This window comes from Pistacia vera, unplaced genomic scaffold (assembly GCF_008641045.1).
Source record: "Pistacia vera cultivar Batoury unplaced genomic scaffold, PisVer_v2 Contig1099, whole genome shotgun sequence".
Lineage (NCBI taxonomy): Eukaryota > Viridiplantae > Streptophyta > Magnoliopsida > Sapindales > Anacardiaceae > Pistacia > Pistacia vera.
The window spans coordinates 88,498-160,586 of NW_022195136.1; the positions used below are offsets into that span (position 1 = coordinate 88,498).

Consider the following 72,089-nt stretch of genomic DNA (forward strand, 5'->3'; position numbering starts at 1 on the left):
AAGAGAATGAACTGTCAATTGCAAAAAAACAGCTAAAAATTCTTTCTTTGTCATAGCATAATTCAGTTGTGGTCCTGTCAATGTTACTAGCATAGTAAATAACTGCAAAATTCTACCTTTTCGTTGCCCTGATACAGCTCCTATTGCATAATCACTAGCATCACACATTAATTCAAAAGGTAATTCCCACGGGCACAACAATTATAGGATTAGATATCAATTAGCTTTATGGCACTCAAATGATTCTAAACACTCTAGTAAAATTAAAAGGTGTATCCTTAGCTAATAGATCACAAAGACGTTTAGAGATTTTAGAAAAATCCTAGATAAATCTCCTATAGAAGTCGGCGTGTCCAAGGAAGCTTTAGATGGCTTTCACAGAATTTAAGGGTGGTAACTTCTCGATGACCTCCACCTTTGCTTGATCCACCTTGATCCCAATTTAGTACTAGATTGGTCTCCACACATCTCTGCAAAACTAAAGAAAGGTTAGATAAACAAGAATCGAAGGAATTACCTACCACAGAGAAGTCGTCCATAAAAATTCGATGAGTTCTCCACCATATCTGAGAAGATGGACATCATGCAACGTTGAAAAGTGGTTGGTGTGTTGCTAGTCCAAACAGCATCCTTCGGTATGCAAATGTTCCATATGGGCATGTGAATGTGGTATTTTCTTGGTCTTCCGATGCTATTGCAATCTGTTGTATCCTGAGTATCCATCTAGGAAACAATGGAATGTATGGCCTGCTAATTGCTCTAGCATTTGATCGATGACGGAAGTAGAAAGTGATCTTTGCGTGTCGCAGAGTTAAGCTTCCAATAATCATGACACTTGCCACCCTGTAACCGTTCTTGTTGGAATGAGTTCATTGTTGTCGTTTTGCACCACGGTCATTCTTCCCTTCTTTAGTACAAATTGGATCAAACTACCCATGCGCTATCCGAAATTGGGTAAATAATTCCTGCATGTAGTAACTTTAAAACTCTTTCTTCCACCATTCTTGCATTGCAGGTTGAGTATCTTTGTGGTTGCACCGTCAGCTTGTAACTTTCTCCATTAAAATTTGTGCATGCAAATTAAGGGGCTTATACCTTTGATGTCTGCAATTGTCCATCCGATAGTTGTCTTGTATGTCTGTAGCACCCTCAATAGCCTTTCTTCCTCTACGTCACTCAAAGAAGCATTAATAATAACAGGATAAAACTTTGATCTTCTAAAAATGCATACCTTAAGTGAGATGGAAGTTGTCTGAGTCGAGTTGCAGAGGCTCCTTTGTTGATGAGTTGGAGTGACTCTCTATCGCATTAATCTCAAAAACTTCTTAGTGGGTGGGGATTTCATTGATGGTAGAAAGTTTAAGAAACAAACACCCTTTCAACTCTTCATCCACTTCATCTTCATTTGTCCTTGTGTGAACTAGACAATTCTCTAAGGGAGAGGGGGCAATTTTCTTCCATGGTTTTTGCAATGACTTATCAAGGACACTAATTTCAAAACAAGTATCACCCTTGGATGGGTACTTCATGGTATCAAACATTAAACTCTACTTGTATCCTCTATCTTAAGATTAGCTTCCTGGTGAACATCTATAAAGTTTTACCCATAGCTAGAAAGGGTCTTCTAGAATTAGAGGTACTTCCGATCTTCCATGTCAAGAACAATAAATCCACCGGAAAAATCAACTTATCTACCTTTATCAGGACATCTCTACTACTCCCTTGAGGTATTTTATAGACCTATCGGCAAATTGAAGATGGATTGTTGTTAGTTTTACTTCCCCTAGGCTTACTTCTTATAAATTGAAAATGACATGAGGAACACTAGCCCTAGGTCACATAAAACTTTATCAAAATGAACATTACCTATGTTGCAAGGAATGTGAAACTCCCGGACTCTTAGCTTTGGTGGTAATTTCTTCAATAGCAATGTGCTGCACTCTTCGTAAGCATCATGTCTCATGTTCTTCAAATCTCCTCTTTTGGTGATAATCTCCTTCAGAAACTTGCATACTTCGACATTTGCTTCAACATGTTTACAAAAGGAATGTTATGTGTAACGTTCTAAAAATGTCCATAAACTTACCGAATTGCTTATTCAATCTCTGTTTTTGCACGTGAGGATACAGGAGTGTCAAGTATTGTTTGTCAAAGCTTGGGCATTTTTGACATTTCTACCTTGTGTCGCGGCACACTTGTTCTGTCCTCTTTTTCTTCTTCAAGTTTTTCCTTTGTTTTCTTCCTTCCTACTCCTTCAACTCCGTACCATTCTCAGTATGACAGCATTAACTCTCTCCTTCGGATTTTCTCAATATCACTTGGCAAGTTCTTGAACTCTTTCCGCAAAATATTGTGGATTGCCCCATTTGGTTTCAAGATTTGATGGAAGCGGATTGATTTTGTAACAACACTTCATACTTTTGGAGTTGGGACTTATTCTTGTCAAATCTTTTTCCTGACTCCTTCATGAACTTAGTAAGCACATTCTCCCTATTAGATCTCTTCTCTTGAGGTTGAAAACCCGGTAGTGGCTTATGCTCATTATTATTTATTCCAGGAAAAATTCAGATGATTGCGCCATGCTGGAGTGTATGTACTAGAATACGGATTCCCTGCCCTTATTGAAAGTTGTTGATCATAGTTAGCTTGTTCCGTTTGAGCAAATGGATTTCCTTCTTGACAATCCTTCGATAAATGATTTCCTGCACAAAGTTCACAAGTTAGGGAAGATGATTCAATAGCATTTACCTTTAGGACAACTCCCAATGCTTTGAATGACGAAGAGTTGAGCAACCAATGGGTGTAACCATCAACTTCATGCACTCCCACTACTTTCCTCGTTGAATTTCTCTCTAAAGACCTATGTAGTTATTGCTTGCCATCACTTCAATCAGTATAAGCCTCCTCCGGTGTTTTGTTATTCAAAGCTCTCCCACTTGCAGCATCAATCATCACTTGTATATTGGTAGCAACCCATTGTAAAATGTCTACACCTACGCACATATTGGCAGCCCATGACGAGGACACCTCCGTAAGAGATCTTAAATCTCTCATAAGCTTCATAGAGTGACTCCATATCTTGCTGGAAAAATTTGTGATATCACTCCTCATCTAGTAGACTGACAGATGGGAAGTATTTCGTAAGGAAGCTTAAACTAAATCATTCCATGTAGTAATAATTCCTGATGCAAAGAAATCAACCAAGTCTTAGCTTTATCCGATGAGAGAATGGGAAAAGTCTAAGCCTAATCACATCATTGGATACTCCATTATGTTTGAATGTGTCGCAAAGCTCCAGAAAGTTAGCGTATGCAAGTTGGGATCATCATTAGGTAACCCCACAAATTGAACTGCATGCTGTATCAGTGAATAATTGCTGGCTTTATTTCAAATGTATTCGCTTGAACTGGTGGCCTTCTGATGCTGGAATAGCACCCTCAATAGTGGGACTAGAGTAGTCCTTCAATGCTCGTTGAACCACTACCCCTCCTGCAATTCCATTACCCCCTGGGACTTCCTCATTTTCTGGATTTCTCATGTCTTGATTTATACTTCCCGTTGCTACTTGTTTTTTCTTTGCTTGCCTCTTTTCCTTTCTCAACTGTTTAGATGTTCTCTCTATCTCGGAATTAAAGGATTAGATCACCACGACCTTTTGAACGTAAGCTCTCCAAGATCTAAAACAAAAAACACTCACGACAAATAAGAGAAATAAAAAAAAACTTCAAAACAAAGATTAAACAAATCAAACTAGCAACTAAATAGTTCGTAATGATATTGAAAAAAAAAATTCCCTGGCAACGGCGCCCAAAAACTTGTTGTGGATTTCGCAAGTGTACGAAATCGTGCAAGTAATAAAGTATATAAATACGGAATCGAACCAAGGGAATTACTATTATCAATTACCAATTAAACTATCCTATTACTATTTGATCAATCCAAATTGTATCAAGGAAAATCTAAACTAAATTAACAATTTAGATTAAAAAGAGAACTGAAAGGAGAATATTAAACAAACCTTTGGGTTAAAACAAGATGACTAGACCTAGGGATAGATTTCATACCAACTCTTTTCATATGTATTGATCACTTATGCTAATTTATTAAGTTTCTACGGTCAAACTCCTAAATTTCCAATAACTCTCTCGAACAATTATCAAATTAACCCATAATACTAACCAGATTATCTCTAATCAGATTAAGCAAAGATCATTAGGCTCTATGGAGTTTACCATAACCTCACAAATCACGATAACCTATCTCTAGTGTTCGCTCAACTATGGTTTTACTACCAAGACCAACTAAGCATCATCTCTCGATCTCAACTAGTCCATTAGTTCATTCAATTCTTGGGCCCTTAAGAATCAAAAGCATTAGGTATAATAGTAAACTTAGGAAGAATTTTAATAAAAATTAACAATCAAAGATCAATATAATCAAGAGATTGGGCTACATCTGAGCTTTAGAGAATAAATTTAGTCATAATTAACATGAAAGAAACAATCATCTTTATTAAAACAATCATCAGAGTTATAAGAAAAGAACAAGGAAAACTTCTCTATATTATGAATCAAAGCTCTAGAACTTTTGTTACTTCTCTTCTCTGCAGATTTTCTTCCTCTTCTTCTCACCAAAGAATCTCTAGAATAATGCTAAAAGATTCTATTTATATCACAAGGGTTAGGGTTTTATTTTTCTTAATTCTATTTGGTTTAGGACTTTTAGCCCTATTCTCCTACTAAAAACAGATAACCAGATTTTAACTTCGTGATGTGCCTCGGCACTATGCTGCAGCACAATAGCTACTGGAAAAAGTGTGTCGTGGCACTGTGTGCGGTATAGTAGCTACTGGCCAGAGTGTGCTGCGGCACAATAATCTCTTCTTTCCCGCATCATTCACTGTTCTTGAGATGGTGATTTTGAGCTAGATAACGATGAAATTTGGAGAAGTGGTAAACATATGAAATGTAGTCCTTTGAATAAGATTTCCAAAAGTCAAAGATCTTAATCCAAGTTCTATAGCTCAAGATATTCTCAAAAAGCAGGAGATGCTCAAGCTGGAACGTAATCTAGAATCTTCTCTTTACTTCAACTTCATAACTTCTTCAATTCAACTCGATTCTTGATCCATTTTTTTCCACTCATCACTCATTCTTGCCAACATGATCTTCATCGAGCATAACATTTAAGAACCGTAGCCTAAAAACACTCAAAACACCCGTGATCCCTGTAAAAGCAATTATGAAATATTAAGCACTGACAAATGAAGAAAAAAAAAAAAAAAAAATGTTTTCATAAAGTAAAAAAAAGCGTTGCAAATATCTATAAACTAAGTAAAATAATACATGTTTGAGCTAAAATTGTGATGATCTTTTATTGCCCCTTTAATGACAATGGGTATAAAGATGCAATTTACAATAGTGGATAATGAAATTACATATAGAATGTAAGCATAAAGTGCATAATCCTTGAATTCCACTCCCTTATATAGAGGTGTATGATCATGGGTGGTTACTTGCAGAGGTCATGCCGCATGTTCACATGAGACCCCTTTTTCTCCCGACTTTCCTCTTATTTGAGAGTGGGCTGCAAGTCATATCCCATAATATTGGAGTTTATATAATATGCTCCAAACCTTAAGGACGATAGTGTAAATAATCCATTTACAAAATATATATACCATATGGTGGGACTAACTTACCCACTAAAAAGGGACTAAAGTGTTACTTTATGATTTTAGTGGATGTGAAAGAGATTAAACCTTGGGACCTAAATTAACGTGTGATTATCCCAAAAATTATGCACACATACCAGACGCTAGCATAAGATACCGACCGACGGATCAAATTGTTGACTCTTCATCAACTTCGTATCCTATCATATCTCATTAAAAAATAAAAACATTGTTTTAGAAGATTTTGGATATCAATAACAAGCACTGTATCTCTTTGTAGAGATGGTTGCATGCATATATTTGATTGAACAAACAAGACTACTATATTCATTTTATCCGAATTTAAGTTCACATCTCAACAACTATGCACAATCATTTTTTTATAATTAATATTAATTAAATATCATAATAAGATACGCCTTGTTTATTTATCTTTTTATATTCACATTCGAGTAAACGATATTTTTTTCACCCAAATAATGGTTTAATGATTTTTTTTTTACCTATAGACTTTAAAAATACTACTTTATTACCAAAATTTATATTCCGATGTGAACAAAGAGCAAACTTGTTCTAAACTGTCGGGACTTTTGAAGAAAGGAGGTCGATGAGTCTTTTGGTAGTGAAAGGTTGGATTTTGGTGGTTGGGATTGATCGGATTTTGACTTAGGAGGTGTGGCTATGTAAACCTTAATTGCTTGATTATTGGCGATTGGCAGGGTCGGTGGAAATAGGGGTTGAAGGGTTTTGGTAAGTAATAATCGGAGAAGAGAATGGTGGTAGTGTGGGATTGTAACGATGCTGGAATCGGAAACAAAGTATAAATTTGAATAATAAAGTAGTATTTTAAAAGTCGGTGGGTGAAAATGTATTATCACACCATTATTTGGTGGGAAAATTTTACTCTTCACATTCCAAGAAAAATAATATCCAAATACTAAATGATTATTGAAATAAATATACACAAAATTAATTGTCCCTCTTTACACATGGTTTTAAAAAATCTCAACCCCTAATTTTCAAGAATTGATAATATGTAATACTCACTCTCTAGCTAGTATACTCAGAAAATAACAGTAAAACTTACAAAATATATATAAGAAAATATACATGTAGATGAGTATAAAATAATGGGCCCATAACTAATTTTTCTTTAAATACAAATCTTTATAAAATATAATAAAGTTACAAAACATCAGCTCGACAGTGCATGTAGATGAGTATAAAATAATGGGCCCATAACTAATTTTTCTTTAAATACAAATCTTTATAAAATATAATAAAGTTACAAAACATCAGCTCGACAATGTTGCCCAACCCTTCCGCTACGTGACGTTCCAAGCGACTGCATCTCACGTATTATCTGCAAAAACATTGAAAACAACGGGGTGAGCACTAATTGCTCAGTAAGTAAACCCGCTATGCTAATCTTCTCTCTCCGTTGCTTAAATTCTGAATTTCTTTCCTTATATCACACATTTCTATTCTTCTCTGTTCTTTCTCTATTATTTCTTTGTTCTTCTTTCTTTCTATTCTTTTTTTTTTCTTTTCTTTTCTTTTCTTTTTTTCTATTCTTTTTTTCTTTCTTTCTTGCCGATCGGACTTGGTTGAGACATGAATTTGAAACCCTGGCCGTGTGAGTGTATTCTCTAATTCTGGGTACAGTCCTCATCCACATGTACGTCTAACGGACTGTACAATTATTCTTTCTGAATTTTGAGGCCGCTCACTAAAGGCGGCGTGCATGCAGGGCTATGTCACTCATGGGTTCCCCATCGCAACAACTTTTTTTTTTTTTTTAATCTTTTTACACTTCTTTGGATAAAATTTCACATTTGAACTTCTTTAATATTTCTCATTTCTTTCTATTTGTTCTTTAAATTTAATGTTCATTATTGCTCTTTAATGCTCTTATGAGTACGCATGCATGTACATGGGCTCATGCTTGTTATTCTTTCTAAATTCACATGTTTAGATGCAATAATGCAATATGGAATGTGAACATGTCATTCTCTACCGTCTACCAACTCATCTCAAGATATCAAATAATCATAATCATAATCATGTATGCACTTCTTTTTGACATTTCATCAAACAATTTATATGCACACATCAACTCTAATTTGGCTACATTTCTACCTTTCTTCTAAGCCACCAAAATTTGGAATAAAACACATCAAGATTAACGTCAAACCTGTTCAGGATTCACACTCCATAAATTCTACTCCAATTCTTCCATAATTCATCCAAACTCTTATCAAACATCAAGAACACAAACACTACTTCTCATGGATACATTCTAACCATCATTCAATATCCATTCCATTAACAATTCTTCATATATAAGCATATACATACATAAAAGAAATTCTCTACAATTCATCCAAACTCTCTTTCTCTTTGTTCTTTAATGTTCTCATATGTGTGTATGTGCATGGAAATATGCTCATTCTTTGCTATTCTTTCTAAAGGGAAATGCTCAAATGCATTATTGCATATAAAGATATCATTATGGAACTAGTATTCTCTACCGACAGCATTCCCATACTTGAAATCAATCATACATTATTAGACTAAAAATAACTAATAAATTGGAGGTACTTTGAGGTAGCTATTCTGCGCTGGTCATATTCAAGAAGGCATATCTCGAGCTATACACATCGGATTGTTATGATCTTGATCTCATTTTAAAGCTTAGAGAAAGGGCGACAACTTTTATGTTTACGCCTCTGTTAATGTATGCCCTAGGAACCAATCATGTCATCGGTTCCAAGGCATTATGCTTTGTATATATATGTGAATGTATATAGTTTGTATATACATTTTATCTTATCAATAGAAGAAAGTATTCTTATTTCACATGTGGTTTATTGCTTCATTTATATATATGTATTACATGTGAAATGTCCAGATGATACAAATCTTTAGAAGATCAAAATCATCAAAGTATTCCCTACATAGGTAATATTAATTGGGCAATAACATTACATAGTAGGCATGCTGAATGCCTCCGTAGAATATCATGTGATGGTATTGGTGTGGGTGATTATAAAAGTTATATCACTAGGACATTAGCATAGATACGCGGTTAGTGAACTGTTTATCGAATATGACTATTTATGATGAATCACATGGATATTTAAAATGTAGTCAATGATTTATTATAAGATCATACTAGTAGACCTGAGATATCACGGTTGGATTCTCCATAAACGCATATGGTTCATATGGTGTATAAACATGAGGCTAATCATGCCATGTGTTAACAAGCCTATTTGGCCATGTGTTGTTTATGTGTGAGGACAAGTGATAGTCAAGATGGGATCCATTAACTTGGTATAGATTGATATCAAATTCCTAGACAAATGTCAAGATACATTGGAAAAGGGAAATCTCCGGCCGGGGTATATAAAATATTACATAAAAGGTTGTTTCATGGTGACACGTTCCATATGTATTGAATTAAAATTAAGATAAGGATTTTGACATACCGTGAATCCATTCTTAATTGGGATTAGACAACGGAAGGATTTGATTATACAACGTGTATGATTGTAAAAGGTTTGTTGGAGTATATCTTCATTGTGACTTAGGGGTTATGGAGCATTGCTAGATGCCTACCATAATCAGTGGGAGTTTTGTTCATAAAGAGTTATGACAAAACATGTCCGAAATAAACTATGATATTAGGCCCACGGCTAGGCCACAGTGAACTAGAGGTCACACTAAAAACTAAAGAAGAATGAAGAAATAGCCAAAGAGAGTTGATTATCCAAGGTTGGCTAGCACTACCAAGGTAATAAAGTTATTTATATTAATCATTTTCTTTATATTAAATTGGATTTTACAAGGGGTTTTAATTGCAAACAATTAAGAGGGAAATTGTTATTGTAAACAATTTAAGAGTTAAATTGTTAATTGTGATTAAATGTTATCGATGTATCATTAAAGAAGTTAATAACTTCATAACAATTTGGAATTGTTTAGGAAGTCCAAAACAATTATTGAATTGTTACAAGGATTCCTATATAAAGAAAATGATATATTAATTTTGGGTAGAGATCAAATCTCTAAGAACTCTAAATCTTTCTCTTGGTCAAATTTCTTCTTCCCTTGGTGTGGATACTCTTTTGCTAATTTCTCTTGAAATTAAGAGGCTCCAGGGTGCTAAGGGCTTAAGGTAACATGTTCTACCTTACTTATTTCAATTTGATTGAAAATATTTTTTAAACTATGACTATACTTGTAAGTATGATATGTTTGATTCTCCATGCATTATCTTTCAGCTCAACCAGTTCGATGGTTAAGATGCTCAAAAATCACTTATAAGTCACAGATTTGACAGGGCAGCCATGGTAACATGTTTTCTCTTAGGATTTTCATCAAACAATCATAGTACATGCTACTACCATGTTGGTTACACTTCCACAACTCTCTAATTCAACCAAACTGTGAGCAAAAAACTGCTCAATAAGGTTCAAATTAGGTTACTTACCTTGAATTTGAGCAACTCCAACACTATACTCTCTCTTTGGTAGAATTCCCTTATTATGAAAACCTAAGCATATACAACCATAAGAATTCAAAACTTTAAAATTTAATCTCACTTCTTGGTGCAAGAATCTTACCTTTGGATGCTTAGGATTGAAAATCTATCAAAAGTTAGCCAAAATCCTATGAATTTCCTTGGAAATTTAATAAAGAAATTTGAGAGAATTTAGGTAGAGAATGGCTTGAACGGAGGGTAGAGTGGCTAGGGTTTCTCTACTTCAACTCTTAATATCATAAAATAATATACATTAGATTTCCATTTTACCCTTGCACTTTCTATGAAATTTCATCTATGTCCCTTACTCAATTACCAAAATGCCCTTATTTTTATTAACTTCTCCATGTGATTATATCTCTTTTCACTCCCCACTTTTACAACTAATTATGAGTGAAAAGACTATTTTACCCCTAATGAAATTTTAGAGAATTTTCTTCCCACTTGTTCAAGATAACTTTAACAAAATTCAACTAAGGGTATTAGGGCATAAATAAAGCTACGTACCTTGATGTGAGCGTTACATAATATAACCCCATTCTTACTCTACAACCATTTGAAGTTTTCCAAAATGTTGATATAGAAATCTACACCAACCAAAGAATTCTGATTGACCATGTCGGAACCGGAATGGATGTGCACATGATTAAGGATAACTAGTAGTGGATGAATAATAAATGTAATAAAGTAAATGGCATAAAGATTTTTAAAGTGGTTCGACAAGTTAGAACTTGAGCCTACGTTCACTGTTATCTTATTGTTTTTGCGAGCTTACAAATAACAGTAAAATTTCTAAGAAAATTTGCTTAGAACAATTGCCCAGCCCTCTTTGAAAAGAAGTTATTATGTGTTTATATAGCACCCGTTCATATGATAGAATTGAGATAAGATTCAAATATGTAGAATTAAGAATTTGCATGATCTTCGGCTATCTTAGTTAGAATCTAAATTAATCTGAATATCTTCCTTCCAAATTGAACCAATCTAAATATATTCTCTCCTAATAGGGAATTTCCCTCTCCAAATTTTCCGCACAACACAAAAGTATATTAAAAAAAAAATCATTATAAAAATATCTTTGCAGGAACATTAATGGGACTTCACATTCAGCCTCACAAACTCATATTGCGATTTTATGAGGCTGAAATCAACTGAGTTAAATGGTTAGCTTTTTATTCACAATTGAGAAATTTGGGGCTCATCTTTACTTGATATTTTGATGTTATAATTTACTTATTTTTTATTGGTATGAAATGACATTAGTGCCCTTCCTATATAACCCTTAATTTTTATACAATAACACTACGGACACCGAAATATTTGCACCGAATTTTTGTACCGGCCGACGTGGAACGCGTTTCTCAATTTCTTTATAATTTTTTTCTAGTGAACGGCCGTCCATCAAATTTGGACGGCCGTTCACTCACATGGACGCCCGTCCATGTTATATGGACGGGCGTCCATATACAAGGGACGGTCGTCCATATAACATGGACGACCGTCCCTATTAAAATAAAAAAAAAAAATTTGTAAAAGTTTAGGGACGGTCGTCCATCCATTGTGGACGGCCGTCCATTAATTTTGGACGGTCGTCCATGTTATATGGACAGACGTCCATATGCTAGGGACGGGCGTCCATATAATATGGACGCCCGTCCATAAAAAGTTGTGTTGTTTTAGAAAAATAAAAACAATGGACGCCCGTCCAAATTTTTTGGACGGGCATCCATCTTTTTGGACGGGCGTCCATATAAAAGCTTTTATCCACTGAAACCATGATGAGCTTGTGGACTGCGTCACGCTTTTATCCACTGAAACCATGATGAGCTTTTATTTCTAGAATTTTAGGGAGATTTGTAATTTTATCATTATCCTAGGGGAATTAATTTTATTAACCCTTTATATTTCAGTCCACAAGCTCATCATGGTTTCAGTGGATAAAAGCTCCTTACCACCCTAGCTCATCAACAAATCATCAGCTTAAAACGAAAGCTAAGTACCTGTTTCGCCTTTTTTTCTTCTTTGCGCTTCCTCTCCTCTTCTCTCTGCTTATTCTTCAGCTCCTTCTTGCGAGCATTGAACACGCACACAACCCCACATGAAAAAATCAATAAGCTAAAATTTGACTTAAAAAAAAAAAAGACGAAACTCAAATGAGACAATAAGACTTTAAAAAAAAAAAATCCCAGATAAAAAAGAGAGAAAAAAAAAAAGACAAAGCCCAAGTGTAAGAGGCACTGTCTCACTTTAACATGCAAAAGTAACATGAAAAGCAGGTACTTTTTCATCACGGCGATTGGCAGAGTTATTGTTGAAAAATGAATCTTTTTGGTAGAAAATGAAGATCGGCAGCAAGATTGGCTGCAGGATTGGCAGCAAGATTGGCTGCAAGTTTGGCATGAAGAGTCTTGAAGACACGAAGAAATTCCAGAGAAGAAGATGCGGCAGCATTGAAGAAATTCTAGAGAAGAAGATGCCGCGGCATTGAAGAAATTACGTCGCCGCATGACCTGCATGACAACCGTTGAAAAACTGTTCAATAGCAAGGATGTTTCTGAGTTATGTGCTGTTGGACGGGCGTCCATATTATATTGACGCCCGTCCATAAATGAGTTATGTGCTTTTGGACGGATGTCCATATTATATGGACGCCCGTCCAAAAAGATGGATGCCCGTCCAAAAAATTTGGACGGGCGTCCATTGTTTTTTTTCTAAAACAACACAACTTTTTATGGACGGGTCCATATATATGGATGTCCGTCCCTAGCATATGGACGCCCGTCCATATAACATGGACTGTCGTCCAAAATTATGGACGGCCGTCCACAATGGATGGACGGCCGTCCCTAAGCTTTTACAAATTTTTATTTTTATTTAATAGGCGGGTCGTCCATGTTATATGGAAGACCGTCCCTTGTATATGGACGCCCGTCCATATAACATGGACGGGCGTCCATGTGAGTGAACGGCCTCCAAATTTGATGACGGCCGTTCACTAGAAAAAAATATAAAGAAATGGAAAAACGCGTTCACGTTGGCCAGTACAAAAATTCGGTGCAAATATTTCGGTCCCGTAGTGTTATTGATTTTTAATGTGTGTCCTAATGGCATAATTTAAATTTAAAGACGTTAAAAAAAAAATTAATATATCAATCACATGTTAAGACAACCCAGTTAATTTTGAAATTGAGAGTGACTTTGTTAGTTTATGTAACTGGGAACAAACGTTTCTAAGTCATAGATGAGAGGGGTGAAGGTAATTTTTCGAGAAAATAAAAATTGATTGTGATGTGATGTAATTGGATTGCACGGTCACGTGTCACACAGCCGTACTTTCTTCTTATATAATAAAAAAAAATTAATCTGATCAATAATGGATGAAGATACAGTATCGACTGTGAGAATAGTAGTAACCAAATAAACCCTGAAACCAAGCAACTCTGATAATGGCAACCCCGATCCCAAGTCGTCAGCTTTTCATCAACGGTGAATGGAGAGAACCTGTCTTGAAGAAGCGCATCCCTATCATCACACCGCTACCGAAGAAACCATCGGTTAGATCCCTTTTTTTATTTTTATACATTTCAGTCCTATTTTTGTGCGTCGCTAGCTATTCTTTCTCTGATTCGCAAAGCTTTAACTTAACTTAACTCAGCGTTGTGTGAGTTTCTACTGTTTTATCATTCTTGACATCAATTTCTTTCAGTTGTGTTTCTTCATTTTAATTTCTAGACTTTGATGTATTATCGATTTGGTAGTTTGTGTATCTAAGATGATGATAAATAGTAATTATTGTTACTTGTTTAATTTTTTTTAATGTATCATTAAAGTTGAATTGATGCAACACTACGTTGAAATTTGCAGTTTTGAGTAATATGTGATGTGGTGTGGCAGGTGATATTCCGGCAGCTACTGCGGAAGATGTTGAGCTTGCAGTTGATGCTGCCCGAAAAGCACTTGCCAGAAACAAAGGCAAAGATTGGGCCTCCGCATCTGGGGCTGTTCGTGCCAAGTATTTGCGTGCTATTGCTGCCAAAGTATTAGATTTCCCTCTTATCAGTATTTCTCTGTTTCCTAATAACCCGATCAATCACCCCATCCAAGTTCAGAGTAGATTATATTCAAATATTCACAAACCAGCTAACACTGAATTGGATTATGTTTTAGCAAAACTCATTGTTTTGGAAACAAGAAAAGCCCTATATTATTTTGTTTTGAGTTTTTTATAGTTGACATTTTATGCAGGTACAGAGAGAAGTCCGAACTTGCAAAACTTGAATCAATTGATTGCGGGAAGCCACTGGAAGAAGCAGCATGGGACTTTGTATGGCTGTGGCACTATCGAAATATTAAGTTCAGTGTTTTGTTATTCATACTGTTGACAGTCTATGTTTTCCAGGATGATGTCGCTGGATGTTTTGAGTACTACGCAGACCTTGCTGAGGCTTTAGATGCAAAGCAAAAGGCTCCTGTTTCTCTTCTGGAGAATTTTAAGAGTTATGTTCTTCGGGAACCCATTGAGTTGTTGGGTTGATTACCCATGGTACTTCACTAGATTTTGACGATTTTTGTTGATTACTTTTTAAAAAGCCTGGCTTTCGTAACTAAGAATTGCCTTTTTTTGTGTTGAAGGAATTCCCAATGTTAATGGCTGTATGGAAAGTGGCTCCTGCCCTGGCTGCAGGATGTGCTGCAATATTAAAACCATCTGAATTGGCATGCTTTATGTCCTCACACTATGAGCATCAGTTTATATGTGATTAATCACATTGCATGCCTGTAATTATTTTTTAATTTCAGGACCTGTTTGGAGCTGGCCGATATATGTAAAGAGGTGGTCTTCCTGCCGGTGTTCTTAATATTCTAACTGGACTGGGCCCTGAAGCTGGTGCACCTTTGCATCTCATCCCCATGTGGACAAGTACCTTTTATCTTTTTTCATTTCTTTATTGCTTTAATGAATTTGATCTTAAATATATCCCAAAATTTGGCAATTTGGAGACATTGATGTTTTTATTTACTAAGTAATGCTCCTAAAATATTATATCATACAGATTGCATTTACTGGAAGCTCTGTGACTGGGAGCAAGATAATGACAGCTGCAGCTCAGATGCTTAGGACGCAAGTGCAAAAAAACACTTTTTTTTGCTGACATTTGCATTCTTCTTTTGCTGACATATATGTTGTTTTTTTTCCAGCCTGTTACTTTGGAGCTTGGGGAAAAAGCCCATTGTTGTATTTGAGGATGTTGATCTTGATAAGGTCAGCACTTTCTGGACATTCTAGGAATTTATTTCCGTGCTTCTCAGATTTTTCATTTTCTTTGATAGAAACAAATTGCTCGGATTCTCGTCATCTGATACTAATTAATTTCGAAAAATTAGTATATATTATTGAAGTTATTGATATTGCTATCAATTTACTCTTTGTCTATATTCAAACAGCTGCTGAATGGACCCTCTTTGGTTGCTTTTGCAAATGGTCAGATGTGTAGTGCACATCCCGCCTTATTGTACATGTAAGTGCCTATATGAATTTAAATGTCCTTTATACATTTATTGATTCCATTAAAATAGTCTCTGACAAATGTCAAAGGGCAGTTGGGCACATCAATTGGGTTAGTTTTTAACTTAAAGGCACTAATAACAACCCACTGATAATAGTAGTATAACGGACCACAAGCCGAGGAAAATGACAGCAGGACACTCTGCAAACAGAAAAGTCAATTTAGATGGAAAGGAAAAATTAGCATAGATTTTCAAGCTTGGTCAGCCACTTAATGATCTAAACAACAAACTCACTTAACTATATTAAACTAAATTAATATCACTGAATCAACTAATGAGAACTTTAAACAATGTGCCATCTTGCTAGTTATGAAACCTACTCTTAATCCAACTAACAAGATGACAAGATAACATACCTATTTAGTATTTCCTGCTTCTATGTAATTGGACAGAATCTAAGCTTGCTTGACATAACATTAGCATAACAGGTTGCTAACACAGCTTCATCTTTGTTTCTACTTCTTGATAGAGTAAACAAAAGTAGCTAATACCATAAATACCATTCTCCGAGCCTTCTGACAGATAAGAGGAATATGCCTGATGTGCCCAGTAGCACAATCAATTAAAAGCTTGTACTTGATGACTAACCAAAAGTAAAATGTTTCTATTACCATGAGTTAATTAATATATTGCATTCTGAATTTCCAGCTTGTTTTTCTTTGAATTTTTAATCACTTATAGAAGTATATATTGGACAATATATCTCAGGAAAGCATTGCAGCAGAATTTCTGGACAAGCTTGTGAAATGGGCCAAAAACATTAAGGTATCAGATCCATTCGAAGAAGGTTGCAGGCTTGGACCCATTGTTAGTGGAGGACAGGTAAGAATACTCAATTTTTAGGATGAATGGTTGAACGAAAGATATCTTCTTTTTTGTTTCATTTTCTATTTCTATTTAAGTTGATTGTTGATTTTTTTTGCGAAACTAAATTCCCCTGGACGTAATCTGTATCAGATTCAGCACCACAGTTTCTGTAACAATATGAATCCATTTCTTTGCTTGAAATATGATGCACGATTGGCTGTTGCATACTGATATAACTTAATGGATATGTTCATATTTACTTTTAGCATTTCTCTTAATTGAAAATGATCTTTCTAATATTTACTTAATCTGCTGTAGTATGAGAAAATATTGAAATTCATTTCAAACGCCAAGACTGAAGGTGCAACCATTTTGTACGGTGGGGCTCGTCCTCAGGTATGATCCTCTACTTTCATTGTCGGCAGTGCGTTCTTTCTCAATCAGTCATGATAGCCATTCATTTCTCAAATGATTGGCAGCATTTGAAGAAGGGATTTTTCATTGAGCCAACCATCATAACTGATATAACTACATCTATGGAAATTTGGAGAGAAGAGGTTTTTGGACCTGTTCTCTGTGTTAAAACATTTAGTACTGAAGATGAAGCCATTGAATTGGCAAATGACACCCAGTGAGTTGATTTTTTTTCTTTTTCTACTAAGAATATATATTTTGGATTTCTTTTCTTTTTCCTTTCTTCATTTCCCAAGTTATGTTCTGAATATCTATGTTCGACAGTTATGGCTTAGGTGCTGCTGTGATTTCCAATGATTTGGAAAGGTGTGATCGTGTAAGCAAGGTGAGACTTCTGAAGTAATATGCAAGCATACAGCTTAAGATAATCATGTTAAAATTAGTTTATATAGATGTAACACCCCGGCCCACTGTCAAGATATTGTCCTCGGATTTCTCTCTTACCCACCTCAAATAGTGGGTCCCAGAGCATGTTCCCTTGATTTGAACCCATGACTTCATCATTGGAAATGAAACAAGAGTACAAATTGAGTACTGTTACTCTTGATTTGTTTCCAAGGATGAAGTCCTAGGTTTGAATTAAGGGGGATGCGCTGTGAGCCCTACCATATGAGGTGGATAAAAGACAAAAATCTAACAATATCTTGACAGTGGGCCAAGCTGTTGAAACAGTCTATCTGATTTGATGAGTAAATGGTTTTTCTTTGATTGCTTTCTGCAGTCTTTCCAGGCGGGTGTTGTATGGATCAACTGCTCACAGCCATGCTTTTGTCAAGCTCCATGGGGAGGGAAAAAACGTAGTGGTTTTGGGCGTGAATTAGGAGAATGGTATGTTCTCTTTATTCGGATAGAAATGGTACAAGTACTGTGAATATTTTGAGTAGGACCTAAGTAGTTATGGGAAGTTCTCTCTTTTCATTTTATTTATTTATCTCTATCCTATAAATATATTCTCATGTGTATGTCAAATTATTGTTTGTATACTGCTGATACTATTAACTTAGTTTTCTGGTTGGCTTTTTGCAGGGGACTTGATAATTACTTGAGTGTGAAGCAGGTGACTCAGTATGTCTCTGATGAACCATGGGGATGGTACCAATCTCCTTCAAAGCTGTGAGTGTCCCTGAAACAGAAATTGGAAATCACATGTGTACCAAATGAGAGAGAACAAGGTTAGAGTGATGTAGTTTACTAAGGTCTATGTAAAAGACCTTGTAATAATATAGAAAGGTGAAATGGCAGAACTCGTTTGTGAGAATATTTGTTTGCCATTTGTGTTTTTCTTGCAAAGTCTTCAGGCTACCAAGGGTTGTGGCTCCAATTTTCCCCCAACCTTTGTGGAGTGTGACTATAATTGCATGGCATTAACCTATTTGGTGCCTGCGCATGCCATTGAGCGAATGGTTTTGTAATGGTAGTCTACGCTTAGACTACCTAACAACTAACAAGGCCCCATTGGCATGCTTTGTTGATTAATAAGGAGAAAACTTTAGTAGTACTATTCTCTCATGGTATCCTTTTCAGAGCCCCATAGTCATTTGTGTCTGAGCTGCATCCTTGTCAGACGTCATTATTTCTTGATTCAATCCATGCTTTGTTTAGACTTTGGACAAGCTCAATGCTTCGTTTAATGACATTCACATTGTTACTGGGCACATGAGGGAATTATAGGCGTCCCAATTTAACTGCCATTAACTTGATTTTGTTTCAGTAAAATCTTGGTTAATCTTTAGCTTTAAGCTAGCTAATAATGTCTGGCTGGAAATGTAAGCACGATGCAAAATGAAATTCCTGTACATCATCAACACCTGACCAGCAACAATGGCTACCTCTTTTCACTTCTCTAACCAAGATACGATTTATTTTCACATGGATAGGTCTACATCTTCCATCTTTCTCGAACTTCGATAATGTACTTGGAACCTTTTTATTCTTAATTTGGAAGCAAGTTCATACATGATGGTAGTCTATGACTGCCAACTCGAAATCTGAGTCGGTCAATGCTTCATCAACAAAACAGTGCTTCAAAAATGTGGGCTAAATTCATTTTCTTCTGGTGGTAAGTAATCCAATAAATTTATGAATATGATTGGAATTTGGGGGTGATGAAGGTGAATAAATACATAACACATCTGCACCACACAAGAGTTGATTCCCATGGATATTCTCTTTTCATTAAGATACTGATTGTGAATGGAATTTTTAATAGCAAGTGCAAATGCTCTTTACACATATTCAAATCAAATTAAAGCCTCAGAGGCACCACGAGCGTACGGAAAATATTCAATTTTATCCTTCAAACTTATTCCTCCTGTCATTCAGCATCCACATCCTTTTACTGTTCCTAAACAAAAAGCTAAATTTGGGAACTTTCGTATGTTTTTCATTTTGGTTTTTTATAATAATATCTTTCTCAATAATTTATTATATAATATAAACCTATTTTTATAAACATTACTTGAGCAAGAATGGGAATTTTCAGTGCGTCAAATAGGAAAGGGTCTCCTGTCCTATATGATGCAATGCAAATGATTGCGTTTGATTACATAAAAGGGTCCTGAGCACGTAGAAGATGATTTGATGCATATATAAAACTCAAGGTGGTAGGCCATGTTCAATATATATATAATTTATAGAAGGCAACAAGTCAAAACCATTGGCGCTAACGAGGTAAATTTCTCAACTAGATCGGAAAGAGCCCCCACTTGATAAGCGAGAAAAAACATGTCGAAAGGAAACTTCGTTGGTTGTCTTTGCTTCTTATGTTGTCTTCGCCACACCTTCATCTAACCCTTTTAACTCTTTAACCACACTTTATTTGGATCTTTACTTGCATTTTACTCATACGTTTCACTCAGAAGTCAGAACAATACTAACCATAGCCCATAGGTCCATAACCCCATTCTATTTCTTTCTCTTTTATATATATATATATATATTTATCTATTTCTCTCCACTCACAACACACACAGAAATTATATTTATTTATATATGGTAAAAATACCGATATTTTTGGAATTTTGGGCCTTACTGTGAGCTTATTTGTTTTTTAGTGAGGTCAATGGTCCCTTTCTGAGCTACACAGAGTCACTTATATTTGCTCATTTGGGTTCTTGAATGAATTGACATTGTGTGTTTCATTATCTAACCTGAGTTTTTGATTTGAAGATCTGAGTTTGTGTTGAATTTTGGAGATGGGAACCTCAGAGGATAGAGTCGTTGCTGTGATCATGGTGGGCGGTCCCACGAAAGGTAATTGAATTGTGATGTTTGATTTCATTTCATTTACAGTTTTAATATTTGTGGGATCATTTTCAATTTTGGATGTGTTAACCAATCTTCACTATATTGGGAACATTTGTTATCTGGTTTGAATTTAGATATGATTGATAATGAAGCTTGATTGGTGTTGAAGTAATTGGATATGAAACGAAAATTTTCATTGAATTTTGTTGAAAACTTTTAAAATTACAGGTACCCGATTCCGGCCCCTGTCACTGAATATTCCTAAGCCTCTTTTTCCTTTAGCTGGAGAGCCAATGGTCCATCATCCGATTTCTGCTTGTAAAAGAGTATATTCTTGGATCCTCACTTAAAAGTAAATCCCTGTTTATTATTTGAAGAGTGCTTGAGATTGCTTTTTCTGTTACAGATTCCAAACCTTGCACAGATCTATCTTGTTGGATTCTATGAGGAGCGGTGAATTTGCATTGTATGTTTCCTCAATCTCAATGAGCTTAAGGTCCCTGTGGTAAACTTCTTGCTGTTCTTCTGGTCTATTTCTATTTCCAGTTTTTCAAGTGTTTGGTTAAATTTCAGTGAATTCTTGGTTTAATGTTGTTGTTAGATATTTGAGGGAAGACAAGCCTCATGGTTCAGCTGGTGCGCTTTATAACTTTAGAGATCTGATCATGGAAGATAGCCCGGTTATTACATAACCTAATTATTTTGGTGTAGCATACTGTTTGTTGCTAAACATTTCAATCTTTAAAAATTCCTTGTACCTTTTCTCTAATATATAGAACATTGTTGCATGCTTAAGTGTAATATATTTAGTAGATTATAGTTGTTTTTCTTTTTATTAGAATGTGATTAGCAATTATTTTGTCAACCGTCTCATTCTTCCTGTGAACTGCGATGTTTGCTGCGTTTTCCACTGCCAGAAATGCTGGTAACTATCTTCTTTTCTCCTAGAGTGGATTTTCTTCTCCTTCCTTTATGAATAGTTGAATCTATACCAATTAGTGGTTTCCTGAATGTCATGTATGAATGATCCAAGTAAAGCAACAACTTCAATCAAATTATAAGTTGCTATTTTAAGTTTTATGGTGTTCTCAGTTTTCACAGAGCTGTAATTGCTGTTTTTTTGTTTCCTTAATATTTTCAGATGCTCACAAAAGATATGGTGGCATGGGAACTATACAGTCATCAGGGTTAGTGAAGACACGCACAAGATATTGTAAGATGAATTTTATTTCAAAATTTTCTCATCTCTATATTGGTTGTCACTCTTATTTTATGTGCAGGTTTCTGCTGAGTCAGCCAGCCAGTTCGGTGAATTAGTTGCTGATCCAGTTACCAATGAATTGTTGCATTACACAGAGGAAACCTGAACTTTTGTATGTACAATATCAGAGAACTTTTACTTCTTAACATGTCAATAAACTTTCTATTGCATAACTGTTCATGAAATTTTGAAATAGTTTATTGCTTGTCGTTCTATTTTTGTCGTTACTTATTTTTTGTTTGTAAGTTCTTAACAGTTGTGTTTTAATGTAGGTAAGTGACCGCATAAATTGTGGTGTGTATGTATTTACATCAGATATCTTTACTGCCATCCAGGGTGTTTCATCACAACTGAAACACAGAGGTCGGTGATACTAAACTGTCAGTTTGACGCCAGACTGATTAAGTTAAAAAGTTCATGTAGTTTAATACATACTTTTAACCGATGTGACTGCACAACACATGGCCTTAGTAGAAATCAAAATTAAGTTTAATCAAGTTTTTGACACATTTATTTGAATTATTGCTATCTGAGAATTTCGAGACATTGACATTTGTATTCGTATGTTACAAATTATCTTTTGTCTCATTTTTCTATTTCTGGCGTTGATCTACAAAACCAATTTCTTTTTTCGTCATTTGCAGAAAATCTGAGACGTGTATCCAGCTTTGAAGCACTTCAGTCAGCTACGAGGTATATCTGTTTTCTGGTTCTCAAAATTTTCACTGTTTAGTTTTCTGATTCTTCAGGTGTTACCTACAGCATTAACAGATGACTTGGTATATATTAACTATTAATAAACACATAATATGTTTTACACCCTCCATGAGCAGGGCTGGGTGTCATTGGAAATTGAAATCTTGATAATACAGTAAGCACTAGGCATTCCTTGGTGAAGAGATTTACCCAATGTTTTTATTTAGAAGCTAATTCTAAACTTGGGAAGATAATGTCACTTTTGTAAGTTTCTTATTTGAAAGATTATATAATTCATGTCAACTTGCCCTAACATGAGGTCCTTTAACAGGAGCTTTCCAACAGATTTTGTTAGATTGGACCAAGATATCCTGTCACCTCTTGCAGGAAAGAAGCAGTTATATACATACGAGACCATGGATTTCTGGGAACAAATTAAAACTCCTGGGTAAGCTAAGCAATTGAGCATGTTAGTTCGTTACAAAACACCTACAACACCCCCCTCGCTCCTCTTCTCTGCCAACCAGCAAAGAACAGTGACAAACCAGAAACCAAAATTATCAAGAAACCGGCAAAATGAAAATCAGAACTGAAAGCTCTTCAAGTAGGACCTGATTTTCTTTTTCTTGATAATACCTGCAGAATGTCACTGAAATGTTCTGGCTTGTATCTTTCCCAATTCCGGCGCACTTCTCCCCATGTTTTGGCTAGTGGAGATGGTACCAAAAATGCCACCATTATCGGTGATGTGTATGTTCATCCATCAGCAAAAGTACATCAAACAGCTAAGGTATTCTTTTCATTACTTCCAGTAAAGCATTGTTGGATGGTCTGGAAGAAAGTTGCATGACTTAGAATTCTTAAAGAAGTCAAATTCCAAGTGTCTTAATGTTACATGGCAATGATATCTTGGCTATGAAACTGTGCTGTATTTCTGCTTCACCCATCCCCGCTTTTCTTCTGTGGGATCCATTTTTTGCTCTTTTTTCTTGTCTTGTTTCCAAATTATTATTAATTAACTGCGCTGAAGTGAGCATATGGACTAGAGAACCAATGTTCCCATAGTTCGCATTGTTTTCCTTCATAATTTTTCTACTTCCAAGTTTGGAATATATTTGACTTTTGTGCAATGATGGAAACAGATTGGTCCCAATGTCTCAATATCTGCTAATGCTCGTATAGGAGCAGGAGTTAGGCTCATAAGTTGTATCATCCTAGACGGAGTTGAAATCATGGTATGTAAACAAATAAAAAATTGTATAGAATTTAAAGAAAGTCAAAACTTCTAACTTGGGACATGTATATCCGTTTATCAGGAAAATGCAGTCGTCACGAATGCAATTGTCGGGTGGAAATCTTCAATCGGGCGATGGTCCCGTGTCCAGGTAAGTTTTTAAGTATCAGTTACTTCAGTGAATTTACTTTTAGCTTCATTCAGAAATGCTTCTGGACTGTCTATTGTCGGTGCATTACTGATGACATAAACGATCTTTTCTTTTATTTATGTCACAAACTGTACTGGTTAATATTTGCTTATGGTACAAATCCTTGCAGTCTTTGTGTTTTTATTCTTTCTTTATATTCTGCATCTGACAAAGTAACTTACAGGCTCAAGGAGATTACAATGCTAAACTCGGGATTACAATCCTTGGTATCTTCTTAATGCCTTCTCCCTCCTCGCTCTTTTCTTTCTTTTTTAACACTATTGGGATAAATTTACATTATAATAAACATTGGCCCACAACTCAATCTATCAAACTTTCTCTTACAACCTTGATATAACAGTTTACAATTAATCAGTTTGCAATTGAACAAACGAGATTTATAACGAGCAGACAAAACCTAATTGCGAACTTCTACGTCGGTTGTGAGAAGTTTGTAAGATTGAGTTATAAGTATAGTATTGCTCTTTACATTAACCCTACATAATCTGCATTGTAAAAAATTATGATCCAGGTGAAGCTGTGTCTGTTGAAGATGAAGTGGTGGTGACCAACAGCATTGTCCTTCCAAACAAGACACTCAATGTCAGTGTTCTAGAGGAAATCATTCTTTAATAGAGATGAAACACATCTCGCATCTATGTATGCGCACCATTGGGCTCTTTCTCCTTATGGTTGTAATAATTGCTCTTACTGGTTTTCAAGTAGGGAAACCACTATTTATTTCAATTAGTTTATTACCCATTTGTAAATTGACGCTTTCTAGATGAGAATAAAATTTTAACGATTTGGCTATTCTACCACTGTTAAAACTGGAAGACTTCCAAATGAAAATGAATAGGGAAGTAAAACATGAATATAAGGACCTGTGTAATTCGTAAGGAAAGAATCATGTTGAAAGGGGAATTGCATAATGAAGAGTATCACTGTTCTCAAAATGACAAGTACATCCTGTTGCTCCTCAGGATGATTAACAACAATCTTCTCTGTAAAGGATATTTCATGAATATGACCAGCTTAATATTACATACCCAACAAGCACCACCACAGGGATCTGGGCGTACACCATTACTGGAGCGTCACCAACCACATCTGATGCACTACAATCAGTTCTGATATCTTCAATGATGCTGATACCCAAATCTACAAAAATCTACAACTGAGGACTCAGTGGCTGAAGATTTAATATGTTGAACAATTCTCCCTCCAGTAGGTCAAAATTTAGATTGATTAAGCATTTTACCTTTTTTTTTTTTTTTTTGGCAGAACTAGTGAAAGATGAAATTAACTTTTGTACAATAAGGTTATCAACTTAACTAAGTTATATACACCATAATGGACAGAAACAACTCGCAAAAGGTTTGACATGTAGGGTAGAATAATCCTCTTAATCTTTGCACCTAACATATCGATTTTCAAATTGAAGATAATTATAGCACCCAGTATATGACATCAGAATAAAAGGAAGCAAACAAACCTCAAAACTGATCACAGCCATACCATTAATGCTTCCAATATTTGATTGCCCCCATATAGAGAATGGTACTCTGTTTTCCGTCAAAGACTGATAGAGGTATGAATCCTCCAATATGGGGTCTAAAGACCGTCAATACCTCAATACAGCACACATGATAACAGTCTTAGTCTTTGGACTGCTAGAAAAGGAAGCAGAAGAAACCCCAAGTCCAGTGCCCATTGAATTCCTCATTCAATCATATGATGCATGATGCATCCATAGGGAAAAGGAGCAAGCCGTCCTCTGAATGTCAAAGAGTCAGAAATAGTCCAGGGTCATCAACAAATCTGAATGCAAACGGTCTTCACAATTTGAATTGACGAGGAAAACGGCCACATCTGCTCTGCAGTCTCAAAATCTCTTTAGCTAAACCTTGATTACCTGTTAGTAGAAGCCCATTCAAAATCCGGTTCAAAGTGAACTTCCTAGGCATGAATCCTCTATCAACCATCTCAATCAACAACTTCCCAGCAACCAACAAATCATCAGATTTCTTCCTCACAAACATTGCACTTATCAAAATATTGTATGTATCTAAATTTGGCAAGCAATCTCCAGTACCCATCTTCTCAAACAAATCTAAACCCTTCTCAACATCTCCCGCATCACAAAAGTACCTAATCATAATATTGTACGTCTGTACATTTGGCTCACACTCATCATCCTTCATTCTTCCCATAAATTCCATAGCTCTTTCCATTTCACCTGCATGACACAACCCTCTAATCACCACATTATAAGTCGTCAAATTGGGCACATAACCCTTCCTCACCATCTCCTCAAAAAGCACTACAGCATTCTCAACAGAATCCTTTTTACACAAAACTTGAATCAGAGCATTATAAGTTGCAACTGATGGGAGCACAGCCTCCTTAATCATCCCATCAAAAACCTTTCGAGCTCGCTTAATTTCACCCACAACACCAAACCCATGAACCACAGTGGTGTAAGTAACAACATCCATTTCACATTTCCTCTTCTTCATCTCCAAAAAGAACCTCCAACCTTCTTCAATTTGACCAGCTCTAAAATACCCTTTAAGCATTATATTATAAGTCGTCAAATTGGGTTCTAATCCTCTATCAACCATTTCCGTCAAAATCTCCAAAGCCTTTCCAGTCATCTTAACCAAACACCACCCATTTGCAATTACATTATAACTAACAACATCAGCCTTAAATTTACCCCTAAAAATCTTAAACAAGTTGTAAGCTTTCTCAACTTTCTTTTCTTTACACAACACATCAAGAATGGTATTAAAAGAAGTCAAACTTTGACCACAACCATGTTCATGCATTGACAGAAAAAGCTTTACTGCTCTATCAGCTTTCCCAGCAGAGGCGTACCTTTCAGCAATGATTGCAAATGTCTTTGGGGTGGGGCCCAGGCGGAGGGATTTCATCCGGTGCACGAGGGTCCATACAGTTTTGTAGTCGCGCAGGCGAGCTGCGAGGTCAACGGCGTGGTCAAAGGAGGAGAGAGAGTGAGAGTAGGTTGGGTGATAGGAGAGGACGGTGAAGAAGTGGAGAGCCTTATAGGCATGGTTCCAGAGGCGTTTGATAATTTGGTCGACAAGCTCTGGAGTCCAGGGGAGAGTAGGGGAGTGGAGGGTTTGGGTTAGGGTTTGTGGGTTAGTCGAAGTGAGGATGAGGCTGACTATGGCGGTTGGTTCGGCTGCCGGTGGTGACGGTGACGGTGTAAGGGTGGTGGTGAAGGGTGAGTGAAGAGAGAGACGCTTACTATGGTGAGGGGGTATTTTCAGTAAAGTAAACATTTGGGCTCACATTCCAATTCGCATGCATAAATCGCACTACCTTATTTAGTATTTAAAAACTCCTTTGTGTAAATTTCTCTTTTTCAGATAGACCTGAACACTTCACAAATACAATGTGTCAAATCTTCGTCCAAATTATGGAAGTTAGCAACTTTAACTAGTTAAACCTAATGGTCATAAGAATTCTACTAAAGTAAGTTAATTTTGTATGCGATTTACACTTGACTTCTTTTTGTTTGTTTTGGGTAACTAGGATGTCTAAGCTAACTTATGCACCCCTCAATTAATCCCGAAAGTCTATTGAACTCCTTACAAGCCCAAAATGACCAAATAAGCACTATTTTAAAACCCGGTCTGGCCTGACTGGTTTAAACAATGTTGGACTTATCGACTACTTCAGCATTAATGGGTTACGCAGACGCATTCGAGGGTCCCGCTAAAGGATTTCTTTAAGTTATTAATTTCTCATTGGGTTGGGCTTAGGAATATGAATACTTGTAAAACTAGGTTTTGTCACTTAAACCTAGTATATAAACATATTTTTCTCTTGTTATAAATGTGATAGTAATCATAGGGCAATTCATTCACTGTAAACAAGAGAGGTGAGAAAATATTACAATAATATTGACTCGGCTAGACGTAGTCCATATTGGGTGAACAAGGGTAAATCGCGCGTGTTATTTTCTTTGTGTTTACTGTCTGTGATTTGCTTTATTGTTATTTTGTTCTCGCTGTTGTCTCTATTTCGTTCAATTAGTATCAGAGCTTTCAGGTTTTGTTAGATTGTGATTTAGAGATGGCAGGATCAAAGGTTGAGATTGAGAAGTTCGACGGCAAACGCTTCGAGCTTTTGAAACTACGGATTAAGGATCTTCTCGTTGATAGGAATCTATGGGGTGCAATTGTGAATGATAGGTCGACAGTCAGGACAGTCACTATTACGACGAGTGAAACGTCTGGAACTGCAGCGTCAAGTACGCCTGGGTCTAAACTTGCAACGACATCTAGAGGAGAATTATCAGCGACTGATCATGCCGCACTTGCTGAATAGGACAAGATGGATCAGAAAGCCAAAGGTTTGATTCGCATATGTCTTGAGGACTCCGTTTTAACAAATGTGATGGATCAGGATACGGTTAAGGGTTTATGGCAGAAGCTGGAAAATATGTATTTGAGCAAGTCTTTGGTGAACATGTTGTTCCGTCGCAAGAAACTCTACAATCTCTATATGCATGATGGGGATTCTTTTGCTGCACACCTGGATAGTTTATTACTTTGGTGAATCAACTGTTGGCTGTGGATGTACAACTCACTGAAGCTGAGAAAGTGGTAACATTGTTATGCTCGCTGCCTGATACGTGAGACAACCTGATTGTTGCGATTTGGTGGTGGAGGATCGACACAGATGTTATGGGAATCTATATGTTCTACATTGTTAGCAGAGGATATGCGGCGAAGAGGTTCAGAGGGTTCGTCTAGGGATGCTCTAACTGCTAGGGGACGAAACCTTGATAGGAATTCTAATAAGTCTGGCGACAGGGGAAAGTCGCAAGGTAGATCTAAGAGCAAGGATAAAGGTAAGATTAAATGCTGGAGATGTTAGGAATTTGGGCGTTTCAAGAAAGATTGCAGAAACAAACCGATAAAGGGGAAGGAAGTTGAAACCTCGTAAAACGAGAATCAGATGGTGATATGTATGTGGCTACTGCGTGTATGGCTGGATCAGACCAATCAGTCTGGTATGTTGATACTAGTGCGTCATTCCATATGACATCTCACAAGGAATGGTTTTGTGAGTATGAGACATACAATGGAGGAAACATTTTGTTAGGAGATGATACTACTGTGAAGATTATTAGCCGGTGGGAAAATCAGGTTGAGGTTGCATGATGGTTCAGTGAGGACGCTCCCTGAAGTGATGCACATCCCTGGTATGAGTAGATTTCTACTCTCTGTTGGAACAATGGCTGACGCAGGTATAGTATTTAGTTGTGACAGAACATCCTACAAGATAACTCGAGGATATATGGTTATTGCATGAGGAGTGCAACATGGAACACTTTACAGGCTGCGGGCATCAGTTGTAAGAAATTCCTCTTTGGGTGGTTATGTTTCGAAAAAGGAGCCTGAAAAAGAAATTGATTTTGCAACATTGTGGCATCAATGAATGAGGCACACTGGGGAGACGACTTTGTCTACTTTAGTAACTCAGAAAATGGCTGAAGGTATTCCTAATTGTTCCATGAGTTTTGGGTTTTATGAGGAATGTTTACAAGGCAAGCAGAATCAGGTCAGTTTTCAGTCGACATGCATAAGAGCAACAAAAATTATAGAGTTAATTCATAGTGACTGACATTTTTGGGCCCACTCCAATGGAATCTGTTGGTAAATCCAGGTATTACATATCTTTCATTGATGATTTTTCTAGATACTGTTGGGTTTATTTCATGCGCAACAAGTCTGAAGCTTGAAATTTCGGGAATTTAAAGCTTTAGTTGAGAATCAGTTTGACAGGAAAATTAAAGCTTTGCGAACTGATAATGGCAGTGAGTTTTGCTTTTGTAAGTTCAGGCAGTTTTGTGCAACACACGAAATTGCAAGGCAAAAAACTACACCTTACACACCCCAGTAGAATGGAGTGGTTGAACATCTCAATTGGTCACTGCTAGAGAAAGCTAGGTGTATGTTGAATAAGACAGATTTGGGGTCTGAATTTTGGGTTGAAGCTACTGCAATGGCTTGTTATTTGAAGAATCGGTCTCCTACCTCTTCTGTTGAAGACATGACGTCGTATGAAGCTTTTTATGGTAAGAAGCCTTATCTATTCTTTATTCGGGTTTTTGGTTGTGATGCATATGTGCATGTGCCAAAGGAGAAAAGAAGCAAGCTTGATAGTAAATCTGAGAAATGCAAGTTTGTGAGGTTCAAATGGCATCAAGAGGTACAAGTTGTGGAATCCTGTGAGTAGAAGTATCATCTACAATAGGGATGTTATTTTTAGAGAGGTAAAACAACCTATGAGAGCTCCTAAAGATCTTGAACAGTCAAAGAAAGTTCAGTTTGATGTGACTACAATAGAGCAAGAGAAGGAGGTGACTCCTAATGTTGCTGCAGAGACTGATAATGTAAAGCCTACATAATCTGATCATGAAGATAAATTTGATATTGTGGTTGATGAGGGTTATGTGGATGGCTCAAAGGAAGATTTTGATGATGAAGTTGTGGTGTCACCAACTTTGAGAAGATCTACAAGAGTTAGAAGGGCACCAGTTCGTTTCTCTCTAAGTGCCCTGAATGGATTGCATGCTTTGAATGTGACAGGTGATGAACCTAGAAATGTAAATGAAGCAAGAGCCATGGAAGATGCAAATCTATGGGAGCTTGCAATGAATGAAGAAATGCATTCGCTGTACAAGAATAATACATGGGCTTTATGTAAATTGCCTAAGGATAGAAAGGCAATTGGTTGCAAGTGGGTGTTCAAAAGAAAGCTGCAAGCAGATGGAACAATTGCAAAATATAAGGCGAGGCTCGTTGCAAAGGGATTCTCGCAGATTGAGGGTATTGATTATGGTGAGACTTTCTCTCCTGTGGCCAAGTTAACATCAATCAGGTATGTTCTATCTATTGCTGCTGCGTATAATCTTGAAATTGAGCAACTTGATGTAAAGACGGCATTCTTACATGGAGATTTAGAGGAGGAAATTTACATAAGGCAACCTGAGGGGTTTGTATGTAAAGGGAAGGAAGACTTGGTGTGTAGGTTGAGGAAGTCTTTGTATGGGCTTAAACAATCACCAAGGATGTCGTACTAGAAGTTTGACTCTTATGTTCTTTAGCATGGTTTTAGCCACAGCAACGTGGATCACTGTGTGTATGTAAAAAGGTTAGAAAATGTCTTTGTTATTTTAACCTTATATGTAGATGATATGTTGTTGATAGGGAATAGCAATGAGTTAATAAACTTTGTGAAGGGTTTGTTGGCTGCACAATTTGACATGAAGGATCTTGGAGCTGCAAATTTGATTTTGGGTATTCAAATTACAAGAGATCGTCAGAGTTGTAAATTGTGGTTAGAGCAAAGAAAGTACATTAAGGAGGTGTTGAAGAAATTCAACATGGCAAACTGCAAACCGGTGAAGAATCCTATGACTTTGGGAGTGAAATTGTCTACTGATCAATGCCCTAAGTCTAAGGAAGATGTTGAAGAAATGACACATGTGTTGTATGCTGGTGTTGTAGGTATTTTGATGTATGCCATGGTGTGCACGAGACCTGATATTACACAAGCAATGAGAGTTTTAAGTCGTTTTATGTCAAATCCTGGCAAGGAGCATTGGAATGCTATAAAGAGGGCATGGTGACTGGGGATGAGCTAGGTGTGATAGGTTTTGTGGATGCTGATTGGCTCAATAGTAGGCATTCTACAAGTGGGTATGTATTAACTCTATTTGGAGCTGCTATTTGTTGGATGAATAAAAGGAAAAGTACTGTGGCTTTGTCATCGACTGAGGCAAAATACATGGCATTGACACATGCTAGCAAGGAAGCTATGTGGCTTCAAAGATTGAGTTTAGAGCTTGGTTTCAAGGTTGATGCTGTGAAGATAGGGTGTGACAATCAAGGGGCTATTTACTTAGCCAAGAATCCTGCCTTTCATTTGCGATCAAAACACATTGGCATACAATACTATTTCATCAGGCAAAAGGTGGAGGAAAAATTGGTGTTGTTAGAGAAGGTTGATACACTTGTTAATGTTGCAGATTTTCTTACCAAGGTTGTGAGCTTAGCAAAGTTTACATGGTGTGTTAATAAGGTAGGCGTTCATTGTGTGAAGTATTCGCCAAGTGGGAGAATGTTGGAGTTGTCGACTACTTCAGCATTAATGGGTTATACAGATGCATTCGGTGGTCCTGCTGACCAGTCAGCAAGGGGAGGCCTTGTTCCCTAGTGAGCAGGCAAGGGTCATAGGGGTAGCCCCCCGGGCCCATAGGTAGTTTGGGCCTTTTCCATGTATAACCGCTAAAGGATTTCTTTAAGTTATTAATTCCTTATTGGGTTGGGTTAGGAATAAGAATCCTTGTGAAACTAGGTTTTGTCACTTAAACCTAGTATATAAACATATTTTTCTCTTGTTATGAGTGTGATAGCCATCATAGGACAATTCATTCATTGTAAACGAGAGAGGTGAGGAAGTATTGCAATAATATTGACTCGGCTAGAAGTAGCCCATATTGGGTGAACCAGGGTAAATCGTGCATGTTATTTTCTCTGTGTTTACTGTCTGTGATTTGTTTTATTGTTATTTTGTTCTTGTTATTGTCTCTATTTCGTTCAACCAGGACCTGGGAGCTTCACTGGGCCGGGTTAACATTTTTCCTATCCACTCAAAACCCTAGAATTTGGGATGATGATCAACAAACAATTGAAGGTCAAGATGTTGGGGCCTTTGAAGAAAAAGTGTCAATGAGTGCAATGGTGGCGACGGAGTTGATTTATGGTGAGTGAATCAACCAGAAGTCGAAAAAAACTAGCAACGAAAACAAGTAGCTTTTACCAGCGATTGGCGAGGCTAACAGGGGTGTGATGAGGTGGGTTTTGGTTGAGAGGAAGAGGGGAGTATTTTCGAGGTGATGGAGAGGGTTGTCGACATCAGCGTCAATGGGATCTAGTCTGGAATGCTGTCGTCGGTGTTGGTGAGATCTGGCCAAAATCGAACTGAAATCTTAGGTAGATTTTCTAGAAAATTGGCTCAAGGGACAATTGGGATTGCATTTGGGATGTCGCCATCGCCAACCGATTTGTATTTGGAATGTTTACTAAATTTCAAACCCATAGGGACTTAACTATAATTTTTAAGGGTGTATTTACTAAGTTTTAAAAGTCTATCACCTGATTTGAACTACTGGTCAACCCAGGACCCAACAACTTTACCGAGTTTCACCCTAGGTTGGTTATTAAAATATTGCAAATGAACCACAATGTTATTGTAATAAGTAAACCCAATATTTGAATCCAAAAACTCAAGGAAATGAGCAAACCTCCTCATCAAGAACCCGGCCCGCGTATACCCTGTCGGGCGGGCCGGGTCTTCATTGTAACGCCTCACTTGAGGTACGTAGTTAGTGTTTCTTCTTTTACTCTTATTTGGGTTGGTTTCTTGGTAATATTGTTTGGTTGACCTTTGATTGAGTGTTATGTTGAATACTTGCCCTGAAATTGGTTGAAAATAGAAGAAGATCAGTTTTCCAAGCTTCGCCGCGGCGAAGAGGTGTTGAAGCCACGGGGAAGCTGCTGGATAGTTTCGCCGCGGCGACAGAAGTTTCTTCGCCGCGGCGACAGGCCGACCAAAATGTTTGTTAAGTTTTAGATATTTTCTTCCCTAAAGGCAATTTGACCATTCTACCCCTAATTAGCAGGAAAAGTGGGGAGTAAAATGTAAGGAATTTTCATGGAAAATATGTTGCTATGGGGGTGTGTTTGTAATGAATCAAAGGATATAGATAGAATTCCTAAAGAAGAGTAAGGGCAAAATGGGAATGCTTGTGTATAAATTTCATTAAAAGGAATTAAGACATTGCAAACCCCTCATTCTTCTTCTCCAACGCCACTTTCCTCTCTTGCTTCCTCTCAATTTCTCTTTCTTTTGATCAAGGAGTTTTAAAGGGCTTTTGGAGTGATTTGGGGTAGAAAATCAACCTAAGGCATCCTAAGGTAAGGATTCTTGCTTTGGTTGTGAAGCTTTGTGAGTTTTAGTATATATTGAATATTGAGGGTTTTTGTTCTTTTGTTTAAGAGTAGAGAAAAAGTCAAGCAAACCAAGTGAAAGGAAGAGTTAGTGAAATCTCTCCATAACAAGGTAAGTAAACCCCAACCCAAGTTGAGATTTGGGAATTTTCTTGATTAGGGTTTTGATAGCACTTATGTATGTATGTTATATACATGTTATATGCCATGTTATTGAGGCTTAAATAGAGATTTCTAGTGCTTTGTGATTGTTTATACATTGCAAATATAAGAAGTGAGATGTGGGTTGGAAAGGTAGTTTGAGATGGAATTGAAGGGGTTTGAGGAATCCTTTTGGAAGTGTCTTTCTTTGGCAGGATATGTGGCTATGTGAGGGGGTTTCTCCCCATTTTGGATGGTTAGAGAAAGATTTAGAATTATTGTTATAGTAGAGTTTTATTATGCACTTGAGTTGTTTGATGAAATGCCTAATAGAGGTTTGAGTATGAGTAGTGAACCTTAATTCTTGCAACATTGCATGTTGGCATTTCATAAGTGCATTAGTGGAGATGAACCATCCATAAGCATTAATTGTGCATTGAGAAGTGACCTAAGAAAGAGTAGGAAACTTTGTGTATGCACTTGCTCTATGAGTAGAGAACTTTGTGGATGCAACTACTCTAAGGGTAGAGAGAATGAGAAGTGCTAGAATAGAGTGAATGAGAAGAGTATTAGAAATGGGTTGATGCTTTGTGATCATCACCCGACAGTTATGAGAATCGGGTTGATGCTTTGTGATCATCACCCGACAGTTATGAGAATCGGGTTGATGCTTTGTGATCATCACCCGAATAGCCATTAGAAATGGGTTGATGCTTTGTGATCATCACCCGATAGGTAGTAGAAACGGGTGGATGCTTTGTGATCATCACCCGGTTAGTTATTAGAAAGGGGTTGATGCTTTGTGATCATCACCCGACATTTATTAGAAGTGGGTTGATGCTTTGTGATCATCACCCGACAGTGATTAGGAACGGGTTAATGCTTGGTGATCGTTACCCGAAAGTCATGAGGAACGGGTAGGTGCTATGTGGTCTCCACCCGATAGTTACGAAAACCGGGTAGGTGCTTCGTGATCCCCACTCGGTAGTCACTAAGAACGGGTTGGTGCTGTGTGAATTCCACCCGATAGTCATGAAGAGTGAGATGGTGCTGTGTGAACGCCATCCGGCCGTACCTCCGGTAAGATGAGGCCATGATGTTTAGTAAGAAACAACAGAAAGTGTGAGGAAAGAATTAAGAGTAATACATACGGGGATAGACAGATAGAGGGTTTTACTTACTGAGCATTATTTTGTGCTCGCCCCATTATTTTCCTTTGTGGATGCAGGATCTAAGTGTTGATGCAGTCGGAGGGGCGTCGGCAAGCGAGGAGCAATAGCTACACTGTTTCCCCTGTTTGTCTTTTAAAATGACTTTTTGTAAACAATACTCTTTGTATATAAAAGACATATGACTTATAATGAAAAGAAAGTTTTTGGGCCCAATTTTCTATTGTTATTATGCATGCATTGTATTAGTTTACAATAGTTGTTACATTCATAGACCAACCCAGCAGCCCGACGGGTTGTATATTTTTTTTTTAAAAAACCCATCCAACCCGACGGGTTGGCCGTTGACAAATTTTTTAAAAAAAAATTAATTAATTAATTTTTTTTTCAAATACCCCTTTTACCCTTGAAATATAGCCTTCTTATAACAGTTGGAAGGGTCTTTTTGGTCATTTTCTTTTCCCATTTTTTTTCTATAAATAGGGCCTAAACTCTCATATTTTCTCACATCCCAAATTCTCTCATTTTCTCTATTGAAATATCTCAATTATTCTCTTTGTTGTCAATTTGCTCTCATTTTAATTTTTATTAGTTTTTGCAATTTTCAATTCATATTTCCAAATTCCAATTCTCCTTCTTTAATTTTTATTTCTTCTATATCCAATTTTTTTTTTTTTTTAACTATAATGGATAGATATTTTCATCCCATCAATTTCGATGATGAAGGAAATTATCATAGTCCCCATGAATTTATTAATGTAAATACAGTAGATTCAAATAGTCTCACTTTCCCATTCTCAGAATCCGATACACCTCATAATATTCCCTCCATTCCTCCCCATGCTGCTACAGCTTCTGGTGGTTCTAGAAGTCGTCCTTATAATCATCGTGCTCTTCCAACTCCATCTCATGCAAAAGCAGGTTCATCAACTGCAGTCGAAACCGACGATAGGCACACATTAGACGTTTGGGGGCATTTTGATAAGTTTTACAAGACAGAAAATGAAGTTCACATGAAGAAAGCAAGATACAAGTATTGTAGAAATATTTATAAAGCTGATGCAAGTAATGATACTAGTACTTTAAAAATGCATGCTAATAAACATATTACTCAATATGAAAATACAAAAACCAATCAAACTCAAATAACTAATATGGGTACTACTTGGCATTATAATTTTGATGTATATAGGGAACAATTAGTTTTATATATTGATGCAACTGATCAACCTATTAATATGGCTGAAGATAAATATTTTGAAAGATTTATTAAAAAATCATTTTTTCAAAAATTTAAAAGTTATTTTAAAATTGCAACTAGAAATGATTTAATAAAATTGTCTGGAAAATGAAATTAGAATTAAAAAATAAAATACATAATTGTCATGTTAGTATGGCTCTAAACGCCAATATTTGGAATGATAGAGATAAACAAGATTATATTTGTGTGACTAGTCATTATTTTGATAACAAATGTAAATTAAATAAATCTTTATTGGGATTTAGATTAATGGATGTGGATCATAGTAGTCAACAAATTTATAATAAAATTGTTGAAGTTTTAGAAGATTATGATGTTGTTCATAAAGTGATAAGTTTAACTTTAGATAATGCAAGTTCTAATAGTAGAGCTATAGATTTTTTTAAAATAAATTTTCCTTTTTATAACAATTTGAAGTTTTTTCACCAAAATTGTGCATATCACATTATTAATTTAATGTGAAAAGTGGTATGAAAAAAAAAATTAGAAATAATATTGATAGAATTAAAGATTCTTTAGCTTGGATTACTAGTAGTAATAGAAGAAATGTTAAATTTCAAGATGCTTGTATAAAATCAAATATGTCTCCTAGAACTTTTACATTAGACATGCTTGTTAAATGGAATATTACTTATTTAAGTTTGATTCATGTTTATCTTATGTAAATTTAATTAGTTATTTTGTAACAAATAATAGAGGTCTTCATTATTTGGTAGAGAGTGATTGGCATATAGCTAAAAAATTTCATTCTTTTCTTAAAAAATTTTATCAATCCACTTTACAACTTTCTAGTGTGTATTATCCTACTATTCCATTGGTAATACATACATGATAAAAATTTCAGATTTATTTAAAAAAAACAGAAACAATGAAATTTTAGCGGGACCAATAAAGGCAATGAAATTAAAATTTAAAAAATATTGTAAACTCATTCATTTTCTTTATTGTTTAGCTGCCATATTTGATCCTAGAATTAAATTAGCGCTTTTAAAAAATGGTTTAGACATGTTAAGTGAAAATTTATGAGACAAAGCATATGCCAATCAATTAGGAGAGATAAGAGAGTGTCTTACAGAGGTATTTTTGCAATATGAAATAGGTATGGGAACCAGCAAAGAGGCGAAATACCTGAGGAAGTAGCATCAGAATAAACAAATGAAGACTTTAACTCCTGGAGTGCACTTAATAAGCCGAAGAGGACCAAAACCCGAAGCACAGCCTCCTCTTCAGAAGCATCAACAACGAATGTACTGTCCTCCATGCAGCTACAGAGTAATGAGCTTCACCAATATTTGGGAACCCCCCGACGTGCTACCAGCAAATCCACAACAAAGAGTCAACTTTGATGTCTTAAAATATTGGAAAACCAGAAAATGTATTTTTCGAGTATTATCAAGACTTGCCCTGAATGTTTTCTCTGTTCCTGTCTCAACCGTCTCATCCGAACAAACATTTAATGCAAGTGGAAGAATTTTAAATGAAAAGAGAACTAAACTTTCACAAAAAAATGATTGAAATCATCACATGTCTTCGAGATTGAGAATAGTCGCACCATCAGAATCAATACGAGGTTGTTGACGATACTTTAATAGAATCATTTCAATTTTATAATATATATGATACGGATGAAAGAGGTTCTAGTCAACCCCCAAATTAGTTGTTTTGTAAATTATAACTTTATAACTTGTAAATTAATTGTCAATTATTGTACTCTTTTTTCCTTACCAAGTTTTTGTCTCAATTAGGTTTTTCTTGATAAGGTTTTTAACGAGTCAATAATTGTTGTATTTTCTTATATTATTTTTATATAAATAAATAAATCTAATTTTTCTTATATTACAATTTAATTATATTAAAATTGAATTAATATTTAAAATGTTAACAAAAAAAAATTAATTTAATTGAATTATTGATATTTGAAAAGTTAACTAAAAACAATTATACAAAAGAAAACAAAATTAAAAATTAAAAAAAAAAATCTGCGCAGCCTGACCTGCATCAAAACCTGTCGGGTTAGGGTTGACAAGCCGGGCTAGGCCAACCCTTTTGGCCAAGAGGTAGGCCTAACCCGACCTGTCCTTGTTGAAGGGCCGTGTTAGGCCCAACCCACTGTTTTGCATAACCTGCCACGGGCCGGGCGGGCAAGTTATTTTTCTACCTTTAGTTACAATTTAACTTCTTGTTACTTGAGACAGTGAGTGTCGCTTGACCGTTTTCCAAAGTTACACTTTACATTCCCAAAAGTCCCAATGTATTGTGAAGTCACTCAATTTCAATGTAATGTCAAGAATGTCAAAAACAATATCAGTCACCAGATTAGTTAGTTTTAAGGAGCATTACCAGTTAAGGACACCTTTTTGGCACCTCAAAACTTTAATACTTCTGAAACTGAGGGCATAAAGCAACCAAGAAGAAACCCAACAGGCAACTCGGTTCCTTCAAGAGATCTATAGACTCGTATAGTTCCTCGAGTGTGGAATAGTTATTTGCCTCAGCTGCTCCACACTTGGGTGATAATTCATTTTCAAAATAAAACCAAAACTAGCGCAGTAAGCATAATAGACATAGCATATCAAACCATAACCAGGTGATACAGCACATTCTCAGCCTCTGCTAAGATAAACGATTGAAAGAACATGGTCGATGGAATTGCAATATAATGAATTAGCACATTGACTAAATGTGTACATGTGTGGGCACTAGAATAAAACTACTCTGAGGATAGCCATTCCTATGTTGATTGATGCATAGCATGCATCCAACATGAGGCCATCTCTTCTTGTCTGAGAGGAATCTGATCTCAATGCTGTAATGAATTATGTGCTCATTAGGAAAGTTTAAGAGGAGGCAAAGCATTCATGAAATTTGTTGTATTGTCTTCTTCCCAGCAACTTCAGTGTACCATGATTTCCAAGCTTCCACATAATGAGAAAAAAGGTCTCTAAGAGCTGCAATAGTATTAGCAAAACCAGCAATTAGTACACCTTCCAAATTGTCAACAGTAAGATATTTAAATAGTAAAAGATATAACTTTTAAGAGCATTACTTAAATAAAGTAAACGTCTTTAATGAGCTGACAGATGAAAGATTGAGTCTTCAAATTGAAACAGGAGGCAAAACCTTAACCATCCAGTTCAAATATTTTAACAGCGAATGAACTAACTACTAAGAGTAGATTAAGAAATCATTACTGCTGCATTTTCTTGAAATTCCAGTCTCAACACTCTGTTAGAGACCTGGAAATGCAGATGTCAGGTTAAACAAACTTATTGACCATAACAAAGTGTTGTTGAAAGAAAAGCTCAATATTACTGGAAGAAGCATTTATTAATGTAATCCATATATTGAACAGTCATTCTCAGAAATTACCAATCAAAATTTAAAGGGTCAAGAAGCAGAAATCGGATAACTGACAGATTGATGAGGTACAAATAGTTTGACACCTCCACCAATATCTTTTTATTTACTCGATTTATTTGTTCCCATAAACTCTGATACATCTGTGTACATTAATTGGGTGAATCCTAAACATCAACACTCAAAATCACTTCACAGATCATAATGAAGTATCAGATCATACCTTGGTTGTGATATTGAGGACAATACACAGAAGCTAAACCCTCCCAGTCATATGTCCTCTTTGCATTATTCTTTAAGGGATCAACTTCCGGCACAATTGCCGGAGCAAAAGGACCAAACTGGTAACTGCTTGGACACTGTTTTCCATCATTTTCAACATTGCTTCTATCAACCACCTTTATCAAATCATCAACTTGCAGTTGATTTTCCATTTTAATACTTTGGCTTATATTCCCATCTATCAAAGAGTCCACTTTGTTCCTTTTGAAACTGATGTTAGTAACATCAGTTCCAAATGTTCTCTTCTTAGATTCATTAAGGATCAACGAATCAGCATAACCAATCTCCAACTTTTTAACCCCCAACCACCTGAAAGCTGGCTTCCTGCTATCTGTAGTATGGGTCTGCATAGAAAAAGTTGAAACTTAAGAAAACTGTGTAATTGCATTAGTGTTTAAATAAGTTTGGTCGAATTCTAGAGAACTAAAATACAGATATCAAGTAGTTTCTATATCCTTTGCCAACGAGTACTAATCTATGATATTTTGTTTACCTTCTCAATAAGATTCATGGAAGACAAGACATTAGCAATGTCATACAACCTCCTTACTTTCGCTGCAGAATTAATTAAACAAAATGTCAGTCACAGGAGTTCTCAGTTTCTCTTTATTACAGAGGCGGGTCCAAAAAAAGCAATCTAAGTTAAGACTTCAATTACTTCTCATTATTGATGAATTGTGGGCATCCCCGAGCAGTAACTTTGCAACTTCATCGAGGGTGATCATATCTGCCTGAGAAACAAAACAACATACTATTAATACTTACATTGCAAGATAATGGCAGTCCTAAAAGAAAATTCCTGAGTTTTCACTCACATTAGAGCTGACAAAGAGCCTGACAAAATTCTGTGTTAGAAGCCCAAGAGACTTTTCTCTTCTGCTATCTGTGAAGAAAACATACATATAAGTCTGACTGAAACATGTCACTTAATTGCGTCCGAGTTCTCTGATAATTACAACGTCCATTGCTCATGAATAATGAACACTTATGAGACAAACACAAAGCACCGTCCCCAATTCAAGGGCATATAAAGAACTCAATCCATACGAAAACATTAAAATTAGAGTCACTTTATATCATTAGTCATCAATTTTGCAAACTAAAGCGATCTAAAGCTTTGAGTTAAAGCATTTGCAAGTAAAAAAAAGCATGAGTAGTTATTGTATCCTTAAAAAAAAGTTACATTAAAAAAGAAAAAAAAAAAAAAAAAAACTCCTTCAATTACCGTTTTTTGAAGATTTTGGAAGAGGCCTAGCGTTCACACTATCGCTTTGGCTTCCAGTATTGGGATTAGATGAACTTTCATCCTCTTCTTCATCATCCTCATCATCCGANAAAAAAAAAAAAAAAAAAAAAAAAACTCCTTCAATTACCGTTTTTTGAAGATTTTGGAAGAGGCCTAGCGTTCACACTATCGCTTTGGCTTCCAGTATTGGGATTAGATGAACTTTCATCCTCTTCATCATCATCCTCATCATCCGACACCTTAAATAATAATAAACGCCATGAATTTCACTTCAAAATCCCCCAAAAAAAAAAATTTACCATCAAATTATAGCATTGCAACGACCCTAATTGACCTACTTTTGCATTATTGTTGGCATCGAAGGTAGTGAAAGCATCCCTCAAACCTTCTTCCTACAATCAAACCAAACAAAATCATTTAGATTTTTTCATATAAAATATCAACCTTTAAAAAATAGTATAAACCCGAAAAACAAAATAAAATTACCTTTAGCTCCTGCAAAGCCCTAGGGATTGCCTTAAACCCTTTCCATGTGTATCTATTCTTTGCCCTTCTTGCAAGAACCTAAATTAACCAAATAAGCTTAATTTAATATCAATAGAGATAAGCACAGATTTGCATAATTATAATGAAGTGATTAGGAAAATAGAACCAAAAAAAAAAAAAGGGAAAGAGCAAGAAGCTTACTCCAACGCTTTCCAAAACATTGACAATATCGTAGATTCGCCGTCTCTCGACACCTGCAATCTCTCAAACCAGTTAAATCCTACACAATCACAACGTTTCAAAAATAAATATACGAAATTCAAAATCAGATCAAAACCTAATTTTGTCGCTGCGTCATCAAGACCGATCGACTCAACGCCCTCTCGATTATACAAGCTCAAGAAACTGCAAATAAAGCGAAAAACAAATCAACAACAAGTATAAACGTCAAGAATCATAATGAAACTTCTCCAATCAACAAACAAAAACAAAGAAAAATACTTTGAGCATAGAAGGCCAAGAGATTTCTGTTTGCGGCTATAAGTGTAGTGTCTAGAAGAAGGATCTTGAATCTTGTTGGAAGAAGATTGCGGCATCCTTGAGAGAGTGATAGAAAGAGAATTGTAGAGAGAGGCGGAGCGGCTTGAGAAAGGGGGGAAAGGGGGAGGACCGTTAAGAAGAGAGAGAAGGGGGGTTGACTATTGGCGTTGGCGGGGTAAAAATTTTGAAAGGGAGGGATCTGAAAGGAGGGCGTTGTGGTTTTAAAAGTTTAAAAATAAGAGCTGGATTAGCGGGAATTTGAATTGGGATCTAGACGCGCTCGAGTTTGGTAATGGAGTTACTGTTGTGCCCTGGTTGGGTTTGATGATTGAGGGTGTTTGGTGGTAAATTTGAGTTGGTAACAGAGTCTAACGTAGGCTTGTCGTCCTTGTGGATCTTATTTAAGTGAAAAGATCTGATTAAAAAACGGAACATTCGTCGGTTTGATATTATTTTAACTTCTGTTTAAATCACTTACGTCTCCATTAGTTTTATATACAAAAAAAATTATGGAACTGTTGCCACAAAACACTATGTCACTATGTTTGATAATTGACAGCCACGTGCAGGCCTCGGGTGCGGGTGGTCCAGCGGCTACCATTTATATTTTAATAAAGATTGACTCACAATTCAATCTTATAAATTTTTTTTCATAATCTAATATGACAGTTCGTAATTACTAATTAATCGTAAATGAATAAACAGACATAACTCATTTGCAAGCTGACCAAATTGGGTAATTAGTATTACCTTTTATATTTTGATTAAAAAACATGTAATACAGTACTATATATATATTTTAGAATGTCGAGATCAATTTACGCCCCATTGAATATCCTAGAAACTCAATGAGACAGATGAGTCACAAATATAATAAATGAAAACTTTGTGAGACAATCTCATGTTATGCAGTTACGCAAATACTTCATTAAGACTCGAACACAAAACTTTAGTAATCTAAGATCTTACTATTAGATCATAGCAAATGATTAAAACATGTAATGTTTACTTGTTCTTAAATAATACTCCCTCCGTTTCAATATATATGTTGTTTTAGACTTATTATTTTTTTCTAAAATAAGTGTAGTTTGACAAAAAAGTTGAGCGACCCTCTCTCTTTCTCGTTTTATGGCCCATGTCTCCTCTCTCTCTTTCTCTTTCTTGGTGTGTCCTTTATTTCTAGCAAATTCAAAATCCCTCTTGTCTAATTTTAAATCTATCTCCACAACTCAAACTAACACCGATCTTAGTTCGTTATGAAGAACCATAAACACAGCTCATGTTAGCCTCTTCTACATCTTGCAATTTATAATTTATATATTGTGTTTTTGTTCATTCTTTCAAACGCCATTAACTCTTCACATTTCTCTCTTGTTTCAGATAACCGATATCAAAATGTTCTCCTCTCACCAGCTTCTAGCTCGCAAAGCTTCTATGGGACAAATATAATGACCTTATTTAACTTTTATGAAATTAATTAGCTCACAAAGCAGGAGAGAGAAAATTTGAGTCAGTTTTTGTTAATGTGAAAAGAGTGCTAACAAATTATTGACGAGGATTTATTTATATTAAAAAATTACTTTCTTCTAAGAGAGAAGTATGTCATCATTAATTTATTAAAAATTATATAATTTGTTAAAACGATAGATATTTTGAAACGGAGGGAGTATGTTATTATATAGGAACTAGTTTGAGGCTCGCGCGTTGCATGGGTTGCTTTTAAAACTGGATTTGGACATATTGTTTATCTTTTGGATTGTTTATTTACTTATGAATTTTATGTGAAAAAGACAATATTTTATTGTATGTATTTCTTGATATATTGGATAATAGAATTAATAATAGTAATTTTTTTCATTATTACACATTTATATATACTTATTATTTAATCCAATTTGCTAAAATTAATTATAGTGGATATATATTGTCAAATATATTTAATTCAAAATGTTATTATTAATTATAGTCTTTTTTGTATTGGACATTTTTTGATTAACTTTAACTTGTTATTTTTTGGACCGGATAGTTAATGCTCTTTCAGTTGTTGGGCAGACTGCCGAGTTTTATTTCAACTTTTTTACTGTTGTATGAATTGTTTGGCTAGGTTTTATTTCAATTTTGTTTACTATTTACTTAGGGTATTGCTCAATACATTGTCATCGTCTCTACCTTGCCGTCTTGTATCTTTTTTTTTTTTTTTTTTCGGTTTCTTCCACTACTGTTTTTTGTTTGTTTAAAGCTTCAGCAGTATCTAAACAAATTTTGTAAGAATGTAAGTAATATTTATTTCGTCCCTTTTTCTTTCTTTTTTTGTTTGTAACTATTTGTTTTCGTTCTTTTTTTATTGTTTGATTTGTTTATATTGTGTAGCTTTGTTTGATATACATTGGATAATGACAGTGAGGATTAAGTATTTGTTTGGGCTTTTATAGTTTTGCAAGATTCATTTTTGAAATTTGATTGTAGCATGGAGATCTGAAATAAAGGGTTGAAGAAAGTGAAGCTTTATTTGGTTTTTTTTTAATTGTTTGAGTTATTGTACTGTTGTTCATATTATATTGTAAAGCTGTGTTTAATATACAGCGGATAATGAGAGTGATGATTAAGTATATGTTTGGGCTTTTATAGTTTTGCAAGATTGATTTTATATTTGGCTTTTGTTTTTGTTCTAGCATTGTTGATAGCATGTCAACCTCAAATCAAGCATCAAAGAAAGGAAAGCACCCTGTTAATGTTAATCCTAGACGCTCTATTCGTTTTCACGAAATAGATCATGAAAAGCGAAATAAAGATATTCAGCGTCTTATTGATTCTGTTGTTTATAGTGAAAGTGAAGAAGAAGATCAACGACCAAGATATGTGATTACAGAGAGTTCTCAGTCCAATAGGAAAAACGAAACTCTAGAACAAAAAATTGATTACTTGATTGAACTGATAGAAAGTAAACAAAGCAAGCTTAGTTCTCTTGATAATTCTTGTACCTGTCAATTCAATACCAAAGTTTATATTTTAGTTCGCAGAAATAGGTGTTATCAGCATAGTTGTAAAAGTATTGTTTTTTATATGGATTTTCATTATTGTATTGATTTAATTGTTTTATTTATTTATTTTTGATGTTGTTTTGTTAAACAGATTGAAATTTTAACTTAGAAGAACCATAAACTTGCTTTAAAGCTGGAAACCTTGCTTGGTAAACTTGAAGTGGTATGTTTGTTATGGCTTTTATATTTGTCTGATTTATTGAATTATTTTTATTCGGGATTCATGTTTTTTAAGTAGTGTTGTTTGGAAGGTGTTTTGAATATATGTTCTTTTGCATAACATATATGTGTTTGTTTATATTATAGAACAATTTCATTCTAATAAATTTTTTTATATTTTTGGATAAATAACTTACAAATATTTAATTTTATTGTAGCATGAGAAACATGATGAATCATATTCTGGATCTATGGAGAAATGGAAGGATATGTTTTTGAGTTCAAATGTTTCAAAATTTGCTGAAAATGCAGTGGATATGCCTTGTCAATCAAAACCGCGGAAAAAACGTGGTCGCAAACCCCAAAATTCAACTATCCAGCAAAAGAAATTGGATATATAAGTTATGTGTAATTAGTTTTTGTGAAACTTTGTTGTTTTTTTATAAATTGTAGTGTTGAATATGATATTTACATTTGTATAGTTATGAATTTCTCTTATTTATTGTCTAATTATAATTTATCATGCTTAAAATTAATTAATAGTTGGGTTACTTGTTATCATAATTTATTTTAGGTTATAAAATTGATTTAAGATTAAGCAAATATATATTTTTATTTTTTTAGGTTAATATTATGTATATGTTATTTATTATTGTTCGAATATGGGTTGTTAACAAAAAACTTAAGATGATGTTGGAAAATTTGAATATTGTAAGTTAATGAGAAACAAAAACTGTTGCTATTGTACTGTGGAATTCAATATATTGTTATTTTATTTATTATAAAAGAAATTTGTACATTTACATTCTTCATTTCTTATCGTGATGATTTGCTAGTTCCATTTGCAGCAATATGTAACTCCAACATCATCATATTAGAAATAATAATGATTGTTGAATGCATGATATCCACCAACCTGTCAATGAGATATTTCACTTTCTGTCTTTCGGTATTTATATTCTCTACGTTGCTTTCAACATTTTCTATAATCTGTCTCAATTCATACTGTCTGTTAAGTATTGCTGATTCAACTGTTGAAAAAATAAAAAAATTGTTACTTTATGAAAACTAAACAATTATAGAGTTTATGTATATAAAAAAATATAACCAAATGAGTAAGTTGTCTGGTACCGCTCTCAAAGTTCTCCAGATCTAATGTTTTGTTTGACATTACAAAATACACATGAAAAGTAGAAAGCATCAATAAAAAATCAGTATTTTGTGAATGCATTACGAATACAAATTTGCTTAACCTTATAAATAGATATATTCAAGAGTCAGTTTTAATAGCAATTGAATGAATAGAAAACAAAAAGACATATGTTGAAAAATAATCACAGGGATTGAAGAAGGTAAAAAAAAAAACTGTTGAATAGTGTGCTATGAAATGGTAATAAGTATTTATTTGGTAGTCTAATTATTATTATTAAAAGGATTGGTAAAAATAGTTATGGCAATAGATCAAAACAATTGTTCGAACAATGTTCAAGGAAACAGATTCAATGGTTCGTTAGGCACAATTATCAAGTCAAATTAATAAATTGTTCGTAACTCTTCACATTCTCATAAATGTTTATAACTGTTTATATTAAAGAGCAACACATAACATATACAATGTACCAAAATAAAAACTTATCGAATCATTCATATTCATAAACCCCTTAAATTCACATAAATGCATTTTGAATAACATATAATGTATAAAACCCTTTACATTCACAATTTTTTTTTTTTTTTTTATCATAACGTTGAATAGTAATAGATTAATATTTATTGTCAATATGAAACAAACAACAGCCAATAAGAATAAAGTTTACCACAGTGAAAAGTTAATAATTGGTATTCAAACAATCAAGTTTAATAAATAAGTAATTTTTTTTGTGAATCGTTAGTTTTTTTTCAAACTGTTCATATTTACATTAATATTTGTAATTCTTAAATTATTGTCAAATGAATTTTAGGTATAAAACATTTTAGGTTTATGTAAATTTTGGTTTATCTAAATGAAAATATTTAATGTCAATGTGAAGTTTGCCTTTTAAATTAATAGTGACGTACATGATTGATCAAGCTTCAATGATTAAGGTTGTTAATATATGTTATTCATACAAAAAAAAAAAAAAATAATAATAATAATATGAAACATGAATTATGTTAAGCTATATGTCATAGCAAATCGTTTTTATGTATATATTATAAATCATTATCAATGACGTGCAGTAAAATCTAAAACTCAAAAATCATGGCTTATAACATGGTATCATATGTTGGAAAATCGTTTACATGATATGTTAATTATGTACTTTATTATTATGGTTAGGAAATAGGATTATGCGATTTGAGATTTTTTGTTCAACAATATAATTTTGAATGCACGTATCATCAGTAGGATTAATTTTGAATAATCACTGATATATTAAAATTCAGTTAAATATTATGAATATCCTAATTTGAAGATTCTATTACAAATTGTATTTTACACATACTATTTGGTAATCTACACAACAATTTTGGCAGGTGATATTTTATGGTGTTGTTATTATGTCCAAGTGCACAACACTTTCATCTTGTTTGTCACAAATCCCAAATATCTTTCTTTTGATAAGAATTGTTGCTATTGGAGTCAGGGATTTGAAGGTTTCTCTGTACTTTCTCATCCTGACAAAATAGTATGGCTGTTTGACCAACTTTAGTAGAATTTGTATACCTTTCCGTTCATATATGGTTAGCAGAGCAATTTTGAAGTGATATAATGCTTGCATTGTATTTGTTTTGCAAGCTGCATTCAGCATCGGTAAACCTGTGTGTACATCATGTTCGATGAAGACTAAGTGTGTTCCAAGTAGTAATAAAGCATGCATATTTTTTGCGTTTGCAAACTTTTTTAGAATTGAAAGTCCTTGCGACGTGATTTCTGGTAGCTTGGATCTTTGCTTGTAGATATTTCTTTTACACAGTACTTTTTTTGTATTTGCTTGGTTGTTAAGATATTTGCAACCGCAAAATGTTAGATAAATAAAATGTAATTTATATCTTGTTGTAGTATTTTGATATAGTAATCAATACCACTGGTGTTAGTAGTACTACGTCAACCGAATTGCGCATAGAGTCTGGATGCTTCTTCGAGTTGCTTTAAAAATGATTTGTTGTAGTATATCTGTCGGTAGTTGTAAAATATTATTGATTTGTGTTGTTGAATTTTCGTCAGCCATTGTAAGATTTTTGAGTGTATGAAAACTTTAGATTTTGGATATTTGCGTCGTAGTTTATATAATTTTTTGGTGGATAGTGAATAGTCATTATACGTTATTGTTTTCAATAAAATTGTTAATTGCATCTAGCTTTTAGTATTTTTGAACGTTGATTTTGTTATTGAGCATTGAATTGTATTTGGGTAATTGTACATCATATGTCAAACGATTTATCATGTGAAAATTGTTCGCTAAAGTTAATCTTTATATGTGTCAACATAAACGTATCTTGGAAACATTAGAATCAGTATTAGCTGATTATTAATGTTTGTTAATTATTGATAGGCTAACGGTTTTGTAATAATTACTTGCCATGGTTCACAAAGGCAAATTCTACATTGGCAACATATCTTGATATAGGTATGTTACCGAAACAGTATGTAATAAGTATTGGTCATTGGAAGATTCGTTGTAAATATTCAAAATACATTATACAATTGTTTGGCAAAACGTTGGTATATGTTGTTCTGTAATTGAAATGGCTGGAATATTGTTTATTAAAATTGTTTGACATATACCATTGATAATGACAAGTTTTAATTTTATTTAATAAATTGTTCAGTTTGTTCAACTTGTTTGTTGAATACATAATTATAATGTCGATGTATAATATTTTATTAGAATTGTTTGATTATTTTGCAATTTGATAATCTGCATAATGTTTTATCATATAAGAGGTGTAATTATTCAAAGTTAAAGATTTTTTTAGTAAAAACGATATTGTTAAATTATTGTTCAGCATGTAGGTTATTATACAATAAAATTGTTAAACTTATATTTATAACATTTACAAATAATGAGTTATTTTTGTTAGTTTGTTGTTTTAAGTATTTTTGCAAATTTGGATTGTTGCTATTGTATTTTTGAATGGAATATATTTTTATTTTTATTAATTGTATTGTAAACATCAAAAGATTGTGTACATGGGATTTTTTTCATTTTTGCTGCTGATGAATTCTGAGTTCTCTTTCCTTAGCAGCAATCCTAAACTCCCTCTTGGTTAGATCAGAAATAACACTGATGGTTGACTGCATGATTTTTAATAGTCCATCAATTGTTTCCTTCAATTTCTGTCTTGTAGCATTTAGTTTCTCCATGTTGGTTTTGATATTGTGAAGAATATCTTTCAAGTCTACTCGTTTGTCGATTGAAGCGTGTTCATCTGTTAAGTATAACAATCAAATCTTGTTAATTTAAAAAAAAAATATATATATATAGAGATTCATAGTTTCTGTATAGAAATGAAAATATTAGAATGATTTAGATGTTTGTTACCGTCTGCAGAGTTCTTTGGATTTGATTATTTGTCAGCCATACTGAGATAAGCAGAGAAAATAAATCAAGTATTTTGCAAAGGCAAAACAAATACAAATTTGCTTATCCTTATATAGAAATTAACATGAGAATACGTTTTAAATGAGAATAGAATATGAACAATTGGGAACCCAACATGTATCTGTTCATAAATAAATGCATTAGTTATTAAAAACGATTTAAATGACTCTTCGTATAATGTGGAGTGTAAAAGTCAAAATACTAATAGATTTCAGTTAAAAAATCAACACGGGCATTAGAGATGGCAATGGGCCCGACATTTTCGGGTACCCGGCCCGAAAGGGGCGGGCTTTACCCGAGGTTGGCGGGCTTGGGCTTGGGCCTGGGCTTGATTTTAAGGCCCGATCTCGGGTACGGGCCGGGCATGGGTACATCTTTAGGCCCGGCCTGTCCCGAAAATTTTAATATTAATTTTATTAATTTACCCTTATACTATATATTTAATTACAATATTATCCTATATATATCTATTTTTCCTAAACCCTAACCTCAATTTTTATCCCATATTGAAGGTTTAACATGTTAAAATTGCCTTTAAATGAGTTAGATGGTTTTGGTTCAACTTATAAAAGTGGATTTCACCATAACATATTATGCACAGCTGAAAAGTTAGTATAATCAAATATTATGGAGTTTTAATTGCTCAATTATTGCTTAAATTATTTGCGGAAATAGCTTCAATTAATATTTAAAAACTATTTCTAAAATTAAAAATAAAAAAAATTGAAATTTATTAATATTTAAAAATAAACATTATTAAAAAAGGCAGGCTTGGGCCGGGCCTATGGTTATAAAAAACCCGTCAGGTCGGGCTTGGGCTTTGCCTATCATACCCGTAGCGGGCTCGGGCCGGGCTTGGGCCTGTGTCATGAGGTCGGGCTTGGGCCTGGGCCAAGGGGTACCCGGTCCCGGCCCGGCCCATTGCCATCACCAACGGGCATATTAAAATTTTAAAACAATACAAATACATATTGATATTGTTATGTTTTTAAATATATATAGATATATTTACTTTAAATTTAAATGGTTTGTATTTTTGTGTATGTTATGGAATTAAACACATCTAAAATATTTGAGAACAATACAATAGTTTGCCAAACCACAGTTATGGAAGTAGATGAAAGCAAATGTTCGAACAATATGCAATAAGACGGGTATATAATTATATATTAAATGTATAAATTCGAAAATGGTTAGAAAACTAATTAGTAACTTTGTCAATGGGTTTGCAAGTACAGTTATCAATTCAAAGCTGTTTGCCAACAGTTAAATATTGTTGCGAATGAGTTATATTTTTTTTTTAACAATAAAGTTTACAACACTTAAAATTTAACAGTTGGTATTCCTTAAAATTTAACAGTTGGTATTCGAAAATGAATTCCAGTTTGACAATCAATTTTTACAGAAAAAATACTATTAGGTATTTTATAATGTTTTATGAGCAAATGTTATGTCTCTCTTTTATAACATTTATTTGTCTATTTTCCCTTCTAGCCATTCATCTCTTCTTGGTATTGCTTGATTAATTGTTTGATATAATTAAACATTGCTCATTCTGTTTTTTTTTAGTTACTATCATTGATGAACAATATCAATTGCTTTTATTATAGTATTTTAACGTTTGATATTGTATCTAACAAAAATTATTTAGAACATGTTATAATAAACTTTTTAATCAGTTAAACATTTGACAATGTGACAATTGAAAAAGAATTTTATTTATTATATATGTATTGTAAACATGATTACATCATCATTTTTTACTATCAAGTATGTTTGGATGATGTAGAGGAAAGATCTTGAACTTTCTCTTTAAGAAATTTCAATTCCTCTTCAGCAGCCAAACTCTCCCGTTTATTTAGATCAGAGACAATGCCCATGCAAGAATCCACGATGCTACCCATTTCATTGATAACATCTTTCAGATCGAGTCTTGCCGCATTTAAATTGTCCAGATTTTTCTGGACTATCTGCAGAAGTTGATTCAAGTTTTTCGGTTAGTCCTTTTTATTCACCAACGAACCAATAGACAAAAAAAGAAATTCATGGAATTGTATCAATTTACAAAATATTACAAATAAAAAATTCTTTGTACTTTAATTCAGAGAAACATTATCAATGCAAAACAGATTCGTTTCTTACCTTTATTAGCCATTTTAAAAAACGTGAACAAAGCTTGAGCAGATAATTAGACTATAATAAAAATTATATAATGATACAGATGCAGTTTTAGTAACCGTTCTATATATATAAGCATGAAAGTATCATTTTAATGTATATGGAAACCAAACAGTTAGAAAATGAATAGATGTATCATAATAAATAAATTGGTCGATTGAAGAATGTGCAAAAACTGTTTGGAAATTGTGAAAGATAACGGTCATTGATATTATATCAAATTTAAAACCAAATAAATGTTAACAATTTATATTTAAATTATAATCAATATTTTTATTTATTATAAAAATAATGTTTGTTTAAAATCACTAAGTTTTTATTCGAATTTGAATATAATGTTATTGTAATGAAAGATGAAAAAAAATCAGACAACATTTTCATAAGATATTATATTTTTTCACTAATTATTATATTTGATTAGTGGTAATCATGTTTATTTTATTTTATATTTTTCTGTGGCAATTGGATTTCAAGAATTTATAATTGTTCATATGATAAATTATTCAGTGAAAATATTTTTTTTTAATAAGAATAATATGCAATTATTATTATACCATGTGTATTCATTAAGTTTAAAATAAAATATGCAATTATTGTTATTCTGTTTTAAATGAATTATTATTTAATGATAAAAACACTGCCATTATTATTTTGACGTGCGATGTCGTTAGATTGATAAAACTTATATGTTGTTTAAACATTGTCGTTCAATATGTTTATTACTTTTAAGGACATTTTATTGTTTAAGAGTATTTTTTTCAGCTTGATTCAAACTCTTTAACCCTAACGTATCTATTTTTGTTTCCATCGCACCAAATTTGTTGCTATAATTTCAATCAAATTGATAACGTTGAACAGTTTCGTCAAAATCCTATCAGTTTGCACAACTTTACAATGGTAAAATTTATTTCTTTGTTTATTTGGATATGCATTTACACACAATCTGTATAATAGAATATCAAAATCAAAATTAGTGATGAATTTCCAGATTTGAATGGTTTGTAATCGCTTTGAACTCATGATTGTCTGAAAAATTGTTTATAATTTGTCTTGTTGGTTTGCTGTAGTGTTTGTTAATGCAAATTTTTAAGAAGGTATGAATAGATTTTTATACTATTATTTTTCTTTGCTGACGATTTTAGGCAGTTTGGAAATATTGTTTTTTTAGGTTGACTGATGATTCTATTGTTCTTTTTTTTTTTATAAGTCATGAAGTGTGCTTTTTAAATTTTAGATATGGCTTCTAAAAAATTGCTGAAGTTTATGGATAGAGCCAAGGCCAAATCAACATCTAATACAGGACCAAGCATTGCCATAACAATGAAGTTGATAAATCAATTAAAAAGTTCTATTTCATCTGTATCAATGCCTAATCCTCTTGTATCCCCTTCTGGTTCATGTCATGTTGAAGTTATTAAAGAGAAAGATGATGCAACAGAAGAGGTTCCATTATGTAGGTTTATAAAGCGACAAAAAACATCTCGGCTAGAGACTGAGAATATAAAGAATGAGAGGAAATATAGATCACTATTGATGGAAGAATTAGATAATAAGATATCTTTTGTTGGTAGTCAGGTATTATTTTTTTGGAACAATTTAATGGTCAGTTAAGTTTGTGCTGTTTTTTCAACGTGTCTCATTGAGATTTTATCTTCTTCCCATGTATTTTTGCAATAGGGTTTTGAACTTTGGCAAAAGCTCGGGAGCGTTGGTTGGCAGTGGAGTATGTTATTTCAAAATTGCAAAAAGAAATTGAAGTTCTGAATTCTGACAAACAAAAATTAGAAGAAGTGAGAAAGGTTTTGAAAGAGAGGGTAGATAAAGTTGAAGATGCTTGAAACATCTTCACGAAGCATTTAAATTTGTTGAACAATCTATTAAAAATCAACAAAAAGAAAAGGAAGTTGTGATAAAAAGATTGAACGAATTGTCTAATGAGAATGGAAAAATCCAATCTTTGGTTGTCAAAGCTGAGAAAGAGAAGAATGAAGCTAAAGATTTGGTGGCAGACACGTTTATGGCTGCCAGAAAAGCTTGTGTAGATGCTTTCAAGTCAAAATTTCCAAATGTAAGACTCTGAATTTTTGGAAAAAGTTGTGTTGAAGAAAGGGTAGAATCCTTCCAATGAAGTTAATGATAATGCTACTAAAAATGTATGTACACCATGTAATATTAATAGTACAAATAATGAAACAATATAATGGTGTTGTGAAATATTTGACAAATATTATGTATTTGAAACTTTGCATTGTTACAGAATCAGTATCATATCTAATTTTCTATCCTGTGAAACAGTTCTTTGAAAACAATATTTCGCAACTTTTCTTTTGGTTCATCTTGTTGTTGGACTAATAAGATCTTGGTACCTTTTCTCGAAGTTACTCTTGACAGGGCAACATATAATTGTCCATGGGTAAATACTTGGTGTTTTATGTACAATCCCACCGTTTTGAGCAATTGACCCTGACTTTTGTTTATAGTCATGCATAAGCTAATTGCAATTGGTAATTGCCTTCTCTTCAGTCAGCAAGGCCATTTCATATCTGCATTGGACATTGTTATTCTAGGAATCACAACATTATCACCAATATTTGATCCTGTAATAATTGTTGCTTGTATGCACCACTTCCCTAGATGAATCACAATCAATCTCGTCCTATTGCAAAGGCCATCTGATTGATTTAGATTTCATAGCAACATAATTGAAACTCCAATTTTTAATTGCAATTCATGTTTTGGCATACCAAAGCACATCAAAGTGTTAAGGAACTCTGTTGGGTATAGAATGTCATCATCATTTGAAGTCCCTGCTGCTTTGCAAGTGTTATTTGAACTGTAATAGGTCTTCAATTCTGATTACAATTTTTGAATAATGTAGTCGTTCAATTTATGTGTTGTATCATTTCTAGCTGTCAATATTTCCCTCTCTCTGATATAATCAACATTGCCTATCTCAGCAGATAGATTCGGGAAAACAACATTCACAATTCTTTCTTTTAGATTTCTGTGGTGAGAAAGTTTCAAATCTTCAGGAATTTCTATAAAGCTTTCATCTTCTGATACTCTCGTTCCTTCACCAATTTGCGGTAACCATCTGTCAAAAGTATTTAACTCATCCAATTCTGCATCGCTTTGGAAATTCTTTTTCAATCTCATATTTTCTATTAGCTTCAACACGGTGACATGTTCCCAAAGGGGAGATGGAGATAAACATGCTTGCGTCACATCATATTTTTTCCCCTTTGGTATAACTGGTAAAATCTGTCTGAAGTCTCCACCCAGTGCAACAGTTATGCCTCCAAATATTCTATTAGCATTTGACGGATCTTTATCAGACAAAATGTCCTCAAAGATCTGTCAAGTGCTTCAAAGTAATACCTATTTGCCATCGGTGCTTCGTCCCAAATTATCAAAGATGTTGTCAAAATCAGTTTTGCTAATTGCGTTCTTTTCTTAATATCACATGTACTCTCTTTAGTTACATCCAAAGGTATCTTGAAACATGAACGGGTTGTTCTTCCTCCTGATAACAGCAAGGCAACAATACCTGACATAGCAATAGCGAGAACAATTTTACCTTCAGACCGCAATTTTGCTATTATTGTTGACCATATGAATGTTTTGCTTGTTCCACCATGTCTATAAACAAAAAAAGGCATTCCTCTTTCATTATAAACTGAATCAATAATTGAATTGTAAATGTCTCTTTGTCCATTGTTAAGACCACTGTATAAATCATTGTGCAGGATTTTATTGCTGTCAATATCATAATTCAACTCCTCAACAATCAACTTATTCTGCATATTTTCAAATTCAATGCTATTTGGAATTAGCAATCCATGAAAATCAGTCATTGTTTTTCCTCCTTTTTAAATGAAGTCTTCAATCTCAGTCAATGCATGATTGTGTAATTGGTCTATACTGTGTCTCATCTTTCTCATTCCCGTTTTTTTCCTGAGATTATATGCGATGTCTTCAGATAGTCGATATGCATTTGCTCGCCATAATTCTACTGGGTTTACGACTTCATTAAATAAAAGAATTGTTACAAATAGCTGTCGTAACTGTGTTCCAGTAGCCCATTTTGATGCTTCAGCCAGGCAATCATTCCATTCTTTGTCATCATCCAACAAGTCTAATGCATAACATGCATCTTTGAATGTATGATATATCCTTCCATTAACAGTTCTAATATTTTCAAATGATGTTGCTCCTCTAACCAAATTTAACAACATCCACAAATAATATTTTTCACCGCTGCCTGGAAATGCAAAGTAAATTCTGCCAATGCATCGTCCACCTTCCCGTTGACTCCATTTCCTTTCTTTGTCATTCCAAACCCATTCTGTTGGGAAGTCAGAATAAGTCAATAATCTCGCCTCTTCATATTGTTGATTACATTTCATCCACTCTGTTAATTTTGTCTAAGTAACAACATTGCTCTCCAAATATTTGACCAAATTCTAATTTGGATCGAAGACGACTGTTTGTTCATTCTCCAAGTTGAAAGGAAGTCTTTCAATAGCTAGTTCTCTATAGTACATATCAAATTGATATATTCTCCAACAAGCCTCCATGGCGGAAATATATATGTAAATGTAGTAATTGCATTTTTCAGTATTATATTTATAACTAATAATAACAAGTATATTATATTTTATTATTCTATATACATACCTGCAATCAACATAAGCTTTAATTTCATCCTCATCTCTAATATTCGTGCATCCAGAAATCCCTTCATTATTTTTTGCAACCTGCATAGAAACTTTGATTCTGTTAGGTCCTTTGTTGACATACTTGAATAGAAACTTGATTGATCTATGTTGGTTACAGATCTCAATGTTTATGTGACCATCGTACTTAACTGACATATTTCTATTATAAGGAACAACAAAACGGTTGTCAATTTTGACACCTTTTTTTCTTAATAAATGCTCCAATATCTCGCCTTCTATATACTAGGTACCCTTCATCATCTACAGTTGTTGCATTCACAAATTTCTTTGCAAAATTCATCATCTACAGTTGTTGCATTCACAAATTTCTTTGGAAAATGTTTTTTGCATTTCCCATTCTCCATGCAAGGTATTTAAATTTCCGCACAGACCATGGATATTGTAGTTGCCAACAGCTGCATAAGCAAGAGGATCCTTTTCTTTATCTGGTAATTCAGCAGATATCATCATATCAATCTTTGATGGTGAAAGAATCTTATATTCATTGCAGAGGAAAATCAATACATGTGCATGTGGGAGACCTCTTTTCTGGAATTCAATAGTATAAATAATTGGGAAATATAATAGAATATTGTCAGTAATTGTTGATATATTGTAAATTTCATATTATAAATCATAAATGAACAAATAGTTTAAAAGAAAATATACATATTACATATAACAGAACTTACTTGCCACAGTTTCACCAAAATATTTATCATTCTTTATCTCTTTCATCAGTTCAAGCAATTTCATCTCGAACACTCTACAAACAACAGTTACTCTTCCTTCTTCATCACATTGACCAATAGCATTCTGTATATATTGTATCTCTGGCCACTTTGGATTACATGTGAATGTCAAAAAAATATCAGGATATCCATGATATCTGCAAATTGCCATAGCATCTTGATAAGACTACGATATCGTGGGTTGCCAGTGTGAGAGGACAGTAGCAATGTACACTTGCCTATATTCTCTACATTAACATACCCCTTTGAAATAGCATCCATGAATCCGCTATACAAGTCACTTCTTAATTTTTTTTTAATTTTTTCTTATCCAACGAAACATTTCCTCTTCAATAGACATATATGCATCTACCATGTATTGTTGCAATAGTCTGCCAGATTTCATCAAAGTGTGTCCTTCATTCAATCTATACTGCAATCGAAAGGCATAAAATTGTCTCATAGTTAGTTTATGCCTTGTAGAAGTTTCTATGTCGCCTGATTCTCTATGCTTAATTCCAACCTTGTATCCATCCTCTCCATACGAAAACAAAATTGGATAACTTAATGCCACAAAACTGGGATGTAAGTTAGTAATTCTCTATAAACCATTCTTTGAATGATAAACAATAACATCCTTTCCAACATCCGACAGTCCGACATCACCAACAATTATTCCTACAATTTCAGATGCAGTTGGCAGATTATACTGTCTTCCATCTTTTTCTCTATGGATTTTTAACTACAAGTGGAGTTCAGGAACATTATTTGATTCAATATAATCCCTGGCAAACCGAAAACTTTTAACTAGCTCATTGTTCCTATCAAGCATCAATTTCAATTCTTCAACCAATTCCTTGTCAACACTATTATAATTGCTTGCCTTCCCATACAATTCAATCTATGACTAATTTCACATTGTGTATCATAGATGTAAAGCTGTGCAAAAGTAGGTTTCTTTCCAGCATGTGGAAGCAGTGTCCCTATACGGTGATAATTTTGCACACAAAGTCTGAAAACATATGACCAGTATTTCTATTGATATCAGTATCAATGTCCCCACCCATTGATGTAAATGAGAATATCGAGTCTGAAAACATATGACCACTGTTTACATCCAATAATTCTTTCAATAGTTCAGGTGGTTCTTTCAACAATGGTAACTCAATTTTCCCATGCATACAACATAACAAAAATATAGGAGCAGTTATCTTTCTGCTCTTTATTGTACGCTCTCCATACCACATGATTGACCCACAATGCTTGCAGTGGTTAAATGGTACACCAAAGTTCAACGGTTCCAAATCCACTGACAATGGAAATAACATTAATTTTAAACAAATATCAAAGATAATGATATTGTTACACAAATGAACAAACTATAATAATTTGTTGTGTAAATATATGTCTAAAGTTTATAATTTACTGTTACATAATTACGAGGGAGTAAGCTTTAATTTAGATTTTTTTTTTCTTACATAATAATCAGCACTTGCAAATTTTTTTATATAATTAGTCAGATATCTCAAGAATATGAAAAGAACATAATTATATAACAACATAATTTTCCTTACCTATCTTTCTTTTTAATACAGACATTCTGTATCTTCTGTTTTCTTTGTCTATGCGATCATTATTTTCAGAAGGGCCTAAGCAAATTTGCAAACCTACATTTGTTTCCAACACAGATTATGTTTCATTATTTGATACATCTACATTTGTTTCCAACACAGACTCTGTTTCATTATTCGATGTGTTTCCTGAAATTAAAAATAACCATAGTATAATTGTCATACTATTACAGAAGGGATGGGAAAATAATAATTGATTTATTAATTACCTCTTTTTTTCTTCAATCCAGACATTTTGTCATTCGTATTATCACCGATTTCAGTTCTAGCAGCTTTTGCAGCTCTTTGTTGTTTCAATACAATCATTCTCAATTTCATAGTTTCCTTGCACACTCTTCTTCTCAATTCAATAGCAGTTATATTTCCAGAATCAAATTCCAATTTATAGCTTTTTATCATTTCCAAATATAATTGTACGTTTGCTGAAACTCCATTAGTAGTCTCCATACTATGCTTTTCCACATCAACAAATAAATTATTGTTCGGCAAATAATGCAGATATAATAATATACACCAGTTATATTTAAATCATAGGTCAGTATTACCTTAACACAATTCCAAGGATCCAATACATTGCTCGGCATGTAGCATATCAAAAAGTAATAATACACCAAATAAATGGATGGACATTGAAAATGGTAATTAACAAATCTATTACAATCAAAACCAAAATTATAATTCGTTAAATGGTTCACTACAACTCTATAGAAGAATTGTAGTCAAGTTTTTTTAATATTTTCACATATTGGTGAACATATTACATTCCTATAACCTAAACGACATAATTCTATGACCAGTATAGAAAATTGCATAATACAATGATATACAATTTAAAAAAAAAATAAAAAAAAAACTTCATCACCTATAAAAGGTAAAATATTGCAATAATAAATTTTCAAATTATCTTCGTTGATTGTATATATATATATACGTACATCAAATAAAAACAAAAGATATTTACAACACATGGACACTAATGAGAAGCACATAACAATCATCTACAAATTGTATATATATTGCAAATTTAAAAAGTAATACATACAACATTTAAGTATTAAACTGTTAAAAGAATCAAGACCATTACATTAACTTTACTAGCAGAGATATTGTAGCTACGAAGAACAATTTTTATATTGTTCTACAAATATAATAAGGCCAAACAATCAGGAAAAGAAAAAAAACAATTATCTATCAATCTAATATTGATTACATAAATATATTTATATGTATACGAAGTACATTAATTGCAACAATTCAATGTATGAATAACTGAACATTTATTTTTTGCAATAGTGCAATGTATCAATCATTTCATATTAACATAAATACTTTGAATGTTTTCTATTAATTTCACATAACAATAAAAACGAACAATTTTTGCAATAGTACAACATATCAACCACTTCATATTCACATAAATACCTTGAATGTTTTCTATTAACTTCACATAACAAAAATAATTAACACATACAACATATACGTTCACATTAAGAAGCATTAACTGAAAGCAAATCAAAGAGATCAAATACAATATACCAACCAATTAATATAAAATAATTTATAAAAAAAAAAAACATTACAAGAACAAGAACAACGTATAATGACATAATTAAATTCATTACATAAATAAAACATTAAAGTATCAAATATGTAATTAATATACAGTCAATACAACAATTATCAAACGATATAGTTGAAAATTTCATATTGTTTACAATACCTGGGCTTAATCATATGCAATATGAAGGATTTTGTACGATCATTAATCTGGGTTTAAGAGAAGAACATTGTAATCATCAATGAGGATTTAAGAAAACAACTGTCGAAGTTTTAAAAAGTAAAACACATAGATCAATAAATTAAATTTCAATTTGTTTGTGAACACAAATAAAAGAACATAGTTTATTAAGTATAATAATGTTCAGAAATTTGTAAAATCTACAATTCAATAAAACGCCGCCGTTTAGTTTCTTGCTATGTATTTAAAATAATTTCGGGGATTTAGAGTATTTTTTCGTGTTCTACATATTGCGGATTCATTCAACATCTTTAAAACCAATTTGTAGGTAAGTGAAGTTATTTCCTATTCCACTGGTTCTTAATATCATTTTTCTTCTTGACAATGTCCCTTTTAGAAATTAGCAGCACCCTTTCTGATGAAGAAGTTCTAAACTTCCGAAAAGATTACAATATCTTTGACGATTATGATTTATTGCCTTGTGATTCGCCTGGGTTTTATATATTCGCTATTCCTCCTTCTGGGTTTTTTTTCACCTTTTTTTGAAATATTTCTGCAATATGGCTTAGTTCCTCCATTCTCTCCATTTGCAGAAGAAGTAATGATGGCTTAGAACATAGCACCGAGCCAACTCCATCCAAATGGTTGGAAAATTGTTATTGCTTTTGAAGTTATTTGCTTGATGAATACAATTGAACCAATGTTTTCTATTTTTAACTATTTTTATGCAATTAAAAAGAGACCCAATAGTCCCTTTTACTTTATCGAGAGTAGGAAGGGTAAAGAAAGTGTTGTTAACAGGTTTGAGCAATAAGTTGCGAGGGTGGAATGATAGGTACTTTTTATTGGGTTGTAAGAAAGGCTAGGGTGGATTACCTACTGAGTGGTCAGATTTCAAAAAGAGGGACAATGAAAGCGGAAATAGTAAGGGAAATGAAATTGCAATCAAAAGATTGGAACTTCTTATTCAGCAACAACAGACTTTTGACATCTACGATATGCTGAGCAAATATTCGGATTTTAATTCAAAAAGCGGTATTATGAATTTTAATATAATTGCATCTTATTTTTGTTAGAACTTTACTGTTTTTGATTTTGTTAATGAAAATTATATTTGTGAAAACAGGCCCAATTGCAACAGCTGCAATAACAATTTCTCCAACCAAATTGATTGTTTCTGCACATCCTGCACCATCTGCATCTAAAAAAATATATTTACCAATTGAACCAAATGATGAAGATATAGAAGAGAATCAATTGTTAAAGAGAAGGAAGTGTGATAACAACAAGAAGGAAGTAAATATAGTTCATAATTGTGGGAAGAATTTGAAGAATATACATGCAACGCATCTGGATAGACTTACACCAGATGAGGTAACTTTGCTGATATAAAATATATCATTTGTTTCACTTTTTTTTTTTTTTAATTGTTTTTGTCTTGTTTTATTAACAGAATTTGTACTGTTTGCTCGAAATGAAGCGACATTGGTGAGGGTCTGACAATATCACTGTTAAGCTGTAAAAAAAGAAAAAAAATCTAGGCATTCAAAAGGAAAACTTACAGTTGAAAACAACTATCTACAGAACAAATATGCAGAAGTCATTATTGAATTAAAGGATCATGAGGAGATAATTAAAGTTGCTGGACAAAATTGTGAAAAAATTCATGAAGAAGTTTGTCTTATTAAAAGACAGGAAAACAAATTAATCGACTCCAATACTAAAATAGAATCTGCTATTGCTCAAGCCGAAGCTGACAGGAATGAAGCTTGTGGTTTACTAACTCAGATGTTCGTTGAAACTCAAGCAACCCATGTTAACGAATTTAAGTTGTAGTTTCCAAATGAAAATTCTGCGTTCTTGGAGCAATTACAATTGTAAGCAGAACAGACAAATCAGGTTGTTTCTGACACTACTTCAGATGTTGTTGATACTTGATGTATTGTATTCAAATACTAACCATTTGTAAATATTTTCTCTGTTTTTGGAACAATGTTTATAAACATATGTAAATATTTAATGTGTTTTTGCAACAATGTTTATAATATGTTTTAAAATATATATTACTTCTGACGAAAAGCACTGTTAGAATAATTTTTTTTTTTAACCTTGTTTCATTTCAATATAAAAATAATTATATAAGAAGGTTAAAAAATTATTATTGAATGTGGTAATGAATAACATTCGTGCAAACTAATGTTCACACATTTTATCACAGCTCTTGCCTTTTCTTTTCATTCCCATGAAAATTTTGCTTAGTAGATGTGCTTTGTTCAATCCTATCTTTTTTCAGTTCACTTCGTTCTTCTTTTCGACTGCTCATCTGTCTTCTCGAAAGTTGATTTGTCTGTTGCCGTGTCATGGTCACGATGTTCAACACCAGGTTTAGTAACATCTGCCACTAATACCTGTAATTCATCTTCTTCTTCAGTTTTTTGGTCTGTGCCATCTTCTCCACCCGTTGCTTGTTGTTTAATACAATCTATTTATATTACTTGAATAATCTGGACAAATTAACAAATTCATATAAAAGCCTATACTAACCTTGTCCAATTCATGTAGTTTGTATTCATTCTCTAGTTTATGTTTGATTGGAAATACTTTCACTACAGTATAAGATTGATATCCTTCCTTGAGGTTTGAATCTCCCAACTTGATTTTGAAAACAAATGTCTGGCCACACAGTTCATACAAACGTTTTGGGATTGTTCCTAAGTCATTCTCTTGTTTGTTCAACAATTGAGAGCAGGATAGTCCAATCAATTTCTGGGCTACTGAATCAAACAATAAAAAAGTTGTTTCTGCACTTTCATCTGTCACTTTCATTTCTATCTTGTACTTATTGTAACATTAACAATAATTCCATAAACAATTGAATTGTAATCTAAAATTTACTAAGGGAAAAAAAAAATATACATACCTCATCTGTGAGAATTTAGATTCTTTTTTGCATTTCTGACAATACAAATTCTCTGGGATCTTTTTCTTGCAAAAATTGGAAGATAAATAACACCAACCAAATCTGGAATCAACATCACTTAGCGTAGCCTTTATTGTGAAATCAGTGACCTATTCAAATGAATTTTTTATATAAAAAATAAAGGTGTAATGACCCATTCAAATGAATTTCTTATATAAAAAAGTAAAGTTGTAATAATCAATTTATTTACATAGTAAATATTGTACCTGATCATCATTATTATACCACACTAGATCGGTAATATACTTCAATGATACTCTATTATGAAATATCTCCTTTTCTACTAGTACTTCATTGAAAATTCTCTTTTGCAATTGAACAATTGGCATGTTTTGGTTTCTATAATAATAACAATACATAAGATATCAATGTTATACAACATTTAATATTATAATATACAATTTCTTGATATCTTACATTTCTTGAAGGGAATGCACCTCCTCAATATCGAGATTCACATAAATTCTTGATGCCGAAGTTGTATTCAGAAATAATCGCCTTGCATGTTACACAAACAAAAAAAAAGATAATAATAATAAAAAAAAAAAATTATTCATAGTATAATAATTTTCTATAATATGTTTAAATTACCTTGAAACTCTTTCACATTTGTTGATGTAACAATCATAACAATAGCCTTGCCATTTTCCATTTGCACAACATTATTGATTTCATCACAATTTTTTCCCCACAAAGATATAGTAATTGTTTATCTGAAATTAACAACGATGTTAGTCATATCAATTGATAACATGATGTACCAATACTGAAAAAAAAAACTTACTGTTCAATCTGCAGTCTAATGTCTCTTTTATTACTCTTTGTTGATACAATTTCTTGAGTTTCTCCTATTCCATTCAGAATACCAATGACATCTGCATATCATTATTTATGTTAAATATAATATATAACTTCATTTTTCATAGACTTGAAATATCTATAAGTAAAACTAAATATACCTTACTACGAAGTAGTATCATGTGATCTATTTTCAAGATCATGAATATTAGAAAATTTAAAATAAAACTTTGGAATGGCTATTCTTGGTTCCCTGATCTCCTTCAAAGATGTGGTCATCAGAAATTGTATATAATATGTGCCTTCCACGGGTTTGTAAGAAGCAACACATCCTATTACCTTTTTGATGAGATATATACAACCTTCATGAATTTGGCTTCTAAACTTAGGAACCCTATTTTTTGGTATAGTTCAATGCATCACATTGCTCTGTAAAACCAATGTAAATGAAAAGCGTTAACAAATATGTGTAATTTATAAATAATAAAACTTTTAACTAACATAAATATTTATATTTTGCAACTGTTCATCCATCAAAACCATATCAATGATAAACACATCATTATTCATTTTAAAATTAATACATTCCCAACATCTTATAACTCTGGCAATGATTATCCAATCATCATGTGATTGGTTAAGATCTTTTAGCGAACAATAAGACATTGTAATGAATTCCTGCAAGGGAAAAAAAGACAATTATCAATAACGTATAATAATGGTGCAACATCGTTCGACAGCTGATTTTTTACAATATAATAAAAAACTGCGTGTTTCGATGTGTCGAGTTCCTTTGACATAAAAGCAAACATACCAATGATACATTATGGTTCGACTGTTGAACCATAACTATAATATTAATTATTATAGTTCGCTCTTGCAAATTTTGTCTGACAACATTGCTATGGTTCGCCATATAAACATTAACTTGTTATATATGTAATTATAATTGGAAAAATAGTTGTTATATCAGTAATAAACCAACATAATTTGCCTGTGAGACGTCACTGTAAACATACTAATGGTCCATTATGGTTCACTTGTGGAACCATAACTATAATATTAATTATTATAGTTCGCTCTTGCAAATTTTGTCTGACAACATTGCTATGGTTCGCCATATAAACATTAACTTGTTATATATGTAATTATAATTGGAAAAATAGTTGTTATATCAGTAACAAACCAACATAATTTGCCTGTGCGATGCCACTGTAAACATACTAATGGTCCATTATGGTTCGCCTGTGAAACCATAAATTATAACATAAATCATTATACTTTGGCCGCTCATGATGCTCTACAAGATTCGTTGTGTGGAGTTCATATGGCATAATGACAAACATACTAAAAGTTTATCATAGTTCGCCTGCCGAACCATAACTTAGAATATAAATCATTATATTGTTATGGTTTGGCATATAAACATTAACTTGTTATATATGTAATTATAATTCAGTCAACTAGATTGTTAATGAAACTAAACAAATAAAAAAAGTCATTACTTTCACAAGGATATATAAACAGCACCTTTGTTTCTTCCAAAAATCGTATATACCTAAATCAAATTTGAAGAAAAAGTAGTTCTTGTATCTATTGATACAGAATTCTGCACCAACCAGCGAGATCCGATCGACCTTGTCGGGATCAGAACTGATGTGTGCGTGATTACGGGTAATCAATGATAAGTGAATGATAATGCCAAAAAGTAAATGACAAAGAGAACTTTTAAAGTGGTTCGACGAAGTTGACAGCCTACATCCACTGTGTTTTTTGTATATGTTGTGAGAGCTAACAATGTAGTTTTTATCCAGAATTCGTATCCCCCTCCTCATCGTTTTAGGGGGTTTATATACAAGAATTACATAAAGGAAAGAGCGAAATTAAGGGGATTACAAATGGTTTGAATCATAATTCTGATATCCTTGCGATTGGGTGCTATGATCGCACAACGACAACTGTTGATCCAGTCATTCCCGCGATATCTGAGATTTGAAGTAATTTGGGGATTGATTGATTAATTCCTTGGATTGTCCGCGACTCGCTCGTGCTGGGTCGAGCTACAACTCGACGAGCTTATGTTGGGTCGATAAATCATAGTTGCCGAGATCATTCCAGGTCAAGCTACATCCTCGCATTGGCCCAAGCTTGGCAGAGAAACCACACACAACACTTGCCCCCTAGTGTTTGATGCTCATTTCGGGCTTCGAAAACTATTGCTTAATTTGACGCCACGCTCGGCTTCAACAGTGAGTCTCTCAGTGCATGCTTGATCGGGCTTCCACGGCCGACCTTACGTCTAATTGACGTTCATCACACTTGGACATTATTACCTGTGCCACCTGTCAAAACTCAAAATACAAAAATTTAGGGCATAGATGTAATTTTTGCGTGGTCGTGTCGCATTAAATGCTATAGCCTTTGTCAGTTACGTTTTGTCGAGCGTGGGCGATAACAGTTGTTCTTGCGCGAAGTTGAGGTGTCGCGCGGCGACGGTTATCATTGTAATCAATCCAACGGTTCGTCACACCTCGTGGATGGTCTATACGTGGCCATGTCTAAGGATAGAGATCACTTAACGAACGAAGGGCTAGGATTAGTTGTAAGTTAATGGTCGAGATTAAACTTCGCCCTTTTGTCTTCCATGCAAAAATCACTATAAAAGATGGCGAATATTGTCAGAACAACCACTCTAAAAGTTCTTCCACCCTTTTGCTTTTCTTTGCCATTGCTCTTACGTCATTGTGGTGGTCTTTCTTACGAGTTCTCAGCGCTCTTCTTTATTTCGGTTAGACTTCTTTCTCATCTTTGCTCATTTTTTTGACTTCTGTACTAAAGGATGGCTGTTGTAGTGGCTACATTGGATGCTTTAAGATTTTAGTAGGGTTTTTAGGGTGCATTTCCGGCGGTCTCAGGTTTTAAAGGGGTTTAATCGCGGTGGCCGCTAGTGTCATGGGTAGGTCACGTGACTTTGTTGTATTGCGCGAGCTATTTTGGGTGCCTGAGATAGAAGCGAATGTGGAATGGTCGCCAAGTTGTTCAAGCTCTAACACATGTTTGCTTCTTTTTTCAAGCACCTAGAGTCGAGTTACAACCATGTCCTCATCTAGCAGTCGCACAATAAATCGAATGTTCGATTCACCGGTTGGCTCGATAGCACTAGGGGATGAGTCCCCCGAGATATCCAAAGAGTTTATCACCAGAAGCTCGGACCCTGACGCTGCGGGCTTGTCTGACTGTGCTTTGATCCAACTGGCTCATTCCCTGCCGTCTCTAGCTCACAGGCTACGAAAAGAGCCACAATCCTCCAACCGGATGGGTGGCAATTTTCGTGACTCTCCTTAGGTGCAAGGTATCCATTCCCCTGCACCCTTTCATCAATAAAGTGTTGAAGCGATTTGACATCTCCTCTCCAACTGACGGCCAACTCTTACTTGATCATTATCGGAGTATACATCGCGTACAGATCGCTAAGTTAGGTGAGCCATCCGTCAAAGAGTTTGTCCACTTGTACAAGGTCAAAAAGGGGCAAGGCCATGCGTACTACCTTTCCAAGGAGAGGAAAGTATGTTTTAACGGGCTGGTCGATGTCCCAAAGAAGGTCCCATATTGGGATTCCCAATTCTTCTTCTACGAAGCCGGGACGAGCAGTGTCTTCGCTCTGGAAGGAGGAAGGCTCTGGTCACTCGCGTACGCGAGGACATGTTTCAAGCTTTGCTTCATTATCTAACCGAATTACTTTCTATTACAGTTAACGTCGAGCATAACTATCTCCCAACGACGAGCTTGCAAAGGCTGCAGCGTTTCAACGATCTTCCTAACAATTCATGCAACGTCCATAAGCTTCTTACGCTTCCTCACCTAAAAGCGTACGGCTTTTGTAGGGACAAGGCCAGATTTTTAGTGTTTTTGGAAAAAGGTAAGTTGTTGCTTGCTTGCACTTGATTTCCTGCACAGATTGATCGCTAACTCGTTTCCCCTTTTTCCTTGCAAAAATGTGGGTCAAAAAACCCAAAAGCCTTAAGAAGAAAATGGCGGCCTCGGCAGTTGCCCAAAAGGCGTCAATTGCTCCACTGACAAAACAACCCGCGAATGCTGCCAGCACGAAGCGCGCTGGAGTCAAGCTTGTGGAGGGCCCAAATGCAAAGAAATCTACGACCGCCTCTAAGGAGGTTGGTGGGAAGAGCACCACTAGGCCCCCTTAGGGGTGGGATAATCCGGTTAACCGAACCAGATTATCAAAATCGAAAACCGAACTATTTTTTTGGTTTGGAAAAAATCAAAACCGAACCGGTTTTGATTAAAAACCGAATGTAAATCGAACCGAATATTCAGTTCGGTTACCGGTTTTCAAATTAATCTTTAATCCTTAAAATTCTTCAATGTTTCATTTAAGTCCCTAAATTCTAATGTTTATTGTGGAGAAATATTTTCTTGTATTTCATAATGAGATGTACAATGAATTTATAACAAAAACAAAAAACTAATCTAGGAAGTAATCTAGGAAGTAAATTGTTACATTCCTATTATAATTCTATTTCCTATTCCTATTATAATTCTATTTCCTATATTATAATGAGAATAATTCTATTTCCTATATTACAAAGAGAATAATTCTATTTCCTATATTACAAAGAGAATAATTCTATTTCCTATTTTATATTTCAACATTTATTATTTTATATATAATTTCATACTATTTTTCTCTTTTATTTTGGTATTATTGTTGTATTCTTTGTATGAAAAATACGTGAAATTACTTATTTGCAGATACTGAATCCAGAATATGAAATAAAAACAGAAAGAATTCAATTACACATTATCAATAGTCAATACTCATTAATAAACTCAAATACATAACATAAATTTAATTTGGCAATGTTAAACTAAACATAACATAAAATTACAAATAAAAAAACTTAACATAACATAAATCATCTTCATCCCACAATGTTGGTGTTAGTGGCGTCTCTTGATTCCGCACTCCTTGGATTAGTTAATGGCACACGAAGAAGATCATCATCTGCAATTAACAACTATAAATATTAATAAATGAAAAAAAAAAGGATAATAAAAAATTCAATACAATGACACATAAAAGCAATGTGAGACAAACCCAGAAAGCAAAACAATTATAACCAAAAATTCAATACAATGACACATAAAAAGCAAAGAAAAACAATAATAACTTTTGTTCAAAGATATCAATAATGACCCTTTTGTTTGTTTTCCCATAAATTAGGTGATACTATAATAAAAAATTATTATAACTTTGAAAGATCCTCTTGTTCGTTTTCCTAGAAAATGGAGGAAACTAAACAGATGCAAACCCAGAAAGCAAAACAAAAAACGAAACATAAACATCACATAAAAAATTCAATATATTCAAAGGGGAGAAATGCGTCTGCATATTTTGATGACTCAGAAGGATTTACAAAGACACAAATAAAGCACACTAAAACAAACCCAGAAAGCAAAACAAGATTAACAAAATAACAAACCCATAAAGCAAAACAAGATTACTAAAATAAGTCAAATAAGAAACCCACGAAAAAAGGGCTCACGGTGGGACAATGGCGTGACTGCCTGACTGGAGAGTGGAGTCTGCTAGAGTGTTGGGTGCTGGCGAACGTGCGAACTGCGAAGAAATGAAGAATGAAGATGGAGTGGTGACTGGACAGTGGCGTGATTGATGAAGATTGAAAGTGGAGTATTGGAGTCAGCTCAGTAGCTCACGGTGTGGAAGACTGGAACTTGAACTATGGAAGTGTGGAGATTTAAGATCTGGAGGCAGAGAAGAGTCTGAACTATGTGTGAAGAGAAATAGAGAGGAGTGAAATTTTTTTTTTGCTTTTATAGTTAAGGTAAAACCGGTTTGAAATATTTTTCAAACTGAAAACCGAACCGGTTTTCTAGTTTTTTGAATTTCGCAAACCGAACCGGTTTGTAAAAAAACCTAATTTTCGATTTGGTTTCGGATCGGTTACCAGTTTGGTTTGGTTTTCGGATTATTTATCCCACCCCTAGGCCCCCTAAGGGGCCAGCGAAGAAGATGTATAAGCCAACTGAAGGCTCGGGAAAAGGTAAAGCACCCTAGCAGCACGATGGCTCGGGGAAGAAGAAGGTGACTGAGCCTCAAGGGCGCTCAGGCAAAGAGGTTACCACGTAGGCTGGCAGCCTTCAGAAAAGCGCAGCCAAAAGCTTGGCCAAGAAAAAGCTCGCCCCTACGGGTGCAATAGCTGCTCCAAGGGGGAGTAGACCTGGCTCGTCCAAGTCAAAGGATAGGGAGACGGGCGAAGTGATCGAGGCTGACGTCGATGCTTTGATCGACCAACTCCCCAACTATATCGGTGTTGGGGCCGTAGTGGCCAGGGATTGTGTCACCCCGTAAACATTTGCAGCCGTCAGGGACTTGGTTCCTTCCCAGATATTAGCCTTAACCTACAACTACGCGGCTAAGGTACTGGTAGCTCGCTTTCCTTTTTTGAATGCTATTTTTGTTTCTTGCTCGCTTCTCACCTTTTCGTTTTTAGGTTGCCATGGCGTGCTGACTTCTTTTCGAAGAATGCGGCCAAACCTTGGAGGGAACTCACAAGGGATGGATGCTGGCGGAGACAATAAAGGAGGATGCCTTGGCCAGGGTCGAGGTTACGAAGGAAGAAAAGGAGGCTAGGCAAGCCGAGCTTGAACGCCTTAAAGAGGAAATCACGGCCTTTGGGGTCAAGGAAAGGGAGTTCCTTGACAAACTCAAGGCGAGCGAGGTTGCTTGGGGTAAGGCTAAAGCTAAGGTGGCGGAGGCCAACCCGAGTTTGGCTCAGCAATGAGGGGCCAACAACAAGCTAAACTTTGAGCTTTTCTCGGCCCAAAAAGCAGCAGTGAGGCCAAATTCAAGCAGACTTTGCTTGACCTTACCCAAGAAACGATAGGTCGGCAAAATGTCGAAGCTAAGACCAAGCAACTCAGGCTTAGGATTGAGGAGCTGAACAAGGTCGTCACTACCCGATCTTGGGAGATGTCGGTCTTCCTCATGCAAAAATTATGGGAGGCTCATCCGTCGATCGACTTTTCTTTCCTTCAATGAGCTTATCAGAAAAAGGTCAAAAAGATGCAGGTCGAGGCTCAGGGGATGACATACATGTACTTGGATGACTCTGGGGATGACAACGAGGGCTAGGAAAAGGTCGAGGGGTTGGGCCCGAGTAGAGGTCGAAGACCCAGTTTCTCTTATCACAATCCTCCTGAGTGAGGTTCCCGAACACGAGGTCGAAGATGAATGCCCTGCTCCCCCATCAATCT

General features: G+C 34.4%; 2 protein-coding genes and 2 pseudogenes across 2 annotated transcripts; 2 read left to right on the forward strand and 2 right to left on the reverse strand.

The window, feature by feature from the left end:
- Positions 1 to 13,608: 13,608 nt before the first annotated feature.
- LOC116138004 lies at positions 13,609 to 18,567 on the forward strand (annotated as a pseudogene).
- Positions 18,568 to 20,069: 1,502 nt separating this feature from the next.
- LOC116137930 lies at positions 20,070 to 24,510 on the forward strand (annotated as a pseudogene).
- A 448-nt stretch (positions 24,511 to 24,958) lies between these two features.
- Positions 24,959 to 27,014, reverse strand: LOC116137910 (pentatricopeptide repeat-containing protein At1g74900, mitochondrial-like). The gene has a single exon (XM_031423610.1). The coding sequence runs from the start codon at positions 27,002 to 27,004 to the stop codon at positions 25,535 to 25,537; it is 1,470 nt and encodes a 489-aa protein (XP_031279470.1). The 5' UTR covers positions 27,005 to 27,014; the 3' UTR covers positions 24,959 to 25,534.
- An 11,895-nt stretch (positions 27,015 to 38,909) lies between these two features.
- On the reverse strand, positions 38,910 to 42,475 carry LOC116138033 (E2F transcription factor-like E2FE). Its single transcript, XM_031423745.1, has 11 exons — positions 42,195 to 42,475; positions 42,031 to 42,098; positions 41,895 to 41,947; positions 41,694 to 41,771; positions 41,546 to 41,599; positions 41,335 to 41,446; positions 40,777 to 40,844; positions 40,620 to 40,692; positions 40,455 to 40,516; positions 39,903 to 40,305; positions 38,910 to 39,270 (listed from the first exon to the last, which is right to left on the reverse strand). The coding sequence occupies exons 1-11, from the start codon at positions 42,287 to 42,289 to the stop codon at positions 39,179 to 39,181; spliced, it is 1,158 nt and encodes a 385-aa protein (XP_031279605.1). The 5' UTR covers positions 42,290 to 42,475; the 3' UTR covers positions 38,910 to 39,178.
- Positions 42,476 to 72,089: the final 29,614 nt, after the last annotated feature.

Excerpts from the sequence above, each read along its gene's own strand:
- LOC116137910 (XM_031423610.1), bottom strand. The coding sequence starts at position 27,004 with ATGTTTACTTTACTGAAAATACCCCCTCACCATAGTAAGCGTCTCTCT.
- LOC116138033 (XM_031423745.1), bottom strand. The coding sequence starts at position 42,289 with ATGCCGCAATCTTCTTCCAACAAGATTCAAGATCCTTCTTCTAGACAC. Across the intron at positions 41,447-41,545 it reads ATGCCAACAATAATGCAAAA|GTGTCGGATGATGAGGATGA; the intron begins GTAGGTCAATTA and ends TTATTATTTAAG. Across the intron at positions 40,306-40,454 it reads CCATGAATCTTATTGAGAAG|ACCCATACTACAGATAGCAG; the intron begins GTAAACAAAATA and ends TTTTCTATGCAG.